General features: G+C 41.0%; 6 protein-coding genes and 3 long non-coding RNA genes across 10 annotated transcripts; 4 read left to right on the plus strand and 5 right to left on the minus strand.

Moving 5' to 3' along the window:
• The first annotated feature begins 2,083 nt into the window (after positions 1–2,083).
• On the plus strand, positions 2,084–7,099 carry LOC146713234 (myelin-oligodendrocyte glycoprotein-like). Its single transcript, XM_085452409.1, has 3 exons — positions 2,084–2,344; positions 4,647–4,982; positions 5,221–7,099. The coding sequence occupies exons 1-3, from the start codon at positions 2,272–2,274 to the stop codon at positions 5,409–5,411; spliced, it is 600 nt and encodes a 199-aa protein (XP_085308535.1). The 5' UTR covers positions 2,084–2,271; the 3' UTR covers positions 5,412–7,099.
• A 213-nt stretch (positions 7,100–7,312) lies between these two features.
• LOC146713235 (uncharacterized) lies at positions 7,313–14,591 on the minus strand. Its single transcript, XR_014919112.1, has 3 exons — positions 14,375–14,591; positions 12,249–12,596; positions 7,313–12,010 (listed from the first exon to the last, which is right to left on the minus strand). It is a non-coding gene; the product is annotated as an uncharacterized LOC146713235 (long non-coding RNA).
• Positions 14,592–14,633: 42 nt separating this feature from the next.
• LOC146713236 (uncharacterized) lies at positions 14,634–24,421 on the plus strand. Of its 2 annotated transcripts, XM_085452291.1 has the most exons (5): positions 14,634–15,156; positions 17,274–17,298; positions 20,700–20,869; positions 21,001–21,136; positions 22,652–24,421. In XM_085452291.1, exons 1-5 carry the CDS (start codon positions 14,681–14,683, stop codon positions 23,393–23,395), a joined length of 1,551 nt encoding a protein of 516 aa, XP_085308417.1. In that variant the 5' UTR covers positions 14,634–14,680; the 3' UTR covers positions 23,396–24,421. The 2 variants fall into 2 exon arrangements, with proteins under 2 accessions (XP_085308417.1, XP_085308415.1); XM_085452289.1 differs by lacking the exons at positions 14,634–15,156; positions 17,274–17,298 and adding an exon at positions 17,326–18,527.
• A 6,512-nt stretch (positions 24,422–30,933) lies between these two features.
• Positions 30,934–37,002, plus strand: LOC146713237 (uncharacterized). The gene is made up of 6 exons (XM_085452287.1): positions 30,934–31,337; positions 31,480–31,593; positions 32,765–32,897; positions 33,389–33,736; positions 33,866–34,001; positions 35,226–37,002. The coding sequence occupies exons 1-6, from the start codon at positions 31,097–31,099 to the stop codon at positions 35,973–35,975; spliced, it is 1,722 nt and encodes a 573-aa protein (XP_085308413.1). The 5' UTR covers positions 30,934–31,096; the 3' UTR covers positions 35,976–37,002.
• On the minus strand, positions 34,877–42,929 carry LOC146713238 (uncharacterized). The gene is made up of 2 exons (XR_014919142.1): positions 41,509–42,929; positions 34,877–35,757 (listed from the first exon to the last, which is right to left on the minus strand). It is a non-coding gene; the product is annotated as an uncharacterized LOC146713238 (long non-coding RNA).
• Positions 42,930–43,051: 122 nt separating this feature from the next.
• Positions 43,052–48,146, plus strand: LOC146713239 (uncharacterized). Its single transcript, XM_085452288.1, has 6 exons — positions 43,052–43,366; positions 43,521–43,634; positions 44,799–44,931; positions 45,426–45,773; positions 45,903–46,038; positions 47,111–48,146. Exons 1-6 carry the CDS (start codon positions 43,132–43,134, stop codon positions 47,861–47,863), a joined length of 1,719 nt encoding a protein of 572 aa, XP_085308414.1. The 5' UTR covers positions 43,052–43,131; the 3' UTR covers positions 47,864–48,146.
• On the minus strand, positions 46,768–54,910 carry LOC146713240 (uncharacterized). The gene is made up of 2 exons (XR_014919134.1): positions 54,382–54,910; positions 46,768–47,642 (listed from the first exon to the last, which is right to left on the minus strand). It is a non-coding gene; the product is annotated as an uncharacterized LOC146713240 (long non-coding RNA).
• LOC146713241 (butyrophilin-like protein 2) lies at positions 50,766–54,358 on the minus strand. The gene is made up of 2 exons (XM_085452420.1): positions 51,960–54,358; positions 50,766–51,721 (listed from the first exon to the last, which is right to left on the minus strand). Exons 1-2 carry the CDS (start codon positions 52,348–52,350, stop codon positions 51,555–51,557), a joined length of 558 nt encoding a protein of 185 aa, XP_085308546.1. The 5' UTR covers positions 52,351–54,358; the 3' UTR covers positions 50,766–51,554.
• Positions 54,911–56,741: 1,831 nt separating the features above from the next.
• On the minus strand, positions 56,742–59,181 carry LOC146713242 (uncharacterized). The gene is made up of 5 exons (XM_085452439.1): positions 59,078–59,181; positions 58,126–58,272; positions 57,550–57,724; positions 57,240–57,405; positions 56,742–57,087 (listed from the first exon to the last, which is right to left on the minus strand). The coding sequence occupies exons 2-4, from the start codon at positions 58,178–58,180 to the stop codon at positions 57,240–57,242; spliced, it is 396 nt and encodes a 131-aa protein (XP_085308565.1). The 5' UTR covers positions 58,181–58,272; positions 59,078–59,181; the 3' UTR covers positions 56,742–57,087.
• Positions 59,182–66,258: the final 7,077 nt, after the last annotated feature.

A 66,258-nucleotide genomic window follows, 5' to 3' on the forward strand; every position in this document is an offset into this window, starting at 1 on the left:
TCTCAATATAGCAGATGTGCCCACTACCACACATTTGGACTGATTTGTGACCACTGTTTGGGAGGGATGGTTATATTGTGTATCTGGAATGAATTTTAGGTCTCTACGTCCATCCCATGGGGAATGGGAGCAGTAACAAAGGTGTTGCGTTTATATTTTTGTTGAGTGTATCTAAACTGTGTAGTAGTAATATGAGAAATCAGTAATCTGAGAAATGTAATTTCTCACCCTGACCGGTTGAGGCAGATGGCCGCCCCTCCCTGAGCCTGGTTCTGCCGGAGGTTTCTTCCTGTTAAAAGGGAGTTTTTCCTTCCCACTGTTGCTCATAGGGGGTCATATGATTGTTGGGTTTTTCTCTGTATGTATTATTGTAAGGTTTAACTTATTATGTAAGTGCCTTAAGTTGACTATTGTTGTGATTAAGCACTGAATAAATAATGTCTAAAACTGAAGTTGATACTTGAGGTGGTGTGTGAATGACATTTTGAAAAATTTAAATTGTGTGTGGAAAGACATTTCTTGTAGCTAAGCAAATACTTCAATGAACTCATTTTGTTTGGTAATGGAATAGGATTTAATTTTATCAGAAATCCGTACAGTAATTTTGGCTGTGGATCACAGGGTGCAGAGTGGGGGTCACCCAGAGTCATAATCCAGTGAGATATCTGCGTCACCTCTTATAGTTTTCCTGTAATCTGAGGTCAAAGATAAGAATATTAAAAGTACAGTAGAGTAAATTGTGCAAAGTTTACTATCAATTTTCTCAAAAACCGTACAGTAATTTTTTCTGTGGATCACAGGGTGAAGAGTGGCGACAGCCTAGAGTCATAATCCAGTGAAATATCTGCGTCACCTCTTACAGTTTTCCTGTAATCTGAGCTCAAAGATGTCAATATATAAAGTACAGTACAGTAAATTGTGCAAAGTTTACTATCAATTTTCTCAAAATCCGTACAGTAATTTTGGCTGTGGATCACAGGGTGCAGAGTGGAGACAGCCTAGATTCATAATCCAGTGAAATATCTGCGTCACCTCTTACAGTTTTCCTGTAATCGGAGATCAAAGATGTCAATATGTAGAGTACAGTAAAGCAAAATGGGAAGATTTTGCTATGAATTTTCTCAAAATCCATACAGTAATTTTTGCTGTGGATCACAGGGTGCAGAGTGGGGGTCACCCAGAGTCATAATCCAGTGAGATATCTGCGTCACCTCTTACAGTTTTCCTGTAATCTAAGCTCAAAGATGAGAATATATAGAGTACAGTAGAGTAAATTGTGCAAAGTTTACTATCAATTTTCTCAAAATCCGTACAGTAATTTTGGCTGTGGATCACAGGGTGCAGAGTGGGGGTCACCCAGAGTCAGAATCCAGTGAAATATCTGTGTCACCTCTTACAGTTTTCCTGTAATCAGAGCTCAAAGATGTCAATATGTGGAGTACAGTAAAGCATAATGGGAAGATTTTGCTATGAATTTTCTCAAAATCCATACAGTAATTTTGGCTGTGGATCACAGGGTGAAGAGTGGGGGTCACCCAGAGTCATAATCCAGTGAAATATCTGCGTCACCTCTTACAGTTTTCCTGTAATCTGAGCTCAAAGATGAGGACATTAAAAGTATAGTTGAGTAAATTGGGTAAATTTTATTGTTAATTTTCTCTGAATCATACAGTAATTTGGGCTGTGGATCACAGGGGGGAAAGTGGAGATACACTAAAAATGGGAGTGGATTGTGAAGTAAAATTGTGTCAGGACAGAAAACACTGCGTTTCTAAGCCGGTTTTCACCCATACCGTAATATACGTAAGAGTAGTGCAACCACATTTTCGGTGCGGCTGGCGGGGCGGCTAGCTTGACTGCGACTTCGTAAGTGAGGGCTCACTTGACCGCAGTTCATCACGATAAGTGTCAAAGAAAATGGAGTCATGTTGGTTCTGCCGGGACAAGCTGAATACAAAAGTGTGCTTAAAATCAGTAGTTTACCTCTGATTTACTGTAGGAACAGAAATGAGGAGGAGGAGACACAAGGAGGAGTCTTCAAAGAGCCCCCACCCCCTTTCACTCACACTTTCTAGAAGCATCCCAAGTTTCAGATGTGTGATAAAAGAGGGACACGCACTTTCCTCCCTTCTTTCATTCAAACATTAGCTCTAGATACAGGTTTATCTAAAAATCTGAATTTATCAGTAGATTAGCCGATTAAAAACTAATTTGGAACATCATTTATAGAAAACAGAAAAACAACGGCTTGATCGGAAAATCTGCGCTGGAATGGATGTTTGGATAACTATGTCACACTTGTTGAGTTTGTCCTCTGTCTTCCTCCTGGAGTTTACTTCTGCAGGTGAGATGTGCTAATAATGCTTTCGATTATGCTGAGTGAGTTCTTACTTGGTGACATGTTTTTTCAGGTGTTTTCTGCTGCTTTTATTAGTGAGCACTTGACATATTTTACCTACATAATTCAGGCCAGGAGGTTACTGACGTCCATTCATTCATTTGCTGATCAGAGAATACAAATGATTGAATCAGTGGATTGATTAGTTATGATGCTTCCTGTGCAGAGAACAGAAACTGTGTACGTGGCGGTTCTGTTCTCCTAATCTTAAGGAGCTTCATTATTCCTTTATTGCGCAGTGTAGTACAGGGACTATCAGTTGTTTATCAGACCATCTGTTCAGTTGTACAATATAGTTTGCATTAGTTATGGCCTTTGCTTTATTGATTATCATAAATTTATGTGTGTGTCTGTGTGTGTGTGTGTTTGGGGGGGGGGGTTACAGAAAAACATGCATCACAAATATATAGCAAACGAGCGCAATGCCCCCTGCTGGACATAGAATAGAATAAACCTTTAATACCTGACCTGCAGTCAGCTGAGACTGAAGAAGTCACTTGGGTGAAACATTTCTCCCACAAAACGCTACGTCCAGATGAACAGAATCAACTTTTGGAGAACCTTTAATATCCCACGAATGAGAAATTTGGCCGTCGCACAGCTCTTATAGCAAGATGAATATGACATTTAGAAGGAAGGCACAAAGTGGTCTTATATACATAAGCAACCATGTACAGAGATTTGTACATGTAAGTGTGGGGGGTGTATGGATGCTCCTGGTGAAATAAACAGTGTACAAACAAGCTGCAAATAAGTAGCAGCAATAAAAAAAAACATATGATCCGTCAATTAAACAGGTGATGAGTAAGATAACAGTGTTAAACTGTGTTATAGAGTCTGACAGGCCCTCCAGACCAGTTTGTTGAGTTCCCCCCTGTCCCTCTCTGCCATTCCACCACTCCAGCAGACCACAGCAAAAAAGATAGCAGACGCCACCACAGTGTCCTAAAACGTCCTCAGGAGAGTCCGGTTCACCCCAAGGGATCTCAGCCGCCGTAGCAGGTGGAGATGACTTAGACCCTTTTTATAGAGTGCATTTGTGTTTGTGGACCAGTCCGGTTTGTTATTGAGGTGAACACCCAGGTATTTGTATTGCTCCACTGTTCCAGTGTCCAAACCCTGGATGTTCACTGGTGTAATAGGGGATGGCTTCTTGCTGAAGTCAATCATCAGGTCCTTTGTCTTGCTGGCATTGATGCAAAGATGGTTCTGTTCACACCAGCAGACAAAGTCCTTGATGACCCCCCTACTCCAGTTTGCTTCCCTCAAACACCCCACCCACAATGGCGGCGGCGTCTGAGAACTTCATGAGTTATACTAAAACTTGCTGATGTCAGCATTGTTATGGAAAATGAGTGCATTACATTCATTTATTTTGGTGACTTTAAGAAGTCATATAAAGTTATATTATTTTTTTAATTGAACTGTTCTATGCAAACAGAACTAATTTACCATCTGCCATTGTCACGGTTAGCGAGGCAAACCATGGGAAAGTGGGGAATGAGGACCCAAATGCTGGACTCTTTGTGCTGAACAGCACGTTTATTTACAGTGCAACAAATGACAATAAATCCCTGTGCTCTTGCTTGACTGCCGTGTCATGTCTTTCCTCAAAACGTCTGTGTCTTCGCACTCCCCGTGCTCGCTGCCTTCCTGTTTGCAAACTCCTCCGGGGGGGAAACCACCAAAAGCAACCGTAAGACACAAACTCTGGTAGGGATGCACTAACTGGCTTTACGCTTAGCTCTCACACTGCCATGGAGTCTTACACAACAATCCAGCATCAGTGAGAACTCAGCCACTCTGCTAAAAAGGTCCCATGACGAGGCTTGAGCCGCTGCAGGTGTGTGTGTGATCGTCCTCTTCAGGTGTGGCCCGCCTCCAGGCGGGACACACCCACCAGTCCTGATGATGCCTGAAACCCAGTGTTCTGACACACCCACACACACACTCATACACACCAACATAGTAATCAGGGACAGCAGCAACAAATACATGTCCATAGATTATTACAGCCATGATAGGAAAACACTGTCAAGCTAGACTAGCCTATGTTGTTCAGTTTATTAACGGACATATTAAAAATAGGAACTAGATGTAAAACTATGATATTAAATAACATTTAATACTTGTGTGATGGTTTGACCAGTGTGCATAACTCCAGTGTCTTCTGATTGGCTGCTTTAAAAGTGAACAGTTATACTTGGATCCCTTTAACCTCTCTGATCTGTGTTGTTTCCTCTTTCAGACCAGAAAAACATCACAGCTGAGTCTGGACAAGACATCACTCTGACATGTCGAGCTCCAAACAACAACATTGATCTTGTAGAGTGGAGCAGAGCTGACCTGACAGATAAATATGTTTTTGTGCACCGGAACGGTCAGTTTGATCCAGACAACCAGCATCCATCTTTTAAGGATCGGGTGGATCTGCAGGACAGACAGATGAAGGATGGAGACGTGTCTCTGATTCTAAAGAATGTGATGACTGCTGATGCTGGAAAATACGAGTGTCGTGTCTTTATGGAAGACACACGCTCATGGGAAACCACCATCATCAACCTTCATGTTGTTGATCCTCCAGGTGAGTGAGTAGAGCTGAGTGTGTGTGTGATCAGAGGTGAAGCTGCTTCCTGCTTGTTGATGTTTGTTTCTAAAGATGTTGTTGATGAGACTTTGTAGAAAGCAGCTGGTCTGAGTGATGTGATCAGAGTGCAGTAGATAATGTCTGACAGCAGTTTGAAGAGGAAATGGATTCTGTTCTGTTCTTCACTCATCACCTACCTGACAGCTGACACCTCACACCTGTTTCTCACCTGCAGGTCAGCCAGGAGGACACACAGAGGATGGAGGGAAGGAGGATGGAGGGAAGGAGGATGGAGGGAAGAAGGATGGAGGGAAGGAGGATGGATCTGTTGGACTAATAGCTGGTCTGGTAGTTCCTGTTGTGCTTCTTGTTGGTGTTGCTGTTTTTTTTATCTACATAAACCATAACAATGAGAATCAGGATTGATACTAACCTCCTGTTGAAATGCACTTGTTTGAAACATCTTACGGCTTTTCCACCTGATTCTCCTGCTGTTGCTCCAAATTCCCAGCGTGTCACTCAACACAGGAACAAACAGATGATCTGAGGACATGTAGATCATGAAATTTGGTTTCAGGGTTTCAGGGACTGAACTGACTTCAATTCTGGATTCTGTTCTGTTCTTTACTCACCACCTTCTTCTCACCTGCAGGTCCTCCAGGAGGACATGGAGGGTTTGTGGCACTGGTAGTGAGTCTGTCAGTTTTGGTGTGTTTGTTCTTGTACCTAATGATTTGATCTGTAAAAGAAGAAAAGGGAATGGTGCTGAATATGTGATTCCTGCTTCTCAGAGATCCTGTTAAAGTCTAAAGACATTGGGAGGGTTTCACACTGTTTGGAGCAGGGAAACAGGTACTAATGGTACAATACTGACTGATGTGTTTGTGGATATGAACTCGTACACATGAACATACCTCAGGTTCATGTATTCAAAGTTAGGTCCCAGGACACAAACTTTATATTTCCCATTTTTAAAGAGTGAAAAATGTTACATTTGGACATCTGTGGGGTTGGTGATGGAGGGAATCATTTAACAGCTCACAGGTTTCTACACTTATGCATTAAAAATGCATCACTTTAAGAATTAAATCTATTACATTAGATGAGGATGAAGGTTTGGGATAAAATTGTTTACACTCTTTAAGCTCTGTTTCTTAGTTGTCATGGTGATGCATCCTGGCAATGTTACAGACATGAAAAATATCTCAGAGTGAAACACTTTAGTTACAGTCATGTTGACTGTAACTAAAGTGTCATTTTTATAACTCCCTCTTTATAACTGTCTTTACTATGTAATGTTTCCTAAATTTACACAAACAGGGATTTTAGACTGTAAAAGGTAATTTTGTGCAGCTAAAAATGACAAATTTTGTTTTATGAAAACTGAAGTTAATGCAGCAGTGACTGGAAAATGACCTGTTCTACAAACTAGACCATCTCAGTACCACTGACTTTATGGTATTTTTCAAATTTATTTATTTCCTTCAGCAGGTACTTGAACTTCCTTCAGTGGAAAATTGAAACAGTGTTACAAAAACTTGTGTTTTACGTTTCCTATTTGTGAAACTTTGTTTTTTGGTGTAAATCAACAATTTAAACAAACTAAGTAATTTATGCTTTTTTTTTTCTCTGGGTTTAGTGTTTTGCAAGATTATGAATGCATAAATGCTGTGATCTGTATTAAAAAATACTGTTGCTGTCTGTGCATGTGCCAAGTCAGCCATGAAATCCTGAAGGTATCAGAGTAAAAAAGCTGGTTTAGATTTAGTTTGTTTCTCACCTCTCCTCCAGGAGCTGCTGAAACAGTCCAGGTGTCTTTTTTCTCCTCAGTGTTCTGGAGGAAATTGTGCAAGGAAGGAGGAATGTTGTGCGACATGTGTTGATTTGATCACTTACAGCAGTTTCTCTCATGTACTGTCTGTGTTCACCTGTTTACATTTTCTGTGAACGATACATCAACCACTGCCGACTTACGGGGTTCAGCCTGGTGCAGAACTTTTCCCTCATTTGTTCCCTGGTTTAATTCTGTTATTTGTTTGATTTTAATCTCCCCGTGAATCTGATGCACTGAGCCACTGAAGTGGAGAAGCAAAGAAATAAAAAACTGGACTGTTGACTGTTTAACAGAGATTTATTTTTGCACTTTCTCACTGATTCCTGCTGAATCAGCACCAAAGAACACACAGCAAACCCTCTGAGCTTTGCTTCAGGTCATCGTGTTATTCATAATCAGAGCGATCAGTGAGAAAAATCTGATGTGTGTTTACTTAAACTCAGTAAAAGGCTTCTCCTCACTTATGTACATCTTTAAAGCAGAGGTTGTATAGCACACGCTGGATGCTGACATTTATCAAACTGTGATGTCTGTTATCAGAGGATCATTCTGATAACACAAACCCCTCCAGTGTGTCTGAGGCCCACTGAGGAGCTCAGAAAGGACACAAGGAGAGAGGAGTCAAGGAAACAGTCTCAACAGAACGAGACATCAGCGTCTCAGAGCTTCATTTTAAACTGTGGTAGTTAAATAACATTAAATTACAACTACAAACACTCCAGAACTATCATATAAATGAGAAATTCTTCAGCATGAAGCACTGAGATTGATTTTCAGGTAACAGGCAGGAAGACGGAGGAGACCAGGAGGCACAAATTAGAAAGAGTCCTCAGTTTTCCCACCCCTGAGCAACAAGAGCCAATCAAACAGAAGCAGGAAACATATTAGCCTGTTTAAGCCTGACCACTACACTTTTCATAGTGAATATAAATCTGTTATAAAAATGTGGAATTTGATCTATGTTGTTGTCTGAATGAGGTTGTAAACAGCAGAGAAAAAGAAAAAGATCATTTTACAGAAATGAAACAGGATAAATCCCAAAAAGTTGATTCTGTTCATCTGGACGTTTCAGTGGGAAAAACACTCATCCAAGTGACTTCTGCAGTGAAACAGGATATAAATAAAAGGGACGAGTTCTTCAAAGAGTCCTCCTTCCAGGCCTCCTTCTGACACACTGCTCTCCTCTACATAAGCAGCCTTTAGAAGTTAAATCTATCAGTTAAAAAACTACAACCAACAGGTGGCAGCACACCACCTTTCTCCTCAGTAATACCCCACGATAACAGCCACAAAAAGGCCAATACTCCACTTTAAGACCTGTTTCTGTTTGCTCAGTTGTTTAAAAAACACAGAGGACCAAATACAGATTTAACAGCCTCCAACTGTTCTTCTGCTACTCCATCACAGAGTGCTCCACCTCCATCAGTCTGTTCTGAATTTTGTTTTAACGTCTTTCAGACCAGAAAACCATCACAGCTGATTGTGGATGCCACTTTAACACGTTGAGCTCAAAACAACAGGATGGATGTGTCCTTGTATATGAGATGAGCATTTGGATCCAGAAAACCAGCATCCAAGTTTCTTTGATTCAGAGCTAGTGGTGCCACGTGATGCTGTGAAGGCTGAATCTGAGCCTGTGGGTGCTGCAAAGCTTCTTTTAATAAGGAATACGATTTTTTTTCTCTGTATGTATTATTGTAGGGTCTACTTTCCAATATAACACACCTTGAGGTGAGTGTTGTTATGATTTGATGCTGTATAAATAAAAAACTGACACATTGAATGTATAAGAGAACACGGCAGGAAGTCTGCTGAGATCTGAAAACAGTCCAGAGGTGGCCGAGGTGATGATCTTGAATGCGAGATGAGCCGAGAAGGTTTCTGATCTTTACATATCCAGTTCAGAACTTTTCACAACTCATATAATAATGGAATATAACCATTATAATAAAGATTTGTATGTGTTTTAAATAAATATTATGGCTACACTATGATCACAAATTAGATTTAAAAGTGCAAAATAAAAGCTTAAAGGAGTTAATAAAGTGCTTAATTAGCTGTGAGACCCTGTTAACTGTGACCCCTATTTTAATGCACTGTCTGAACTGATTTACTCTACGTCTGTGTCCTCCACCTCTCTACTTGCTAAAAGCTCCACTACGCTCACCTGCTGTTCTCCACCTGCCGCCTGTTCTCATCGTAAAATCAGGCTCTGCAGAAAAGTGCACAGAATACATTTCAGATCAGCTCTTTAATGTTCATAAGAGTCACTGTGTTTTGATGATTACGGTTTTGAATAAATAAAGCAACACAGACAATAACAAGAAACATCTGCAACAATAACTATAACTAAAAAGTATGTTTCCTTGTCTCTTCTATCCTTGCCTCCTCTGTCCTTGTTATTATCTTCAGTGCATCAGAAGACAAAGCTCCGGTTAGCTCTGAGCTCACAATCCTCCACTGAGAAGAGAGTGAAATTCAAGGTCACATGACTGAAACTGTCATGTGGACCAAAGTTAATTATATGTCATGAATAACAACAATATCATGTTTACATTTAGGATGTACTTGTGAAGTTTACTATAGATAATGAAAACTACACACTCAAATTAGGTGTGAAAAACATAACTTGAAATTGAGCACAAACAATCTACTGAGAACGTTTATGAACAAGAAAAGTCCCACTTCAGTGATCACAGTCCAGCCTTTGGTTTAAAATTTATTCTAATATAAGATAATATGGTAATGCTATAGACATAATAATAAAGGTAATGTTTATGGATGGTGGTGCCCTCTTCTAGATTTGTAGACTTTTAACAGTGAAACAGCCACATGTTCAGTCTCCACTAATAAAGTAAACAGATAAGTAAACCTGGTTCAGGCTGTGGTTGCCTTTCTTGTCCTACAAGCATAGACTGAACTTTAGGAGCTCATCTATGTCACAGAAAAATAAAGTTTACTGTCAAAAATCTTTATTTATTGTTGAAAACTCACAAACAACTGATAAGATGCCTGATTTAAAAGCTTTTATCAGATATGAAGAGATACACATCAGACTGTCCTCACTGATTTCTCTGTGAATGATTGTTTCCATTTGTGTGTTTGTTCTTTAACGCTTGTTCAGCTCCATTACAGCAAGAAGACAAGAATTCAGTTTAGACTAAACATATGTATCAGCGCTAAAACTGACCTTAAAAATTAAACACATTCAAAACTTCTGACAACATCAGTTTATCAAGTCAAATGTCACAAATGCAAATGTAGACCAGTTTACTATAAGACGCCTGGTTATCCACTGAGGGAAGTTCATTTGGCTCCTGTTAGCACAAAAAATAATGAACGTTAGCTCAACATTTATTACAACAGCAACAACAAACTTTATTGATATAGCACATTTAACAACCAGGGGTATGCCAAAGTGCTGAACATACAAGAGGGTCAGATATAATAATAGAGACAGATGAAGGCCATGGAAAAGTACCAAACATGCTCGCAGGTTGATGCCGTTAAAAACACCAAAACAAAATAAATAATATTTAAAATTTAAAAAAATAAAACCTCCCCGTTATTCCACAAATCGGGTGCAGCCAAGGTAAACATGTGGTCACCTCTAGTCTTCAGTCGGGATCTCGGCTGTACAAAAGTGACTGGGAAGATGATCTTAGTACCCTAGCAGGGGTGTATGATCTACGTAGTTCATTGAGGTAACTTGGCGCTATATTGTTAATAGTTCTAAAGGTGAGCAGCAGGATTTTGAATTGAATGCGATACTTAACGGGAAGCCAATGCAGGTCAGCAAGGATGGGGGTAAAAGAGACACGCTGCCCGGTACCAGTAAGGAGACGAGCCGCCGCATTCTGAACAATTTGCAGTCTATGGAGAAGAGCAGAGTTAAGACCAAAGTAAAGGGAGTTGCAGTAATCCAACCTAGATGTCACAAAGGCCCCTCCAGGTCCCTATGAGGGACATAATGTCTGGCCTTGCAAATAAGACGCAATTGATGGAAGCAGAATTTGACAACAGAAGACACTTGTTTGTCAAATTTAAATGAGCTATCCAAAAAACACACCTAGGTCACTAACAAGGAACCAAAGGCGTCACGGAGTTGGCCGCGAGGGATATTACTGTCATTTTGGTTTTCCTGTTATTTAAGCTAAGGGAGTTACTAGAGAGCCAATCTTTGACCTCACACACACACTCACAAAAACAGTGCACAGACATGGAACGATCATCAGTTAATTCAAAATAGATCTGTATGTCACTGGCATAACAAGGATGTTGTACTTCTCAAAGAGAAGCATATACAGTGAGAAGAGCAGGGGACCAAGGACAGATCCTTGAGGCACGCCGCAGAAGACAGGTGCAGCAGAGGAAAAATAAGGGCCCAGATTGACTGAGAAAGATGAAAGAAAGGTATGACATAAAAGATGGTCACATCCATGCAAGAAGCAATTTTACTCTCAGCATTCATCTGCATGAATCTGACAGCTCGGGTTACAGGATACCTTCAAATACTTTCAAAACACGAACATGAGTTAACAAACTTTTCCTTTCACAGAGTAAAACCACAGCATGGCTTAGCTCAGCACTTCAGAGTAATCAGAGGATCACACAATCTTAAAGGTGGAAACTTCTGATTTCACCTTTAACATTAAACACTTCATAACAGCAGAGAAAAATAATCACTGCTTCTGTGTCCAATAAATAAATCATGTAACATAATTGTATGTTCTCTCAGAGTGCTCTACAACCACATCAGACACTTCTGGACATCAGTTTAACCTCTGAGATTACACAGTAACAGAATCTGACAAAATTCACGTGTTCATTTAGTCAGAGCAAATTTCAGAGACACGTGACTGAAACTGATGTCCTGTATGAGAGCCCTTATGTAGCAATAATGAATCGCTTTGTTGTGGTCATATTTAAAGCTGAATCTGCAGGGATGCCATGACATGTGTGTACTGCTACAGTAAACTGGTTTGTCTGAAGACAAAGAGAAAAAAGCGAAGAGCTTCTTCTTTTTAGGCTTGCTGTTGTTCAGGTGGAGCAAGTGAGGAATTCTTGTTTTTCAATTTTCCAGAGATCGCAAAAGCAGCTATAATAACACAAAAAACACCAAAAGCTGACAGACCAGGACGTCCTCTAGTGACTCTGTCCTCCTTCCCTCCATCCTCTGTGTGTGTCTGACCTGCAGGTGAGAAACAGGTGTGAGGTGTCAGCTGTCAGGTAGGTGATGAGTGAAGAACAGAACAGAATCCATTTCCTCTTCAAACTGCTGTCAGACATTATCTACTGCACTCTGATCACATCACTCAGACCAGCTGCTTTCTACAAAGTCTCATCAACAACATCTTTAGAAACAAACATCAACAAGCAGGAAGCAGCTTCACCTCTGATCACACACACACTCAACTCTACTCACTCACCTGGAGGATCAACATGAAGGTAGATGATGTTGATGGGGTTGTTCTTCAACACAGCTCTTTTCCCACGGTTGTTTCCTCTCTGGAGGACACGACACTCGTATGTTCCACTATCATTAATCGTCACATTCTTCAGAATCAAAGACACGTCTCCATCCTTCATCTGTCTGTCCTGCAGATCCACCCGGTTCTTAAAAGATGGATGCTGGTTGTCTGGAACAAACAGATCATCCCTGTACAAAAGGACATATTCTGATCCCAGGTCAGCTCTGCTCCAATCTGCAACTATGATGTTGTAGTTTGGAGCTTGACATGGCAGAATGACGTTCTGTCCAGCTGTGGTGTTTATGTCTGAAAGAGAGGAAACAAAATGAGAAGTTAACAACATCGACAGCATCGCTCACTTCTGGAGCAGAAACCACTGATTCCTGCAGAGCCACAGGCAGCACAGCTCACACAGCATGCTGAAATTTAACACAGTGCGGTTTGGTGAAATAAATTACAAGGTGACTCTTTCCCTAGATGCCACTTGTCAACTCAATACACACGCCATTCATCACAATAAACACGGGTGTCTGCTCAATAAAAGATGATAATGCAGAATTGTTTTATCTCACTTAAAAAACAAACAAACAAACAAACATCTTTTATCTTTATTAGTAAGTTACAGGTCACAAAAGCTTACATGCATTTGAACCAGAACACAAAAATGTACACATTATTTAAAAGGATCAGTATGAAAATAGAAACAGGCCAGAGTTGATCAATAGTTTGTCTTCAACAGGTTGTAAGAGTGCATGTGCAGGATGAGCTAACAGGTGATCTGTTTCACTCTGAGTGTGTCAAAACTTGAACACACATGGTGTAAATATATATTTATAATATTTAAAATTCCAGATTCACAGTAGTTATCACAGCACAGTGAAAAAAAATTCTCAACAGTGATCATGTTGTGAGACAGTGTTTTGGGGGTTTTTTGCTCTGTGGTCAAATTTGTCAGGCTACAGTTTTGTGTTCGTGTCCCTTCCTGTTGAACAGTCATACCCCCCTAAGTTCTGTGCGGCTGCTGTATTTGCAGCAGAGCAGCAGTTCTTTGCTGCGGTCTCCTCTCCTTTCTCTCTCTGGGGAAAAGGGGGGAAGTTTCCTTGAGTTCACATCAGCACTGTTCTTTTTGTTTCACAGCCAGAATCTCCAGAAATTGTGCCAATGTTTTTAACTACTTAATAATAATAAGCTGACAGAAGTTTTGATAAACAGCACAGTCCCATTTAAGGAAACTTGAACTTTATTTACTTTTTCTTGCCTGAAATTCTCACCGAGGGCTCATATTGTCTTTATGCCTGGTCTAGAAGTCAATTTAATTTTTAATGGATATGAAATCTGAAACTATAACATCTGGAATTTGTTCCCATATCACTCAAATGTAAGCACATATGACACATGACCATCCCTTAGAGAAATGCACCCAAACTACTCCATACATTACAACAAGCATGCAGCTACACAGCTTACCTTCATATGCACAGACCAGCAGCAGCATGCAGAGGACTGTACTACAACACAACTGCAACATAGTCGGGCTGTCTGTGTGTAGATGGCACAATGAAAATATAAATCCAAAGTCCGAAGACACCGGCTATCAGGACAGACGCTCTCTGTTAACATCCAAGTCATTTAAGCTACCAGCTCTCTAGGTACTCACATAAAAAGGGTAGGGAGGATGATCCCCCTCCTCCCACCTCAAACTGACTGGCAGAACACACCCACCTGTTCTTATCAGAACAGGAACAACAGCTTCATGTCTCAGCTCTGAAACCTCAAAGACTTTTATGAAAAGATCTCCAGCCGACAGGAAGATTTGTGGCTGGGTGTGAAGAAAAAGAAAAGACGCTCATAATAATATTCTGTGTATGTGGAGAACACGACACGTGGTCGCCTGTTTGCCTTTGGCCATTTAGTCATTTAGTGACCACAACCAAAGGGAGATTGTTTTCTTTAGAGCAGTAGATCTGCTGTAGGCTGTGTGGAAACCATCGGCCAGTCTACAATTCCGTTTTTTAACCAGATGTCACGGATTCATGTTTTCTTGGAAGCTTCCGCGCTGATCTCGACAAACAGTGTAAACTTACCTCTCCATTAATCTCCCGCCGCCGTCCGTGGAGGGACCCAGGTGTTCCACGCGCTCGCTTTGGTCGATTAAAATGCCTCCAGTAAACCTGAAATACAACGAAGAACTAAAGCTAGCTTTGTAGGACTGTGCAGGGTTTGTTTTTTCCTGTTGCTGCTCGGTGCAGGGAGATCGGTGAGGAAAGGAAATGACCCTGTGAACGAGAAAACGCTAACTTCCTGTTTTAAGACCGGATGTAGAGTTGTACATTTCCGGCAGCTTTATATTGCGATCTGTCGCTACTGCGAAGAAGATAGACACCAAAATCATGTCCAAAATACGAAAACGGAAAGATCGCGTTAAGCTACAAAGAGCAGAAGGCGGGAACACCCACCACTGCTGTGTCCCGCTGTGCACCGCTGGGGGGAGGTTCAACAAGATGTTAAGTTTCCACTGCTTTCCCAAGGATCCTGAATTGCGCGCACAATGGCTGATGAAAATCAGAAGGCACGGCTTCATTGTTACCACCAGCTCGAGAGTGTGTAGTCGGCATTTCGAGACTGGAGACATCTTCGTGTCTTCCTCTGGGAAGCGCTGTCTTCAGCCCAAAGTTGTCCCGTTGTTATTCCACTGGAATAACTTTTCGAAAAAGACAGAGCGACCTGGAGTTTTGGAGCATCGCGTTAAATACGAAACCATATCAGGGGAGCTCGACGAGCTCAGGCTGCAGCTCGGGTCTTATCAGTCGACTCAGGGACTGCAGCGATTTGCCACATCAGCTGATGACAGTCGGGACTATACAAGGTAAGAAATCCTCAAGTTTTCAACTAGTGACCCATGGCTTTTGTCATGTTCGGAGGCAATAAGACGCAGGGTTCTCAAGCACGAACCGCTTTTTAATTGAATTGTAGCAACAGTGTACGTGGCTACATCAATTTCTGGAAAACACATATACACACCGGTCTTCTAGCGACCTCTAGTGGCTGGCCTCATGGTAGCCTTACTAGGACAACATAAACAGATTTCACAACAGCTTTATAACATTACCACACAAATGTGCATTTTAATACGAGGCTGAAGTTGGTTTGCCTTTGTAACTTCCGATTAGGGAAATTGATAAAGCATGTTTGATCTGCTGCAGAGCAAAAACTACACAACCCTGACATTTCAAACCTGTACTTGATTATTCCACACTAACAGCAGAACAAAACAACGATTTTATGAAAACTTTCTGTGATTTGTGAAACTTCAATAAAGACAGATTTCAGCACTTTCTTCGAACTTGCTTTAAATGATACAGCATCTCAAATGTCAAATTCTGATCACCTTAAAGCAGACGAAAAGCATTTGATTACATGAAATACACTTTATTGAAGCAAATGAACCCTATTAGTTGACGATATTAACTATCAACAATAACACAAACCGTCAGCTGTTGATTGAAGTCTACTCAGATCTCTGGTCCAGGGAATACAGCTTAAATCCATCAAGAGCAGATAATATAAAGCAAAAGGGCTGCTAACTTTGACTATATATTAAAATACTGACCAAAACAGCAAATGCATATTCTCTTATAATCCTGGCCACTGCTTTCCCCCTCTCTGTACTGCTTTTTTAACCTGGATTAATCTTGTGTTTCTTTGCTTTCTGCACAAGTTTTATGACCAATTTCCAAGGATCTCATTCATAGATTTAATTAATTGCATTAATGCAAAAAAAACAAAAACAAAAAAACGCTAAACAATGCAGGGCCCCCTACTGTCGCACAATGTGTAATTTAATATCTCAGAGGAGTTTAACTTAATGTCCTCTCTATGAAGGTATCTACACAGGATGCAGGTCAGATGTAAAGTAGCTGGAAGTGAGAACAACTGAAAACCCCCCACAAAGTTTAAAGTTGCAAGAACGGCTAATAAAGCAAAATTGGACCGTAGTATGAGATCTGTTCTACTGTGGTCCAGATGCATGAAAATGTATTAAATGAACCTTTATTTAAACATTTCACAAATCCAATATATAGTTTTAATTGTTCTGCTCTTGGTGTAGAATAATCGAGTTCAAGTCGATGAACATCATCTACAGATATATAAATGGTAAATGCCCAAGACATCTCGAGATATGTAAATCAGAATCAGAAAGGGTTTTATTGCCAAATGTTGAGCAGGTTTACAACATTAGGAAATTGCTGCGGTGCTTCAGTGCAAACATACTGTCATAAATTGCGCTTAAATAGACATGAAAAAAATAAAAGTAAGAATAAGAATTAAAAGTGCTACGTAGAAAGATATATACATGATATATACACATGAGTGCAGGTGGTGATCAGTGCCAAACATGGAATGATGCAGTCAACACAGCGTAGGGTCATGTGTTAGTGGTGGGAACAGTCATAAGGTTATTGTTCATGTGTCCAACAGCAGAGGGGAAGAAACTGTTCTTATGGCGAGAGGTTCTGGTGCGAATGGACCGGAGCCTCCTGCCTGAGGGGAGCAGGTCAAACAGACTGTGTCTAGGGGGCCGAGATATGTAAATCGCCGCATGATTCATCCATTGGGTTAACTTGTTTTGGAAAGTTTGACCATAAACAAGGCACGAATATCACACCGGAAACGAAGTGCTCTACGGGAGTTTCCCCACTGGAAGTAGCAAATGCCAAGGCGCACACACAGTCTATTAGAGCCGTTAAAGGTTAAAGTGAGGTTAATATTAGAGATTTGTTGAAACTAACAAATTTATAAATTAACATGACTTAAAACATTCAACTTGTTAAGAAAACAAGGTGAAGTATCTGAAAGTTTTATCATTGTTATTTTTCTTGTTATGTGAGACACCTTTGAATGTCCAGTCACAAAAAGAACAAAAGATTAATGTGACATGGGATTTTGTTTTGTTTTTTCTTACTTTTTTTTCTTACTTTTCAGGGACCCTGAAGCCAAGGGTGCACAGGTACGGGTGTAATTTATAAAATGTGGCTTTTGCAATACCCCCAAAATGACAAAAATAATGTCAATATACACAATCACCGAAAAATAAGCTATTTTAAGAAATAAGTGGACCCATAAAAGAGGTCAGCTGAACAGAACTCCTTCAAAAATAATGCTTCGCAAAATCATATCATCACTCAACAAACTCCCCAAATGAGAGACAGCCGAGCCTATAGAGACACTGAGAAAACCATTTTAAAAACTAAAGGGAAAACCACAGGGACAACAACTAAACATAATACAAAAAATAAAAATAATCCCAATTACCCCATGTGGTCACAACACACTGTTAATTTCACTTGGCTGGCCTCTGTGTGTACTGTGTTACATAAATCAAAAGAAAGAGAAGCTTGAAGTGAAATCAGGTATGAATAAAATGTGGTCGTCTGAGCGTCAGGAGGAAAGCTCTGGTCAGAAACAGGATTTCTTTCACAGTTTTTCCTTCTTTGTTCTTAAAAGGAATCCCGACTATTATGTCAAGTTACTCTAAATATGTTACAAATTATCTCCACTACATAAACATTGTTGAAAATAACTAAAATGTTTTCGTTATCCATTAAATCTTTGTTGTTTAAAACTATTTTGAAGCCTCGGGAGCGGCCATGTTTTTGTTCACGCAATGCATTCTGGGACGATGATGTATATTGGTTGTGGGCAGGCGCTTTCGTTCAGCTAACCTGTTGTTGCAGGAGAGGAACTACTATGCCGCATTGTGTAGCTTTCGGTTGTAATTTCCAGTCGAAGCTCAACAAAGGAACAGATGTAAGTCTGCACAGCTTTCCTCATGAGAAAACAAGAAGAAAGCAATGGGAAGATGCTTGCGGTCGAGTACAACTCCCCAAAGACCCGCGGCTGTGCTCTAGCCACTTTAGCCCTGATGCGTTTGAGGCATTTAGTCGACCACGGTTGATAAAAGAGCTCACAGGTGCTTCTGGTTATAAGCGAAGACTAAAATCAAATGCAGTCCCGACAATTTTTCGCTATGAGGAGACCACGGGTCTGGGAAAAGCGAGTAAAAACCGCGCTAAGAAACGCCTAAGACCAGAGATGCTAAACAGTTTCCGGGATGGTTGTAAACAACAACCCGCTTCTACAGTAGCCAACATGTTCGTGGATGATGGTGACCAATCAGACACCGTGTCAGTTATGGAGAAGACAAGCAATGAAGCAGCTGAAGCTACTAAAGTATCCGTGAGTGTTCAGTGTTCTTCAAGTGAAACTGATGCATCAACCCAGACTGAGATAAGTCCGATGTAGCAGTACAATTTTTCCCTTTATTGTCAAAAAATTACAATACAGCGCTTATTTTACATGTCAACAAAAAGTTATATACAGTTATAAGTGGTTAAGAACAAAGCAGTCGTCAAACAAAGAACATTTAAAGAATATTATAGGACAGAAATACCATAAAGCAGCATAAAAGTACAGTAAGGTGACCTATCATACAAAAGTAGGCACATAGAAATCTAGCTACATCAATTGAAAAGCTGCATCAAAAATTCAAGTAAGGTGTGAGCTTTAAGTTACACTTGTCTAATGAAGCCTTCCACAGCAGGACTTCATTTTTAAAGCCAACAAAAATCGGAGTAATTTTCAAGAAGCGACATTTGTGAATGAAAAATTTTGCTACTATAAATAAGTTTTGGGGTTTTTTTTTTCTTTTTCGGTTTTTAATACAAATCTAATTACTTGTCAGGTTAGAGAAGGGCAGTCAATGTTTTTAGAGGTTAACCAGTACAGAAAATCATCCCAAAAAGATCTGGAACTTTCACATGAATAAAAAAAAGATGCAGTAGTTTCAATATCAGTATTACAGAAAGTGCATGCGTTCGTATCTATATTCAAATTCTTGTGAAGATAGTCATTGGACAGATATTTGGCATTTATAATTTTAAAGTGATTTTCTTTTGCTTTAGGTGGACTTGAAAAAGAAAGATATTTAGTCAAAAACTTCAAATAATAGTCTCTAACCATTTTTTTCTTTTTAGTTGCGAAGGGAAAATTGTCCTTAAAAATTTATTATTGCATGCCTTTCCTTTAAATTGGTGTTTAAGAATAATAATACTGTGATCTGTCAACGGGGCTGCTGAGATAGAAACATGTGAAACATATCTATAACATATCGAGCCCAACCACAGATCTAGACATAAACATTTACTAGAATCACAAATGAACCATCAATATTCAATAAAACTACCAGCCAGTGTCCTGAATCATCAGCCTGAAAAGTCACGACCTTCCCTGGACATTGGTAGAAACAGAGAGCTACTCCAGCAGAGTGGTTGGATCAGTGGCCGAAGAGGATTTTTCACCCCACTCATTTGACCAGAAGGTGGCATCAGCGTCACTTGAATGAGTTTCTTGTAGTAAGGTGCAATTAGCTTTTAGCCCTTTGATAAACATAAACATTGCTTTTCTTTTAACGTTATCCCTGAGACCTTTAACATTCAACGACACAAAGGATAAACATGTGCGTAGCATTAAAAATAAAGAATTCAAAATATTAAGAATATCAAACTTGAATAGAAAAAAGAAAAAGTTAGTTTACTTTCCTGTTTAGAAAAAGGTGAAAGAACAGCGGTGCTGGCACCTCCCATCACATTCAAAACTGTCAAACGTCCCTCTTTATGTAGAGTTCAGAGAACAAGTAAGAGTGAACACTTTTCAACCATCCGCCAGAACGCGACTGCCATTAATATAACCGACAGCTCCTCTGTAGTAAGCCTTCTCCCCCGCAAGTATTTAAAATATAATATTATAAATATAAGTATTTATAATATAATCAAAATATAATCAAGTATTTAAAATATAATCTGCTGACTGGAGCAGTCAGGATCTCCATGCATTAGCATGCTGCTTTTGCTCCCAGTGAAAATGATTCCTCTTGAGTTTTTAGTGTATTTAATTCAGAGTCAGCTGTTTAAACAAAAACAGAACATTTTACATCAGGGGATATGACGGGTGTAGTTCAAAATACAATCACCGCTCTCTAAGTAAGATTTCAGTGTTAAATAAAACTGTCCAGTTATGAAGCTGAACTTTAATCTCAGCCAAACTGACTCAGGAACAAATAAAACACTAAATTAAACCCAACATTAAAATTTAGAAGTTGCCTAAGAGACTTAAATATCATGTTTAACCTGAGTAGCAAAAGACCACGGGCGGTTTAAAAATGATATGCTGGGATTTCACTCATCTCACCTGCTGTAGTGATCCTTGACCTCCCGGTCAGCTATTGCTGGTGGGTAACAGATGTCTCAGAAAACGTCAGAGTACTTTTGCAAATATGTGACGTCTTGATAAATCAAGCAGCTATTTGAAGTTCATATAGCTACATTCTTGCCTGAAAATATCTCTCAACAGCACAGCGTTACAAGAGATCATGACTACTGCTCAGTCCCTGAGCCATCAGCAGAAGACCTGTCCAAAGACGTGGAGAGTCTGAGGAAGGAAATACAGGAGTTACGTGTCCAGCAAAAGTTTGGGTTACAGCGGTTTGCTGGCTCTGACACTGACATCCAATTCTATACCAGGTACATCGAAGTTCAAGTGTTTCCAGTCTTCATGAAAACAACATAGATATTTACTTTTTATCTGCTGACTGTATGTTTCATGAGTGATGTTAATTAATGATTGACACGATGTTTGTCTCTCTTGTGAATAGATTTCCAAGCTATGATCATTTGATGGCATTCTGGGTTTTGATTGAGCCTTGCATCTATAAGATGATCCGGGCTTCAAGAGCCAAGTCAGCTGCCAACACGGACGAAGAAGTGTTGACACCTGCACGCACACAAGCGGTAGGCTATGGCTTTGTTGGTAGTTGGAACTAGAGGTGCGCTGTCATTGTGTTTATGTAGATCCTAAACGGCTCAGCATCCTTTGCATACTTACATCTGTGTACTACAGCACCTGTTTTCCCCATCGTTCTGTTGTGTTCATGACATGGGAGAAAAAAAATAAAGATGAACTTTTGCGAGATCTGGCAAATGTTTTGGCTGCATCCTCCGGGAGGTCGAGGCACTATGTGCCTGGAGTGCGGTGTTCCCCCCGGCTGTAGTGGGCCTCGACCTGCTGTTAGTTTTCAGCTGGTGGGTAACAGACATCTTCAAAAACAAAAAAATTACCACTTTTGCAAATATGTGATGTCTTGATAAACTGAGCAGATATTTGAAGTTTACACAGCTACATTCACGTCTGAAAATATCTTAAAAGTTTATTTTGTGACCCAGAAAGAGTCATATTAAAACTAAGTAGCTGCTGCCATTGTTGGAAACGGATTGGCTGGTATGAGTTCTCGGATAGGTTGGGTCACGAAGGATACGCCAACTTGGCCTTCAAATGCTACCTACTTTTGAGAGATCCCGAGTTACTTTTGTAAGATCTTGCAAAAGTTAATCTTAATTTTTTTTCCCCCCTATGTTCCTTGCGGGGCTCCATACTCCATGGTACTGTTGTGTGTTCAGAAGGAATTTCAGGAGAACGTTCTGTCATTTAAAAAGATTTAATTTGTGTTAGCAATTCAAATTACAAGTTTACACAGCGCTGTGGACCTCTATGTGAGATCAAGCATCTGGTTCACAAAAAGGATAACCCTCCACAACTTTATATAGTGAGACAATAACAAAGATTGTCATGGCTATCGTGCTCTCACACAGAGATGGCAGTCCTGCTGTCTCCCTGCGAATCTTCCTTGTACATTTGTGACCTCCTCTGGTATCTGCTCTCTCCTCTGTAAGAGAGAAAAGAAAAACACCTCCCCGCCTAGTTTTGATTATTTCTTGATTATTTAATTCTGTCCCACTGCTACTTGCAGACATATTATTTGGCCCTCTGAACCAGAGAATATCCCTGTAATCATGTGTGTGTGAGCGTGTTGCAAGCAACCCTGTGCACTCTACATCATTCCTACAATAATCAGTCCAGACAGTCACGTTGAACTTAGCTTTTGACCTTCAAGAGATGGAGTGCCAACTCGTATGAACACATTTGCAGTATGTATATAAAGATAATAAAAACAACTATTTTGTAGAAAAATTAAAAATGTACGATATGATATGCATAACCATTACAACAACCAATTACATTGACAGCGTAGCATTTTATTCTATTGTACACAGTGTCTTATTCTTATCCTATCCCATTGTTTTTCTGAATTTTTGCCACTTTCTGCTGTAACTCAACAAATTTCCCACGTGTGGGACTAATAAGGGTCTATCCTGTCTTATCTTACAAAACATTTAGCCAAGAAAAGCATGATCTTACTAGTTCATAGCTTTAGGAGTAACATTTTCCCTTTTGTTTCAACCTTTCAGAGGCAGCTGCTCCAGCCAATCGACGAGTTCTTTCTTTTCCTGGTTTTCCTGTCTGTTGGTCTGAAGGAGAGGGACCTGGCTCATCGATTCAACATACACCAGTCCACAGTGAGCAGCATCATTGCAACATGGACAAGTTTTCTTGCCACTGCACTGGGGTCTCAGTGCATCTGGCTTACACGTGCAGAAGTGCAAGCTTACCTCCCTAAGGAATTCAAAGGTTTCTCAGACACCCAGGTGATCCTTGACTGTACAGAGCTGAGGTGTCAGACACCATCCTCACCACTTCTCCAGAGTGAAACGTACTCTTCGTACAAATCCCACTGCACGATGAAAGCCCTGGTTGGCATAGCTCCACATGGTCCAGTCACATTCATCTCTGATCTGTACGCAGGTTCGGTTAGTGACAAGGAACTATTCAAACAATCAGGCATTGCTGAGAAGTTGACTGAAGACATGGCAGTGATGGTGGATAAGGGCTTCCTGATCACAGATGGTTGTAAATGCAAAGTGTACCGCCCCCCTTTTCTATCTAAGCAGAAGAAGAACCAGGTTAAGGAGATGCAGGCCACAGTCAGACTCGGGCTACATGTGGAGCGAGTCATTAGGAGGATCAAACAGAACAAACTTTTTGATGGCATCATCACCATGTCACCTGTTTACAATATCAACCAACTGTTTGCAGTAGCATGTATGCTGTCAAATTACCAGAACACAGCATTAGTTAAAAAACGGATTAAGTGAGACGAGATGGAGTTGTCCCAAGACACCAGTGCAAGTAACTTATGCTAGGCATGGAGCTTTAAATACTTACTATGTAAATAAGTTCTGAAAACATTCAGTGTTTTAATATTTTTTATACCGTTGCTAAAATAAGAGTTCATTGGTTTCACACAACAGTAAAATGTTTTTTAAACATTCATTAAATGTAGAAACTTAAAGAAGTCCAGACGCTTTTCTTTGAAAGCTCCTTTGACTACAATGACCTGAGTGACTGAGAACGGTTCTCAGTCATTCACAGACATTTAGATGTTGTATGTTTGCAGTATTAACTTGATGTATATTTGCTTCTGATCACCCAAACACATGTTGATTAAACTATCTGACCAGTCAAATTAGGTGTGATAAAGCAGAGAGGAGTAACGCAATGTTTAAATTTGACGTTAGCCAACGTTATTTTTTGTGGGTTAATTTCTGTTTTCTTACCCTCGTAGTTGTGTATCTGTGATGCAGCATATAACGTAAATCCTTTACCTAATTTTCTGGCAGTTGTTCAATTTTGGGAGCTCTTGTAGGCAGCGGGTGTAGAACATCGCCACTGTTTAACCACTGCAGAAACAGTGGGGCAGGGATAAGTATAACGCAGAAGTGATTGTGCAAGTGGCTGCTGTTACAACCAAATTTCCCCTTGTGGGACAATTAAAGGATTATTCTAAGTAGGACTACACATTGGTGGGACCATTTTAGATGGTTCATGTTTTATAACTACAGTGATGCACATTGCTATAAGAATATGTTTATTTCTCTAACACTATTTTAACCAAGTAGTTAGAGGATACTACATCCCATTCTTCATATGTTTAAACATGTCAGAGGTTTATTTTTAGACAGAGTTGGTTATGTCAGCAAATAAAAACAAAAAGTAGTCCCCATCCCCACGTTTGAAGTATAGATTATTAAATTTACAGGGTGTAAGTTAAGGCAACACAAAACTTTTGCCACATGTGGAACCGTAAATAAAAATGAAGATGCACAAAATATTTTCAAGAATAGACTGCGTGACCATGGTACATGTTTTACTGCAGGTTTGAGACGGACAGACTCCCCGCCTCACCCTCCCTTCCCCAATTCAATTCAATTTTATTTATATAGCGCCAAATCACAACATAAGTCGCCTCAAGGCGCTTCATAGATACAGAGAAAAACCCAACAATCATATGACCCCCTGTGAGCAAGCACTTTGGCAACAGTGGGAAGGAAAAACTCCCTTTTAACAGGAAGAAACCTCCGGCAGAACCAGGCTCAGGGAGGGGCGGCCATCTGCTGCGACCAGAGCAGATGGCCGCTTCAGAATTGACCCCCAACACATCTTCCACCTCTCCCCCCTTCACCCTCACCCTCTCCAATCCAGTCTCAACGACCACCACCACCCTCTCCAATCCAGTCTCAACAACCTTCATCACACCTCTCACCCCCCTTTCCTCCTCCCTGAAACTCAGAATACACACTGAGGATGTGAGCCGACTATTTCAGAAACAGAAGCCCAGGAAAGCCCCCGGACCAGATGGTGTCTCACCCTCCTGCCTCAAAACCTGTGGTGAACAGCTGGCTCCCATCTTTTCTTGCATCTTCAACAGATCTCTGGAGCTGTGTGAAGTTCCCTCCTGCTTCAAACGCTCAACCATCATCCCTATTCCCAAGAAACCCACCATCACAGGACTGAATGACTACAGACCCGTCCCCTTGACGTCTGTGGTCATGAAATCCTTCGAACGACTGGTGTTAGCCCATCTGAAGGACATTACAGGCCACCAGCTGGACCCTCTGCAGTTTGCCTACCGGGCAAACAGGTCGGTGGATGATGCAGTGAACATGGGGCTGCATTACATTCTGCAACACCTCGACCGCCCGGTAACTTATGCCAGGGTCCTGTTTGTGGACTTTAGTTCGGCTTTTAACACCATTGTGCCTGAACTTCTCTCCTCCAAACTCTCCCAGCTCAGCGTGTCACCAGCTACCTGTCAGTGGATCACCAGCTTCCTGACAGATAGAAAGCAGCAAGTGAGGCTGGGGGAGATCACCTCTGAAACTCGGTCCCTCAGTATTGGTGCCCCTCAAGGATGTGTCCTCTCACCACTACTGTTCTCCCTCTACACTAATGACTGCACCTCCAAGAACTCGGCTGTCAAACTCCTAAAGTTTGCAGATGACACCACTGTCATTGGCCTCATTCAGGATGGTGATGAGTCTGCATACTGGCAGGAAGTTGAGCGGCTGGTACTCTGGTGCAGTCAGCACAATTTGGAGCTGAACACTCTTAAAACTGTAGAGATGACATCCCTCAACTCTGCGGGTTAAATCCATCAACCCATGTTTCCCAATTTATTAATGGTTTCTGTAAAAGACCCTCATCCCCAGTGTTATTAGGAATTGAAGCACACATGCATCACCAAACATCACACACTCCTTTGTGCCATTTGCTTTGCTCTGTCCAGATGTTTGCCATAAAGGACAGCGACTATATTTGTACCTAAGTGAATACCACAAACATAAACTAACTTCAAAGTTAGTGCTTCCCAAAGTCTGGGGTAAAACCCAGAAGTAGCCATGAATTTCCACACAGCCAACATATATCAAACACTTCTGAGCTAAATTTACAACAGAGAGATCGATCTTTCCTCTCTATCTATGCATTGTGCTGTACTCTTTACTACTGTAGACCCATTTAAACAGTGTAAACCCTCTCAAAGGCATTTGCAATTATCTTTACTGTCCTCACATCAGTGATTGGGGAAACCAAAACAACCACATTTAACTCTAGAAGAACAACCTCATTCTTTAGGTGCTTCCAGCATGTTTGAGACCTATCAAAATCACTCACTGAAATGTGATTAACCCAAAATCCTACTTTAGGGTGTCAAACAACATGTCAAAGCTGAGTATACATGTCAAAAGAACTCACAACTGTTGTTACTATGTTTACTCGGACAGTGAGGGCCTAATGCACTTACACATCAGGAACTGACATGCTAGAAAATCAGTCTACAAAATATACACAAATAATTATTAGTTAGGTTGCTGTAAAACGTGCATGCTAAAACTACTCCAGTCACTTCTGCTCAGGCTCAGGACTCTAACAGAGTTTGTGATGTTCACAGAGTCATGTAAATGCAGTTATAAGATGATTAGAAATGTCACACCAACGACCCCCTTAACACAAAACCACACGGAACTACTTCCGGCACAACTGCCTGATTGTTTAATAAGGTGTCATCTGCATTCATGATCCCTCTTAGGTGCCACAGAGTCTGCTCTGCAGTCGCTGAGTTGGAGCTTGGCATGCTCTTTTTGGAGGAGGGCGCTCTTTTCACCCCTCACCCTCTCGTTCCAGTGCAGCTTTATGGTTATTGCTGTGGTTCTGGAACCTTCTCATAATGACTAGTAGGGCCCCAAACCGCACGACCTTTGACCTTAACTACTGCCTGGGCTTTCAGCTCTGCCATGAATGTTTCTTACTTCTCGCTGGGTCTCTGAAGACTTCTGATCAGCACCCAGTCTCAATCTCTGGAGATTCCATCCTTGGGATGATTTCTTCCAGCAATACTCTGGCCACTGCACCTGTATCTCCCTACTAGAAGGAAAAACTTCTAACCATTTGGAAAATATATCAACCAACATCAATCCACATTTTTCCTTTCAGTTTTGTGAACTTCACTTATAAGTTTTCAAACACTCATCCGAACATACCTGTCCATAACGTGTTAATCCCACAAGTCACAGTAAAAAGCCGTGGAAAAAATCGTCATGGAAAACACAGAAAACATTGTTTCATGTTAAACCTGGAATTCCTCCTCTTGACGCATCGACACTCCCATGAGTCAACTCATCAGAACTAGGCTCCTTTCTTAAAGAAAAGGGTTAGTTAGATCATTGCCAATGCAACATCAGGGCGTCTCCTCCGGAGTAGCACACGGCAGGCCCAATTCATGCCCGTCTGTGTTTTGATTAAAATTTTGTTTCCTAATGAAGTCAGCAGTGGGTGGGTGAAAGCCGTTCATCAGAGCATAGCTTAACTGCTGCTGATGTGGGCTGGCCTTCTCTGCACGCTCTTCAAGGCCGCTATGCTTTCTGACAACTTCTAACATTTGACATTTTCCAACAATACAGAGTGTTACTATAACCAACAAGCAGCCAGTAAAAACAGTGTTCTTCACACAAAATCAGTAAAACAGAAAAGTAGCAGCTAAAGGGTTTAGTCTGCCCACACTCATGTAAACATACAGTCTCTCCTCCTCTGGTCTCTGTCATCCTTCTGCTTCTGCAAAAACAAGCAAACAAAAACACCCACATCCACCTTTTTTTTTTTTTCACTGTTTGGGGTGGATTAGGCATTAAAAGTGACTAATCCTAGAATAGTTACCGTCTTCTGAATTTCAAGTCAGTCACATTTAGTCCACATCATCAGTCCAGCCACAGTCCTTTGCATTTGTATTTATACCAATCACATGTATTCATCTAGTCACATGCATTCATAACGATCATTGCTGATAGTGGAAAACCACGCACAAATTTAAATGTCCACTGACAGCAATATTTCATCATTCCAAAAACAATTCTTCTTGCCATTGAAATGGATTGAATCGCTACAATCCTTTTAAACACAGGATTTCCCATCTAATATGGTCAGCATCCTATGTAGGTGAATTTTCTCAGAAGCCAATTGTAATCTTGAGAAGCTCACCTTATATTTGCTCTCAATTAAAGTATTTTATAGCACTTTTGCTCCCAATCTTGCAGGCCTGCTTTTAACATCAACACACAAAATATCACACCCAGAGGGATGATACCTGGCAGGTTTTTCCCTAAGTGCACTGTTACAAAAACAAAAAAGATTTTAGGCCCGGACATGTCTTAAGTGTAAATAAAAAAAAACAAACAAAAAAGTCTTTCTCTTAGGTTTGGGTTGTTTTTCTTTTTCTAACTGGCAGAATCAGCCTGGTACTAAAACAAAAACCCCAAAATCTACCGGAAAAATAACAGGAAAAGTTTTGCCTTCAGGTGAACTAACAGGCTGTAGGGGTTAGAACCTGCCATGCAGTGCTGCAGTCACTGCTTCTGGCTTTAATTAACAACTGATGCTTACATGGTCTGAAATCAGACTTAAGTGTCACTACCTTTGTTCATTTTCCCCACATCATATTTACTGGTTGCCCACAAGTGCTCCTGAATATTTCCAATTCTGGAAAGTCTGGGGCCAACTGACCTAGTTTCACCTGCTAAATACACAGAGAAAATGTTTTTCATTAGCAGCTGCAGAGTTCACACAACACAAATGTTCACCATTAAAAACTTCCTAAACACTTCATATCAATGTTTTATCACAGGAATGTGGATTTCTTCCCCAGGTCTGTGCTTTTTTTTTTTAAACTTATTTTTCATTTTCACAGACCCAATCATTTCATTTAATTTTTCTTTCCTTTTTTTTCTTCCCCAAACATAAAACATGTAACATGTCATCATGTATTTCACAAAACAAGTTTGTTCTCGTGTAATCAGAGTGTGTATCTGGGTGCAAGCTTCACCCATACATCAGAAACAGGAAACTACCCTCTGTTACATCTTATTCACTTATTTTATAATACTGTCATCCTTCCCTGATCTAGTAACAATCAACTAATTTGCAAATCAGCTATTAACCCACTAAGTTGACAGGACAACAGAAATGCATGTTCAAAATATTATCACAAAAGAGAATTTCCTTCATACAGTAAATTACTTGTGCTGCACCAATAATGCAGAAAGCATCTCACAATTTACTATATTAACAACTAAATTTATTGTCTGATCACTGGTTGGTCAAACCAGAATCTCTTTTTTTCCCTTCACAAAAGTTAAACTCTTGTCCTGCAACCTAGAGGGTTATTTGTCAGCAGTGGATACACTCAGCATTTGATAACAAGTGTCTGTGAAATTTGCACAATTTTAACACTGATGACAGATAACAAGCTGATCTTCATTGCATGTGTGTGTTAGTAGGCAGGTTTAATGGCTGTGTGCAGTGGAGCTGCAGATTCAGCAGGGCGTGTCCTTAAAGCTGCCTTTCCTTCACATTTCTCTGTTTATGTGTGTTTGTGTGCGTTTTATTTTTACCTTTGTTGCAATCCTACGAACTCTTTATCAACCTCCACAAGACAGCCGGCCACAGTTTTCCAACCCAATTTTCATGTGTTCTCACATTAACAACAACAGACTTCATTTTTCCTCCATGCTCTCCACTTCTCACAGCTTCTGTCTCTCTCCTGAATCTGCAGCAGTTCACAGTTGTGGCGTGTGAGGGGCCCAGTGGGCCGTTCTTCTTCAGCTTTGCCTTTTGTCTTTCACTCTTTTCAGTCTCTTCCTTTGCCTTTTCAGCTCCCAGTATGGCAAATGTGAAACTCAGACAGTCTTTTCAAGTCTATTCACACACAGTGATGTCGCTGGCAAACCTCCCAGCTTGTGATTGGGAGCGCATACTTCCATCCATCCATGGTATTGGTACATGCTGCTGAACCCTTTAGGGCAGTGTTGCTGTGTGTTCACATTGTTGAGTCTTGTAGTTGACGCTGTTGATCTCGAACTGCATTTTGTCTTCAGGGAGAGATCGGTTGCCCTCGAAGCTTGTTCTTCAGTGTAAGGTGTACATGGAGTGAAGCTGTGTAATATTCAGTCAAAACACGGGCTGGGTGTAGTTCCAATGATGTTAATCTATCATTTTGCTCCAGCCGCTGTGCTTGTGGAGGATGTTGATCCAGTTCTGTAGCCACCTGTACAAACACACTAAAACATTTATTTAAGGATGATACTCAGTTATTTAATCGTGTATTTAATTCATTCATTATGGCAGTCCTGGCGTTCCATAAGATGAAGCCTCGTGATGAACTGAAGCTTTCCATCACACTGGTCGACTCATGGTCAAAGCATTGGGATGATTCATTTGCTCTACTGCGCCATCAAGTGGACGATTCAAGTGAAACAGGCTCTTTGATGGGATGTGTAAACCTCTAAACTGAATAAATGGTTTTCATTGTTATTTATCCCGAATATTGTCTCAGCATGTCTGATACAAAAGAGAAAGTGGAAACTATCAGGACAGAGTTTTGGTATGATTGTGTAACTGTGTAATCATGCTTATGTACATCTGGATAATCACACAAACTGTGTGGCGCTTCACTTTTTAATAAACTAAAATACAGAAATCAGATTATAGGATCTATAGTTTTATTTATATTATGGTACTTATCATTTGTGACATTTATTACTGTGTGCATACTTTATTAGGAGATTAAATTAAAAAAAAATCTCTTCCTTGCTGGTTCCATCGAAGAAGAAATGCTCAACTATGTAGCACGTACGTAGTCCAATTCCACAACAGTGTGATGGGGAATCAGCTGTGTTTTGCTGCCCATTTTATTTCGAATCTGGCGCGAACCGGCGAGCCAGTCCCTGAATCAGTCACGTGGTACGGACTGCCCGCGAGGCCTCGAGCGTCACTGCATACGTAATCAAAGCGAGCCTCGATACGTGCTCCCCAAAAACTCCCCTGACACACGCTTCGACACACAGGACATCACTATCTTACAGGGCTTGGGCGCGTGATGTCACGGGGTGGGCGTGGAAAGTCTTTTGGGCTGATGCGCCATATTTCAGGGCTCAAGCGAAAGAGGAGCGAAAGCACACACATCAGCCATGGTTCGTAACTGCTGTGTGATCGGCTGTAATGTTCGATCACACGACCGGCAAGGGAAGAAGCTTGGAAATGGTTTATCTTTTCATTCTTTCCCCACCTGGAAGCAGCATGAGGGAGCTCATATAGCGGACCTTACCAAAAGAAGGCGTCTAGCCTGGATAGCAGCCGTGGGACGACTTGATCTCCAGTTCTCTTCCATCTCTAAATATCTGTTGGTGTGCTCCCGACATTTTCACTCCGGTAAGTGAAAATGTAGTATGTTTACATCACTCTTTATAGCTTAATGATTTTTATTGTTGATGCACTCGGAGGTTATACAATCCGAACAAACATCGTATTGAGTGACTTTGCAGACACGTGCAATTCTGTCGCACCACTGTAGGGAAGCCTGCCTATGAAATGGATCAAACAAATCCAGACTGGGTACCAACGCTACACATGAACTCCGAAAAAAGACGACGAACGCAAGGACAACAACAAAGAGCACTAGTCGGAGGTAAACACTACCCCAAACCCCAATCCCTAATTCAAAAAAATTGCTCTTAGTGTCTGGCAATCGCCACATAAAGTTTTGAGGATTCAAACGGCCTTAATGTGAAAACCGCTGAAAGTTTCCCCTGTGTGCATGGAGGACAACAATGGGTTTAAAGTAATATCTTGCCCGATTGTCAATGTAGTAGTTTGCATCTACTTTACAATTATGGACACATAATATGACAACGAGATATTTGCAGTTCATTGATAAATGTATAACATTAATTGTGGTGGAGGGTGGACAACAACACTAAGTGCTATACTCCTTTCTGGCATCGTTGTATTTTTACTCAGTTGTACATAGAATTTGTATTCTGTTTTATCCTATTGTATATCTTATTCTATTTATTCTACTGTATATAGTATTTTTATTTTGTTCTATTCTGTACAGTTGTGTACAGAATTTTATTCTTATTGTATTCTAATTTTTGCTATATAACTTTTGCACTGTCCACTAACTGCTGTGACAAAACTAATTTGTGTGGGACATGAAGGTTATCTTATCTTGGCTATTATACTCCACGCACTCCAGCTGACTTAACGTGGTTTGAATGACGACATACTCACAGTTTAGCGGCTTGAAAACAGCCACATTTGCACTCAGCCATTAGTAAACTGGATGCGATTTCTTATTTCGAAACTGGTAGTATTTGTAGTTCTGTGCAGGGAGCAGCGACCTCTGTTCAGGCTCCGGGAGATGACGTCACACAGGCTCGCCCCCTCCAGGCGTCGCTATTTTGGCAGCATCCGGCTGCCGTGGTGAACGCGGCTAACCATTGTTGATAACTGTTGCGCCCCAGGTTGTACAAATAGACGAGGAAAATAGAAAATTACTTCCTTTTACCGCATTAGGTGAACTAAACTGAGTAGCACCATTGAAGGAGCCAGGAGTAAGCAAAACAAGACTGAAAGATGGGACCTTCCAGCCGGCGTATTCCGCTTGTGCAGCGATCATTTTGTATCGGGCAACTTTTATATAAGCTTTCTAACATAAGTGTTTTCATTATTTACTAGACTATCGTTGTGGTTTCTGATGATGGAAAACCACATAGCTGCATGCAGAGTGGGCTTTATGTCGTGTTTTCTTAGTTAGCAAGCTCAAAAGTAGAAATAATGAAATGTTTATTTTGTAGGCAGAAAGGCAGAGGAGGCATCTGCAGAGAAGATAAGAAGAAAAATGAGACTGGATGTGTTCAACAGAAGACAGACAGCAAAGCTACAACGGATAGCACAAATCAAGCTATCTGCAGAAGGCATCCCTGCAAGGTGAATATATCAAAGTCTTTCTCTGGGTGTGACTTAATTCCGAGGAGTGCTGTCAAGTAAGCATATTGAGGCTGGGTGAGGTGAGACTAACGCTACATGATAGTGAAACTGTTACTTTAACCCTGCTTTAGGTGGTGGGAAAACTTTAAAAAAAAACTACAATAAACACATAGAAATGATTTTAACTTTAAAACTGTTTTAAGTAGGTTCTTCTAATTCTTGGAGCTGTTTAAACCCTTAGCACATAATGCACTCTTTATTAATCACATTTTCACCCACTGTGCGTTTATACACCTGTCTGAATTGAATCATTAGTTATTATTAATCTTGCCACAGCGTGCCTTTTGTTCTGTCTTCCTCGCCTCCCCACCCTCTCGATTCTGACTGTTATAAGGGAGTTTTTCCTTCCCCACTGTCACCAGAAACATGGCCCATTTTCTACAAAATTCAACAAAAAAGAATGAACATGATTTTGTTTTCTCTCTTATCAGGGACCCAGCAGCCAAGGATGCAGGACCAACAACCCTTGATGGTCGAAGGAGGCTTTTTAAAGGTGCTGTCCCGACACTTTTTCAGTGGAATAATTATAAAGTTGAACCAACGCCGAGTAGTGTTTGGGAGAGAACGGAGCAACCCCCTGAACTAGTTCATCCTGGGGATCAAGGTCAGCACAGCGTTACAGGAGATCATGACTACTGCTCAGTCCCTGAGCCATCAGCAGAAGACCTGTCCAAAGACGTGGAGAGTCTGAGGAAGGAAATACAGGCGTTACGTGTCCAGCGAGAGTTTGGGTTACAGCGGTTTGCTGGCTCTGACACTGACATCCAATTCTATACCAGGTACACCGAAGTTCAAGTGTTTCCAGTCTTCATGAAAACAACAGATATTTACTTTTTATCTGCTGACTGTATGTTTCATGAGTGATGTTAATTAATGATTGACACGATGTTTGTCTCTCTTGTGAATAGATTTCCAAGCTATGATCATTTGATGGCATTCTGGGTTTTGATTGAGCCTTGCATCTATAAAATGATCCGGGCTTCAAGAGCCAAGTCAGCTGCCAACACGGACGAAGAAGTGTTGACACCTGCACGCACACAAACGGTAGGCTATGGCTTTGTTGGTAGTTGGAACTAGAGGTGCGATGGCATTGTGTTTATGTAGCGTAATTTTTGGGCTACAAGCCGCTACTTTTTGCACAAGCTTTGAACCCTGTGACTTTCAGAGGATTTGTTTTGTTTGTTCTGCTGTTGTACGGCACCACGTTGGCTGGCAGAAGGGCATGTGATCAGACACACAGTATCGGGGGACAAGAGTGGTATGTTGGTCACATGTCCGTCCGAAAGGCAACGTAGTCCCGTACGAAGTAGCGCGAAAAACAAACTTGATTAGCAAGAGGAGTATTACAGGAGCAAAGGAAGCTTTCATTCACAAAGCCTCAGTATGGCAAACACAAGAAATGCATATGATGCAGCTTTCAAATTAAAGCTCTCAGTGAGGGGAAGTAGAGCTGCTGCACGTACCTTTGGCATAAACGAATCAATGGTGAGACGTTGGAGACTCCAGCGTGATGAACTGGCTCAGTCCAAAAAGACGACAAAAGCTTTCAGAGGAAATAAGAGCAGATGGCCTAAATGTATTGAAGACTGGATGAACACACAGAGAGCAAATGGGCGAGGTGTTTCAACTGTGCAGATCCGACTGAAAGCCAAAATAGTCGCCAACGAAAAAACGAAAAGGACTGTCCATCAGGGCGCGGACGACTGTGTGTCAGCAACTCCCCCCCGACTATGCAGAGAAAATAACAAACTTGCGCAAATTCACACAAAGAAAGTTAAACGAATATTCCATCGGACCGGACGCGATCATAAACATGGATGCAGTGCCGTTGACATTTGACCTGCCCCTTAGTAGGACTGTTAACAAGTCCCACTAAGACTTGTCCTACAACTCATATGAGGACGTTTGCAGTTTGTATATAAAGATAATAAAAACAACTTTATTTACTAGAAAAATAAAAGAATTCAACCCTGACAGTACAGTATGGTGTGCATAACCATTCCAGCAACCATTTACTTTGACAATATCACATTTTATTCTGATCTATAAAGTATTTTATTCTATTGTACACAGTGTCTTATTCTTATCCTATCCCATTGTTTTTCTGAATTTTTGCCACTTTCTGCTGTAACTCAACAAATTTCCCACATGTGGGGCTAATAAGGGTCTATCCTGTCTTATCTTACAAAACATTTAGCCAAGAAAAGCATGATCGTACTAGTTCATAGATTAAGGAGTAACATTTTCCCTTTTGTTTCAACCTTTCAGAGGCAGCTGCTCCAGCCAATCGACGAGTTCTTTCTTTTCCTGGTTTTCCTGTCTGTTGGTCTGAAGGAGAGGGACCTGGCTCATCGATTCAACATACACCAGTCCACAGTGAGCAGCATCATTGCAACATGGACAAGTTTTCTTGCCACTGCACTGGGGTCTCAGTGCATCTGGCTTACACGTGCAGAAGTGCAAGCTTACCTCCCTAAGGAATTCAAAGGTTTCTCAGACACCCAGGTGATCCTTGACTGTACAGAGCTGAGGTGTCAGACACCATCCTCACCACTTCTCCAGAGTGAAACGTACTCATCGTACAAATCCCACTGCACGATGAAAGCCCTGGTTGGCATAGCTCCACATGGTCCAGTCACATTCATCTCTGATCTGTACGCAGGTTCGGTTAGTGACAAGGAACTATTCAAACAATCAGGCATTGCTGAGAAGTTGACTGAAGACATGGCAGTGATGGTAGATAAGGGCTTCCTGATCACAGATTGTTGTAAATGCAAAGTGTACCGCCCCCCTTTTGTATCTAAGCAGAAGAAGAAGAAGAACCAGGTTAAGGAGACGCAGGCCACAGTCAGACTCGGGCTACATGTGGAGCGAGTCATTAGGAGGATCAAACAGAACAAACTTTTTGATGGCATCATCACCATGTCACCTGTTTACAATATCAACCAACTGTTTGCAGTAGCATGTATGCTGTCAAATTACCAGAACACAGCATTAGTTAAAAAACGGATTAAGTGAGACGAGATGGAGTTGTCCCAAGACACCAGTGCAAGTAACTTATGCTAGGCATGGAGCTTGAAATACTTACTATGTAAATAAGTTCTGAAAACATTCAGTGTTTTAATATTTTTTATACCGTTGCTAAAATAAGAGTTCATTGATTTCACACAACAGTAAAATGTTTTTTAAAAATTCATTAAATGTAGAAACTTAAAGAAGTCCAGACGCTTTTCTTTGAAAGCTCCTTTGACTACAATGACCTGAGTGACTGAGAACGGTTCTCAGTCATTCACAGACATTTAGATGTTGTATGTTTGCAGTATTAACTTGATGTATATTTGCTTCTGATCACCCAAACACATGTTGATTAAACTATCTGACCAGTCAAATTAGGTGTGATAAAGCAGAGAGGAGTAACGCAATGTTTAAATTTGACGTTAGCCAACGTTATTTTTTTGTCGGTTAATTTCTGTTTTCTTACCCTCGTAGTTGTGTATCTGTGATGCAGCATATAACGTAAATCCTTTATCTAATTTTCTGGCAGTTGTTCAATTTTGGGAGCTCTTGTAGGCAGCGGGTGTAGAACATCGCCACTGTTTAACCACTGCGGAAACAGTGGGGCAAGGATAAGTATAACGCAGAAGTGATTGTGCAAGTGGCTGCTGTTACAACCAAATTTCCCCTTGTGGGACAATTAAAGGATTATTCTAAGTAGGACTACACATTGGTGGGACCATTTTAGATGGTTCATGTTTTATAACTACAGTGATGCACATTGCTATAAGAATATGTTTATTTCTCTAACACTATTTTAACCAAGTAGTTAGAGGATACTACATCCCATTCTTCATATGTTTAAACATGTCAGAGGTTTATTTTTAGACAGAGTTGGTTATGTCAGCAAATAAAAACAAAAAGTAGTCCCCATCCCCACGTTTGAAGTATAGATTATTAAATTTACAGGGTGTAAGTTAAGGCAACACAAAACTTTTGCCACATGTGGAACCGTAAATAAAAATGAAGATGCACAAAATATTTTCAAGAATAGACTGCGTGACCATGGTACATGTTTTACTGCAGGTTTGAGACGGACAGACTCCCCGCCTCACCCTCCCTTCCCCAGAGACATTACTTCAGACATTTACCCCCAACACATCTTCCACCTCTCCCCCCTTCACCCTCACCCTCCCCAATCCAGTCTCAACGACCACCACCACCCTCCCCACTCCAGACCAACGACCACCACCGCCCTCTCCAATCCAGACTCAACACCCTCCATCACACCTCTCACCCCCCTTTCCTCCTCCTCCCTCAAACTCAGAATACACACTGAGGATGTGAGCCGACTATTTCAGAAACGGAAGCCCAGGAAAGCCCCCGGACCAGATGGTGTCTCACCCTCCTGCCTCAAAACCTGTGCTGAACAGCTGGTTCCCATCTTTACTCGCATCTTCAACAGACGCTCAAACATCATTCCTGTTCCCAAGAAACCCGCCATCACAGGACTGAATGACTACAGACCTGTCGCCTTGACGTCTGTGGTCATGAAATCCTGCGAACGACTGGTGTTAGCCCATCTGAAGGACATTACAGGCCACCAGCTGGACCCTCTGCAGTTTGCCTACCGGGCAAACAGGTCGGTGGATGATGCAGTGAACATGGGGCTGCATTACATTCTGCAACACCTCGACCGCCCGGGAACTTATGCCAGGGTCCTGTTTGTGGACTTTAGTTCGGCTTTTAACACCATTGTGCCTGAACTTCTCTCCTCCAAACGCTCCCAGCTCAGCGTTTCACCAGCTAACTGACAGGCAGAAAGCAGCAAGTGAAGCTGGGGGAGATCACCTCTGAAACCCGGTCCCTCAGTATTGGTGCCCCTCAAGGATGTGTCCTCTCACCACTACTGTTGTCCCTCTACACTAACGACTGCACCTCGGCTGTTAAACTCCTAAAGTTTGCAGACGACACCACCGTCATTGGCCTCATTCAGGATAGTGATGAGTCTGCATACTGGCAGGAAGTTGAGCGGCTGGTACTCTGGTGCATCCAGTACAATCTGGAGCTGAACACTCTATGCATTGTGCTGTACTCTTTACTACTGTAGACCCATTTAAACAGTGTAAACCCTCTCAAAGGCATTTGCAATTATCTTTACTGTCCTCACATCAGTGATTGGGGAAACCAAAACAACCACATTTAACTCTAGAAGAACAACCTCATTCTTTAGGTGCTTCCAGCATGTTTGAGACCTATCAAAATCACTCACTGAATTGTGATGAACCCAAAATCCTACTTTAGGGTGTCAAACAACATGTCAAAGCTGAGTACACATGTCAAAAGAACTCACAACTGTTGTTACTATGTTTACTCGGACAGTGAGGGCCTAATGCACTTACACATCAGGAACTGACATGCTAGAAAATCAGTCTACAAAATATACACAAATAATTATTAGTTAGGTTGCTGTAAAACGTGCATGCTAAAACTACTCCAGTCACTTCTGCTCAGGCTCAGGACTCTAACAGAGTTTGTGATGTTCACAGAGTCATGTAAATGCAGTTATAAGATGATTAGAAATGTCACACCGACCCCCTTAACACAAAACCACACGGAACTACTTCCGGCACAACTGCCTGATTGTTTAATAAGGTGTCATCTGCATTCATGATCCCTCTTAGGTGCCACAGAGTCTGCTCTGCAGTCGCTGAGTTGGAGCTTGGCATGCTCTTTTTGGAGGAGGGCGCTCTTTTCACCCCTCACCCTCTCGTTCCAGTGCAGCTTTATGGTTATTGCTGTGGTTCTGGAACCTTCTCATAATGACTAGTAGGGCCCCAAACCGCACGACCTTTGACCTTAACTACTGCCTGGGCTTTCAGCTCTGCCATGAATGTTTCTTACTTCTCGCTGGGTCTCTGAAGACTTCTGATCAGCACCCAGTCTCAATCTCTGGAGATTCCACCCTTGGGATGATTTCTTCCAGCAATACTCTGGCCACTGCACCTGTATCTCCCTACTAGAAGGAAAAACTTCTAACCATTTGGAAAATAGATCAACCAACATCAATCCACATTTTTCCTTTCAGTTTTGTGAACTTCACTTATAGGTTTTCAAACCCTCATCCGAACATACCTGTCCATAACGTGTTAATCCCACAAGTCACAGTAAAAAGCCGTGGAAAAAATCGTCATGGAAAACACAGAAAACATTGTTTCATGTTAAACCTGGAATTCCTCCTCTTGACGCATCGACACTCCCATGAGTCAACTCATCAGAACTAGGCTCCTTTCTTAAAGAAAAGGGTTAGTTAGATCATTGCCAATGCAACATCAGGGCGTCTCCTCCGGAGTAGCACACGGCAGGCCCAATTCATGCATTCAACGGACCCGTCTGTGTTTTGATTAAAATTTTGTTTCCTAATGAAGTCAGCAGTGGGTGGGTGAAAGCCGTTCATCAGAGCATAGCTTAACTGCTGCTGATGTGGGCTGGCCTTCTCTGCACGCTCTTCAAGGCCGCTATGCTTTCTGACAACTTCTAACATTTGACATTTTCCAACAATACAGAGTGTTACTATAACCAACAAGCAGCCAGTAAAAACAGTGTTCTTCACACAAAATCAGTAAAACAGAAAAGTAGCAGCTAAAGGGTTTAGTCTGCCCACACTCATGTAAACATACAGTCTCTCCTCCTCTGGTCTCTGTCATCCTTCTGCTTCTGCAAAAACAAGCAAACAAAAACACCCACATCCACCTTTTTTTTTTTTTCACTGTTTGGGGTGGATTAGGCATTAAAAGTGACTAATCCTAGAATAGTTACCGTCTTCTGAATTTCAAGTCAGTCACATTTAGTCCACATCATCAGTCCAGCCACAGCATTTGCATTTATACCAATCACATGTATTCATCTAGTCACATGCATTCATAACGATCATTGCTGATAGTGGAAAACCGCGCACAAATTTAAATGTCCACTGACAGCAATATTTCATCATTCCAAAAACAAAAACAATTCTTCTTGCCATTGAAATGGATTGAATCGCTACAATCCTTTTAAACACAGGATTTCCCATCTAATATGGTCAGCATCCTATGTAGGTGAATTTTCTCAGAAGCCAATTGTAATCTAGAGAAGCTCACCTTATATTTGCTCTCAATTAAAGTATTTTATAGCACTTTTGCTCCCAATCTTGCAGGCCTGCTTTTAACATCAACACACAAAATATCACACCCAGAGGGATGATACCTGGCAGGTTTTTCCCTAAGTGCACTGTTACAAAAACAAAAAAGATTTTAGGCCCGGACATGTCTTAAGTGTAAATAAAAACAAACAAACAAAAAAAAAAGTCTTTCTCTTAGGTTTGGGTTGTTTTTCTTTTTCTAACTGGCAGAATCAGCCTGGTACTAAAACAAAAACCCCAAAATCTACCGGAAAAATAACAGGAAAAGTTTTGCCTTCAGGTGAACTAACAGGCTGTAGGGGTTAGAACCTGCCATGCAGTGCTGCAGTCACTGCTTCTGGCTTTAATTAACAACTGATGCTTACATGGTCTGAAATCAGACTTAAGTGTCACTACCTTTGTTCATTTTCCCCACATCATATTTACTGGTTGCCCACAAGTGCTCCTGAATATTTCCAATTCTGGAAAGTCTGGGGCCAACTGACCTAGTTTCACCTGCTAAATACACAGAGAAAATGTTTTTCATTAGCAGCTGCAGAGTTCACACAACACAAATGTTCACCATTAAAAACTTCCTAAACACTTCATATCAATGTTTTATCACAGGAATGTGGATTTCTTCCCCAGGTCTGTGCTTTTTTTTTTTTTTAAACTTATTTTTCATTTTCACAGACCCAATCATTTCATTTAATTTTTCTTTCCTTTTTTTTCTTCCCCAAACATAAAACGTGTAACATGTCATCATGTATTTCACAAAAAAAGTTTGTTCTCGTGTAATCAGAGTGTGTATCTGGGTGCAAGCTTCACCCATACATCAGAAACAGGAAACTACCCTCTGCTACATCTTATTCACTTGTTTTATAATACTGTCATCCTTCCCTGATCTAGTAACAATCAACTAATTTGCAAATCAGCTATTAACCCACTAAGTTGACAGGACAACAGAAATGCATGTTCAAAATATTATCACAAAAGAGAATTTCCTTCATACAGTAAATTACTTGTGCTGCACCAATAATGCAGAAAGCATCTCACAATTTACTATATTAACAACTAAATTTATTGTCTGATCACTGGTTGGTCAAACCAGAATCTCTTTTTTTTCCCTTCACAAAAGTTAAACTCTTGTCCTGCAACCCTAGAGGGTTATTTGTCAGCAGTGGATACACTCAGCGTTTGATAACAAGTGTCTGTGAAATTTGCACAATTTTAACACTGATGACAGATAACAAGCTGATCTTCATTGCATGTGTGTGTTAGTAGGCAGGTTTAATGGCTGTGTGCAGTGGAGCTGCAGATTCAGCAGGGCGTGTCCTTAAAGCTGCCTTTCCTTCACATTTCTCTGTTTATGTGTGTTTGTGTGCGTTTTATTTTTACCTTTGTTGCAATCCTACGGACTCTTTATCAACCTCCACAAGACAGCCGGCCACAGTTTTCCAACCCAATTTTCATGTGTTCTCACATTAACAACAACAGACTTCATTTTTCCTCCATGCTCTCCACTTCTCACAGCTTCTGTCTCTCTCCTGAATCTGCAGCAGTTCACAGTTGTGGCGTGTGAGGGGCCCAGTGGGCCGTTCTTCTTCAGCTTTGCCTTTTGTCTTTCACTCTTTTCAGTCTCTTCCTTTGCCTTTTCAGCTCCCAGTATGGCAAATGTGAAACTCAGACAGTCTTCTCAAGTCCATTCACACACAGTGATGTCGCTGGCAAACCTCCCAGCTTGTGATTGGGAGCGCATACTTCCATCCATCCATGGTATTTGTACATGCTGCTGAACCCTTTAGGGCAGTGTTGCTGTGTGTTCACATTGTTGAGTCTTGAAGTTGACGCTGTTGCTCTCGAACTGCATTTTGTCTTCAGGGAGAGATCGGTTGCCCTCGAAGCTTGTTCTTCAGTGTAAGGTGTACATGGAGTGAAGCTGTGTAATATTCAGTCAAAACACGGGCTGGGTGTAGTTCCAATTATGTTAATCTATCATTTGGCTCCAGCCGCTGTGCTCGTGGAGGACGTTGATCCAGTTCTGTAGCCACCTGTACAAACACACTAAAACTTTTAAGGATGATACTCAGTTATTTAATCGTGTATTTAATTCATTCATTATGGCAGTCCTGGCGTTCCATAAGATGAAGCCTCGTGATGAACTGAAGCTTTCCATCACACTGGTCGACTCATGGTCAAAGCATTGGGATGATTCATTTGCTCTACTGCGCCATCAAGTGGACGATTCAAGTGAAACAGGCTCTTTGATGGGATGTGTAAACCTCTAAACTGAATAAATGGTTTTCATTGTTATTTATCCCGAATATTGTCTCAGCATGTCTGATACAAAAGAGAAAGTGGAAACTATCAGGACAGAGTTTTGGTATGATTGTGTAACTGTGTAATCATGCTTATGTACATCTGGATAATCACACAAACTGTGTGGCGCTTCACTTTTTAATAAACTAAAATACAGAAATCAGATTATAGGATCTATAGTTTTATTTATATTATGGTACTTATCATTTGTGACATTTATTACTGTGTGCATACTTTATTAGGAGATTAAATTAAAAAAAAATCTCTTCCTTGCTGGTTCCATCGAAGAAGAAATGCTCAACTATGTAGCACGTACGTAGTCCAATTCCACAACAGTGTGATGGGGAATCAGCTGTGTTTTGCTGCCCATTTTATTTCGAATCTGGCGCGAACCGGCGAGCCAGTCCCTGAATCAGTCACGTGGTACGGACTGCCCGCGAGGCCTCGAGCGTCACTGCATACGTAATCAAAGCGAGCCTCGATACGTGCTCCCCAAAAACTCCCCTGACACACGCTTCGACACACAGGACATCACTATCTTACAGGGCTTGGGCGCGTGATGTCACGGGGTGGGCGTGGAAAGTCTTTTGGGCTGATGCGCCATATAGGGCTTCGGAGCGTGATGTCACGGGGGTGGGCGTGGAAAGGATTTTGGCCCGATTCACCATTTTGGGGGTCTAAGCTAGGAGCGATAGCATAGCCATGGTTCGTACTTGCTGTGTGCTCGGCTGCAATGTTCGATCTTACGACCGGCACGGGAATAAGGTTGGATTGTCTTTTTATGCTTTCCCAACCTGGAAGCAACGTGAAGGAGCTCATGTATCGGATGTTACCAAAAGAAGGCGTCTAGCCTGGATAGCAGCCGTGGGACGACTTGATCTCCAGTTCTCTTCCATCTCCAAATATCTGTTGGTGTGCTCCCGACATTTTCACTCCGGTAAGTGAAAATGTAGTATGTTTACATCACTCTTTATAGCTTAATAATTTTATTGTTGATGCACTCGGTTATACAATCCGAACAAACATCGTATTGAGTGACTTTGCAGACACGTGCTATGTAAAGATTCGCTAATTCTGTCGCACCACTGTAGGGAAGCCTGCCTATGAAATGGATCAAACAAATCCAGACTGGGTACCAACGCTACACATGAACTCCGAAAAAAGACGACGAACGCAAGGACAACAACAAAGAGCACTAGTCGGAGGTAAACACCACCCCAAACCCCAATCCCTAATTCTAAAAATTGCTCTTAGTGTCTGGCAATCGCCACATAAAGTTTTGAGGATTCAAACGGCCTTAATGTGAAAACCGCTGAAAGTTTCCCCTGTGTGCATGGAGGACAACAATGGGTTTAAAGTAATATCTTGCCCGATTGTCAATGTAGTAGTTTGCATCTACTTTACAATTATGGACACATAATATGACAACGAGATATTTGCAGTTCATTGATAAATGTATAACATAAATTGTGGTGGAGGGTGGACAACAACACTAAGTGCTATACTCCTTTCTGGCATCGTTGTATTTTCACTCAGTTGTACATAGAATTTGTATTCTGTTTCATCCTATTGTATATCTTATTCTATTTATTCTACTGTATATAGTATTTTTTTTTTGTTCTATTCTGTACAGTTGTGTACAGAATTTTATTCTTATTGTATTCTAATTTTTGTTATATAACTTTTGCACTGTCCACTAACTGCTGTGTCAAAACTAATTTGAGTGGGACTGATAAAGGTTATCTTATCTTGGCTATTATACTCCCACGCACTCCAGCTGACTTAACTTGGGACGTACTCACAGTTTAGCGGCTTGAAAACAGCCAGATTTGCACCCAGCCATTAGTAAACTGGATGCGATTTCTTATTTCGAAACTGGTAGTATTTGTACTGCGCAGGGAGCAGCGACCTCTGTTCAGGCTCCGGGAGATGACGTCACACAGGTTCGCCCCCTCCCCCTCCAGGCGTCGCTATTTTGGCAGCATCCGGCTGCCGTGGTGAACGCGGCTAACCATTGTTGATAACTGTTGCGCCCCAGGTTGTACAAATAGACGAGGAAAATAGAAAATTACTTCCTTTTACCGCATTAGGTGAACTAAACTGAGTAGCACCATTGAAGGAGCCAGGAGTAAGCAAAACAAGACTGAAAGATGGGACCTTCCAGCCGGCGTATTCCGCTTGTTCCCATCATTTTGTATCGGGCAACTTTTATATAAGCTTTCTAACATAAGTGTTTTTATTATTTACTAGACTATCGTTGTGGTTTCTGATGATGGAAAACCACATAGCTGCATGCAGAGTGGGCTTTATGTCGTGTTTTCTTAGTTAGCAAGCTCTAAAGTAGAAATAATGAAATGTTTATTGTGTAGGCAGAAAGGCAGAGAAGGCATCTGCAGAGAAGATAAGAAGAAAAATGAGACTGGATGTGTTCAACAGAAGACAGACAGCAAAGCTACAACGGATAGCACAAATCAAGCTATCTGCAGAAGGCATCCCTGCAAGGTGAATATATCAAAGTCTTTCTCTGGGTGTGACTTAATTCCGAGGAGTGCTGTCAAGTAAGCATATTGAGGCTGGGTGAGGTGAGACTAACGCTACATGATAGTGAAACTGTGTTACTTTAACCCTGCTTTAGGTGGTGGGAAAACTTTAAAAAAAAACTACAATAAACACATAGAAATGATTTTAACTTTAAAACTGTTTTAAGTAGGTTCTTCTAATTCTTGGAGCTGTTTAAACCCTTAGCACATAATGCACTCTTTATTAATCACATTTTCACCCACTGTGCGTTTATACACCTGTCTGAATTGAATCATTAGTTATTATTAATCTTGCCACAGCGTGCCTTTTGTTCTGTCTTCCTCGCCTCCCCACCCTCTCGATTCTGACTGTTATAAGGGAGTTTTTCCTTCCCCACTGTCACCAGAAACATGGCCCATTTTCTACAAAAGTCAACAAAAAAAAAATGAACATGATTTTGTTTTCTCTCTTATCAGGGACCCAGCAGCCAAGGATGCAGGACCAACAACCCTTGATGGTCGAAGGAGGCTTTTTAAAGGTGCTGTTCCGACACTTTTTCAGTGGAATAATTATAAAGTTGAACCAACGCCGAGTAGTGTTTGGGAGAGAACGGAGCAACCCCCTGAACTAGTTCATCCTGGGGATCAAGGTCAGCACAGCGTTACAGGAGATCATGACTACTGCTCAGTCCCTGAGCCATCAGCAGAAGACCTGTCCAAAGACGTGGAGAGTCTGAGGAAGGAAATACAGGAGTTACGTGTCCAGCGAGAGTTTGGGTTACAGCGGTTTGCTGGCTCTGACACTGACATCCAATTCTATACCAGGTACATCGAAGTTCAAGTGTTTCCAGTCTTCATGAAAACAACAGATATTTACTTTTTATCTGCTGACTGTATGTTTCGTGTGTGATGTTAATTAATGATTGACACGATGTTTGTCTCTCTTGTGAATAGATTTCCAAGCTATGATCATTTGATGGCATTCTGGGTTTTGATTGAGCCTTGCATCTATAAGATGATCTGGGCCTCAAGAGCCAAGTCAGCTGCCAACACGGACGAAGAAGTGTTGACACCTGCACGCACACAAACGGTAGGCTATGGCTTTGTTGGTAGTTGGAACTAGAGGTGCGATGTCATTGTGTTTATGTGGCATAATTTTTGGGCTACAAGCCGCTACTTTTGGCACAAGCTTTGAACCCTGTGGCTTTCAGAGGATTTGTTTTGTTTGTTCCGCTGTTGTACGGCACTATGTTGGCTGGCAGAAGGGCATGTGATCAGACACACAGTATCGGGGGACAAGAGTGGTATGTTGTCCGTCCGAAAGGCAACGTAGTCCCGTACGAAGTAGCGCGAAAAACAAACTTGATTAGCAAGAGGAGTATTACAGGAGCAAAGGAAGCTTTCATTCACAAACCCTCAGTATGGCAAACACAAGAAATGCATATGATGCAGCTTTCAAATTAAAGCTCTCAGCGAGGGGAAGTAGAGCTGCTGCACGTACCCTTGGCATAAACGAATCAATGGTGAGACGTTGGAGACGCCAGCGTGATGAACTGGCTCAGTCCAAAAGACGACAAAAGCTTTCAGAGGAAATAAAAACAGATGGCCTAAATGTATTGAAGACTGGATGAACACACAGAGAGCAAATGGGCGAGGTGTTTCAACTGTGCAGATCCGACTGAATATTCCATCGGACCGGACGCAATCATAAACATGGATGCAGTGCCGTTGACATTTGACCTGCCCCTTAGTAGGACTGTTAACAAGTCCCACTAAGACTTGTCCTACAACTCGTATGAGGACGTTTGCAGTTTGTATATAAAGATAATAAAAACAACTTTATTTACTAGAAAAATAAAAGAATTCAACCCTGACAGTACAGTATGGTGTGCATAACCATTCCAGCAACCATTTACTTTGACAATATCACATTTTATTCTGATCTATAAAGTATTTTATTCTATTGTACACAGTGTCTTATTCTTATCCTATCCTATTGTTTTTCTGAATTTTTGCCACTTTCTGCTCAACAAATTTCCCACGTGTGGGGCTAATAAGGGTCTATCCTGTCTTATCTTACAAAACATTTAGCCAAGAAAAGCACGATCGTACTAGTTCATAGCTTTAGGAGTAACATTTTCCCTTTTGTTTCAACCTTTCAGAGGCAGCTGCTCCAGCCAATCGACGAGTTCTTTCTTTTCCTGGTTTTCCTGTCTGTTGGTCTGAAGGAGAGGGACCTGGCTCATCGATTCAACATACACCAGTCCACAGTGAGCAGCATCATTGCAACATGGACAAGTTTTCTTGCCACTGCACTGGGGTCTCAGTGCATCTGGCTTACACGTGCAGAAGTGCAAGCTTACCTCCCTAAGGAATTCAAAGGTTTCTCAGACACCCAGGTGATCCTTGACTGTACAGAGCTGAGGTGTCAGACACCATCCTCACCACTTCTCCAGAGTGAAACGTACTCTTCGTACAAATCCCACTGCACGATGAAAGCCCTGGTTGGCATAGCTCCACATGGTCCAGTCACATTCATCTCTGATCTGTACGCAGGTTCGGTTAGTGACAAGGAACTATTCAAACAATCAGGCATTGCTGAGAAGTTGACTGAAGACATGGCAGTGATGGTGGATAAGGGCTTCCTGATCACAGATGGTTGTAAATGCAAAGTGTACCGCCCCCCTTTTGTATCTAAGCAGAAGAAGAAGAAGAACCAGGTTAAGGAGATGCAGGCCACAGTCAGACTCGGGCTACATGTGGAGCGAGTCATTAGGAAGATCAAACAGAACAAACTTTTTGATGGCATCATCACCATGTCACCTGTTTACAATATCAACCAACTGTTTGCAGTAGCATGTATGCTGTCAAATTACCAGAACACAGAACACACACATAGTTCAAAAACGGGTTAAGTGAGACGAGATGGAGTTGTCCCAAGACACCAGTGCAAGTAACTTATGCTAGACATGGAGCTTTAAATACTTACTATGTAAATAAGTTCTGCAAACATTCAATGTGTAAAATGTTTTTGATATTTTTGCTAAAATAAGAGTTTATTGGTTTCACACAACAGTAAAATGTTTTTTAAACATTCATTAAAAGTTTTGCCAATAAAATATCACTTTGTTCAGTCCAGCCTGAAGGATCTGTTTTTCTTTTTGCTGTTGCTTTCACTGTTCATTTTTCAAACACCAGGGGCCCATTCTTCGTACGTCGCTTACTACATCCAAGATCAAATGACACATCCAAGATCAAATCATCGCGCTAACCGTGAGCTCGCTAATCCGGTTCCCCGAACACACCTGCTGTTGACGATTACTACAGCTGGACGCAGGAATGTGACATCACTGGGTGTCGTAAAAGGGGCTACGCATCGATAGTAGAAACATTGATCGGCAACCCGCTGATTGGTCGGCGAAAATGTCCAAGGGGCGTGCTCGGTATTTTCCGGCAGCAGAGCAAGAACTCTTGAGTGAGGGATTTCAGGAGTTTCAGAGTTTAATTAAAACGCAAGAGAACACTGCAAAGGCTGCAAAAGCAAGGAGAGAGGGCTGGCAGAAAGTTGCTGACAAATCAAACTCGTAGGTAATTTAATAATAATAATAATAATGGATTGGGTTTATATAGCGCTTTCCAAGGCACCCAAAGCGCTGTACGATACCACTATTCATTCACTCCCACATTCACACACTGGTGGAGGCAGCTACGGTTGTAGCCAGGCTGCCATATCGCGCCATCGGCCCCTCTGGCCAACACCGGTAGGGTAGATCTATCATATGACACTATATTGTCCAATATCATATGGCATTATATTATATTATAATATGTTATATTATATCCCCTTTCACATTAGAGCCACAACAGGACCCACAAGAACATGGGAACAAGTAAAAGTGGAATACAGGAGTATTCTACAGAATGGTAATATTTATCTCTTAGATTGCTTTGCGTCTCTTGGCAAGGTAATACTGGCCTGTAATACTCTGTTAGTTTGTTCATAACAGCAACCAAGAAAAGGGCAGAGGAAAAAAAGACAGGTGGTGGTCCTGCACCCCCTCGTCAACAAGTTGGTTAAGTAAATAATACCCTCACGGGAATATCGATATCTCTCTATGAGCACACTGTCGCGCTGAGCTAAAGGATCCTGTCTGTCCCGCAATATACGCTGAATTCTGAAAACTCTCCTTATCAATCTTGCACCTTCCGCAATGGGTTGGTCGCGTATACGGACAGGACATGGCTGCGACAGGCTTCCCAAATCCACCTTCGCTTTTATAGCCGTGGTCTCTCATCTTGATTACACTAAGTAATTTACAATTACTACTCTGAAATATGAATTACATCTGTAATAATCACATACATGTAATAGAATGTTAATAGTACATTTCCCTTTTTTAGGAAATGACCTGTATGTATCTGTGTGACATCAATAAAAGGATCAAGTGCTGCATTATCTTTAGTTACATTGATAATATTTATTTATGGTGAAACAGTGGAAAAATGTCGCTGTTGCTTTCGTATAAATGAAGCGGACATACCTGCGTGGCCGCGATCTAATCCTGTTTACATAAAGTAAACCTGCTCCCGAGCAGGTTTACGCTTACGGCTCTGTTGCTATGACAGCAAGTCCCGGATGAGCTTCGGGGAACCGAACGATCCAGGATCACGCGAAATCGTCAACAATCTAATCCGGCTAACCTACTTAGCGAGGTACGAAGAACGGGCCCCTGTATATGTAGAAAAAGAAATAGTCAGCTTATGCACATCTGTATCATGTATATTCTTTGCACTAGGTAGTCCTTCGATGCCCACACAACTTAGGCTCACAACAGTTTTTGTTTGCTACATGGATCATTTTAGTTCAGCTGGGCGTCTTTCCTTTTGTTATATTTCTTTAAGAGTTCAAAATGTGTTCATTACATAAATAAAATTTATTTTTCTTTGTAGCACTTCATGGATTTCATAAGCAACACACCTTAGTATTCACACAAAGCATAAAGGTAAAAAGAAATATACAGTGTTATTTTCATTTCTTTTGTGTGGAAACCGGGTCCAAATGGCTCTTTGGATGTGAAAGGTTGCAGACCCCTGATCTACACCAAAACACAAAATTTTCTTAATATCCATGTACGAGGACATTAAACTGCTACTTTATCAAAATGTCAAACAAACGTATGTGGATAGAATTAAATAGAACAGAATAGAATTCAACTTTGTCATTGCACATGTCACAGGTACAAGGCAACGAAAAGCAGTTTGCATCCATCCAGAAGTGCTTCAGCCATGATATAGATATTACAAATATATATTAGCAATAATATAGATTATACAGTAGTGCAGTTAAGATAAGTGAAACATGGACAATTAAGCGATCTCACTTTTCACAAAAATAAAGAAAAAAAGGAAATCAGGTAATTCTTTGTTTTTACATTCATCAGGTCCCAATCAGCCCAAATAGCAACGAGAAATTAAAAATGCCATGAAAAAGTTCAGGTCTTGGCAGGTTAACTATGTGAGACAGCCTCACCTCAGACCTCAGAAAAATGCTTTTTCTCCCCAGACTGTAGTGTCAGTGAAGTCAGGGACCTTTGTGGGGTGTTGGTGGCCTCTGTGCGTTTTTAGACGATTTCTGTCTCTGTGATCAGCAGCAGGAGATTCAGAATTCAGCTGTAGAAAGATCTCAGACATTTGATTCTGCGGTTCACTGCGAGGACAATGTGAATCTCGACTGTGTTGTTCAAAAAAAAAAAAAAAACAACAACAACAACAACAACAACAACAACAACAACAACAGCAACAACAACAAAACCAGAATCAGAATCAGAAAGGGGTTTATTGCCAAATGTTGAGCAGGTTTACAACATTAGGAAATTGCTGCGGTGCTTCAGTGCAAACATAGTGTCATAAATAGCACTTAAATAGACATGAAAAAATAAAAGTAGGAATAAGAATTAAAAGTGCTACGTAGAAAGATTGCACCATTAGTACTTGTTTCCCTGCTCCAAACAGTGTGAAACCCTCCCAATGTCTTTAGACTTTAACAGGATCTCTGAGAAGCAGGAATCACATATTCAGCACCATTCCCTTTTCTTCTTTTACAGATCAAATCATTAGGTACAAGAACAAACACACCAAAACTGACAGACTCACTACCAGTGCCACAAACCCTCCATGTCCTCCTGGAGGACCTGCAGGTGAGAAGAAGGTGTGAGCTGGTGGTGAGTGAAGAACAGAATCCAGGATTTCAGTCAGTTTTTCATTCACAGAAATAAATCCCCTTCATAAAAACCCTGAAAACCAAATGTTGGGCTCTTTTCATGACAAACACGTCCTCAGATCTGTTTTTTTACTGTGCTGAGTGACAACGATGGGAAATTGACGCAAAACCAGGAGACTGAGAGCTCATTTGGAAAAGCTCTGAGACATTTCAAACATGGTGCATTTCAACAGGAGGCTGTTCATCATCTGTTTGTTCCTGTGTTGAGTGACATGCTGGGAATTTGGAGCAACAGCAGGAGAATCAGGTGGAAAAGCCGTAAGATGTTTCAAACAAGTACATTTCAACAGGAGGTTAGTATCATTCCTGATTCTCATTGTCATGGTTTATGTAGATAAAAAAAAAACAGCAACACCAACAAGAAGCACAACAGGAACTACCAGACCAGCTATTAGTCCAACAGATCCACTCTTCTCTCCTCCATCCTTCTTCCCTCCATCCTCCTTCCCTCCATCCTCCTTCCCTCCATCCTGTGTGTGTCCTCCTGTCTGACCTGCAGGTGAGAAACAGGTGTGAGGTGTCAGCTGTCAGGTAGGTGATGAGTGAAGAACAGAACAGAATCCATTTCCTCTTCAAACTGCTGTCAGACATTATCTACTGCACTCTGATCACATCACTCAGACCAGCTGCTTTCTACAAAGTCTCATCAACAACATCTTTAGAAACAAACATCAACAACCAGGAAGCAGCTTCACCTCTGATCACACACACACTCAACTCTACTCACTCACCTGGAGGATCAACATGAAGGTAGATGATGCTGATGGGGTCAGTCTCCAGATTTGCTCTCTTCCTGCGGTTTGTTTCTTTCTGGACGACACGACACTCGTATGTTCCAGTGTCATTAATCGTCACATCCTTCAGAATCAAAGACACGTCTCGTTCCTTCATCTGTCTGTCCTGCAGATCCACCCGGTCCTTAAAAGATTGATGCTGGTTGTCTGGAGCAAACTGCTTATTGCGATAAAAAAGGACATATTCTGATCCCAGGTCAGGTCTGCTCCACTCTACCATTGTGATGGTTTTGTTGTTGTTTGGAGCTCGACATGGCAGAGTGACGTTCTGTCCAGCTGTGATGTTTATCTGGACTGAATGAGAGGACACAGTTTGGGTTGTAGACATTAAAAAGCTAATTTACTCCTTTGTGCAATCTAATCATCAAGAGCTGCAAACAGACTGACATCTGGGGAAATAGATGAATTACAGCACACACTGGATACCGAAATTTAGCACACAGTGATGTGTGTTATCAAAGGAGACTTTAAATATGTGGAGAATCCAGCAACATTAAAGTCTGTGGTCACTTCCTTGTGTAGTATGAACGGCCATGAGGTTTTTATCAGTAGGAAAAGCTCTAAAGCCTCTGTAAATACAGTTAAAATCTAAAATTTCTTCTTTGAGTATTTTGATAAAAGCCTTATTTTTATGCATTTGCTACTACTATGAAGAACACATGAGAATTAAGGCATGGACAAGTTTGAAAGATGCTGCTCATTGTACGTTTTTGCATGTTTCTTCACATTTGTTGTGCCAAAGTAGTTACCTCCAGCAAAAATTGTTCCCCCATCCACAAGAGCGTACAGAGGAGGAGGAGACACTTGCCTGGCTACGTTTCTTTACTCTACTTGTTACTGATCTGAAGTCACTGAAACAAATCACAAAAGCTGAAAAAACGCATTTTAATGCTAATTTCATGACATTATAATGTACCGTGCGGAAGACTATTTACCTTAAACTGTGCACTACAATAATCTGACGGGAACAGTTTGTTCAGACAAAGACTTTGATACTATAACAGTGTAAAACCAGACGTGAGCATGTCATCACATCGCACCCCAGTGAATTAACCTGGGTTTACCCCTCTATAGATTTTATCAGGCTGTGTGGCTGCATCTGCCAAAATGTGTGCGTCCCCCTCCTATAATGCACGATTTCCTTTTGAAACTAAAAACTAAAGATAAATACACAGATCTTTTTCAGTAACAGGGGGATTCAGAAATTTGCAAATCAGTTCTGTTACTGTGGTTTTTGGTTATAATCTGATTTATTTAGCAAATAAACCTGTGTGGCACTGATTCAGTCTTTGAGCACTACGGTCACCCCGGTGTGTCGGCCAGAACACTACTTAAGGCCAAATAGAGTACGAAAGAAGGAGGGAGCTTGAGGTTCCGTTTGAGGCACTTTATTGTCACCGCTTAATTTCTGGGGCTGTAACACAGCGGGTGTACATAAGTGTGTGTCTGGGTGTGTGTGTGTGGTTTCCTACAAAGGAAATAAACAAGGGAAATAACAATAAATAAAGAGAATAGACAAGTCAAATACTCAAATATAAACATAATACAACATAGTTAACATAATCAAATATAAAGATCAGAAAAATATAATACACTTCAAACTGCTCACACTATGCAACTAAATAGCATTAGCGCGAAGTTAAGTAACCGTCAGTACACAGGAACTACTTCCGGTAGTTATACAAAATAAAAGCGTCCCCCATTATAATCCGCTATAATGCACTTATTGTGAAGGGCAAGCGGGACGCCATACTTCCGGTCAGACTACATTTTATTAATCCACGTACCTAATTGTTCGCTACACACTCCGCTACTTCAAAGTAAACAATCACAAGCATCACATACAACATACAGAGAAGGTCTGATAACACAGGAATGACATTATGGACATACGAGCGACCGTACATGCGTCAACAAAGCTAAACCGGGGGCAGCTAACAACATAAGTTAGCATATGAAATGAGGGTGAACTCACGCGTTGCATGCGTGGCCTACCGCTCCAACTATGGACTACATTAGCTCCTAAATGGTAACATACTACAGTACTGACACAACAAAGGCAAAATACGACACAGGTCACTACTTACTTGTCATTTACGCACACCTAACATGCCCAACCAATCAGTGCACCCCCTCCGGACCAACACTGCCCAACCGCCATAAGAGAACTTGTACTAAGTGATAACCCCACTCTTTCTTCATGCGTTAAATGTGCAGTTCTTCCCACCCGTAACTGAATCAGAATAGGTGAAGCGATATTTAAGTGTACTTTTACAAATTTTGTATAACCGATCTACAGTGATATAGTAATGTCAGACTGCACCGAGGAGGAACGTCTTAACAAATAACCCCAACTTACCGTTAAACGCAGGGACCAAAACCACAGTCGAGAGGAGTGCAGCGTGAACCAAGGGCATTGTAGCCATACTTCCTTTGCATTAGATCCGTCGAGGAAGTCGAGGATCCGTCGAGGAAGCATAAAATTCCACTTGGGCACCGGTAAGGCAGAATAGCACGTCACAGGGCACAGTGACGTGCTATTCTGGGGTGGAGCCTCCAATGCGGGGCTCCACCCCTTACGTCCAACGCCTCGAAATGACATTTGACGTCGCCATCTTTGTTCCAAAAAGGACTTGTGAGTGGTCAGGGTGAGCCTGAACCTCTCTCCATAGCCCGTGGTGGGACGCAGATGCTTCACCTGCTCGTCTTGTTCCATTGGAAAGCCTTTCGTATATTCCAAATATATCTAAGAATAATCTCCGAATCTGAAAATATAAAGAAAAGCCGAAGCAGCGCGGACTCGCAGCACTGACGGGGAAGTCCCGATTGAGGCAACAGCTGACTGTGGTGGGTGTTTTCTGCACTGGGAGGAGGAGCTAACGTGGATACTGGGCGATTGGACAGCTACTTTTGGCCCAGCTGGTTTCTGAAGTCACGCGGAACCAATCAGACTGGAATTCAGTTATGGCTCATCTGATAGACATTTATGCTCCAGACTGTCTCCACCCACGGAAAACAAATGTAGAAATACAAACAGCAAATGAGAATATAAATAAAGACATTTATGTTATTTTCTAGTTCATCCTAAAGACACACACACACACACACACACACACACACACACACACACACACAGGTGGTTAAAATGTTCTGATTGTTATATGTTATTCTCTTTAGCTGTAAAATGATCTGTGCCCTAGTCTCCAATGAGACAGTGCTGGTGTGAGTAGTTATTCCTCCGTTACACCACAAGAGGGAGTATCTCCTGAAATGAGGAGCTTTAGTGCGAGTAAACAAGCCAGTCGCCATACTGCAGTGCGCCTAACAAAAGCTGTGTGAGACTGTGTGACGGTACTATGTCTATATATTTGTTGAATACAAAGTAAAGGCGGACTCACAAAGCCACGCTGGTTTCTATTTCTTTTAATCTAAATGTGCAACATAACCATGATCCCGAATTTGATACTATTCAAAAAAATGAACGTTTCAAAAAAGGATCTGTCTGCTGCTGTAACCCAGATTGTGCTCTCTCTGCTGTGACCATATGCACATATGCAAATCTAACATAGGAGAATTAAACGCGCAAAAATGGTAAATGGCCTGCATTTGTAGAGCGCTTTACTCAGTCCCAAAGCGCTTTACACTACACCCAGTCATCCACATCCTGGTGATGGTAGCCACAGCTGCCCTGGTGCGCACTGACAGAGGCGAGGCTGCCGGACACTGACCACCACCAGTAGGCAAACGTGGGGTTAGTATCTTGCCCGAGGATATTTGGCATGCAGCCAGAAAGCAGCCTGGGATCAAACCACATCATTTTATTGTTATAGACTAAACAATGTAGAAGATGTATTGAAGCGATTTAAATAATTTCACAGCTTCAGTGATAAACCAAGACAACAGGTGGCAGCACATGTCCTTTCTTTAGACGTTATGATCACAGCCACTCTTATTCTAAACGTAAGCTGTCTGCCCTGCTCACACTTCAAAGCTCAGCGGGATCCATGCTACTCTAAACCAAAAACTTTTTTGCTGGAGTAGAGGGGACCTTATCTGGATATGTGTAGTGGTTATATTAGACAAAGGATGTCAAATATAGAGCTGTCAGGTATGGTAGGAGGAAAAGATGGAGCCCACAGAGAAGATTCATGGATGTAGTGAAGGTGGACATGCAGAGGGTTGGTGTGACAGACATGGATGCTAGAGACGGGTTTTAGTTTGTTATATGTTCAGCAGTGGTACTCATTTCAGTGACCGTAGTATAATCTGCTACAGGATAGTCGTCAGTTCAGCTTATACAGGAAAATAATTAATAATCACTAATGTCTACTATTTACTAATTATATACACTGTTAGACATTTTATTGTATTTTTACAGCAACTTACTGGCAACACTATTGCCAGTAAGTTACTGTAATTACTAATCTACAGTATCTTTACTGTTGTGATGTTTTACAGTTCAACCACTTTACTGTAAACATATATTACAGTATAACAGCTTTACTGTAAACGTGGTTTACAGTTAGAAAGACTTACCGTGATTAAGTTTTATAGTATCACTGTACTGCAAATGTGGTTTATGGTATAACACTGTAATTGTGTACAGTATAATTTGTTTAGACTGTAATTGTGTTTTACAGCATATAAAATAATATTAACATTCATATTCAATATAAGAACATTTACAAAAAACAATATAATTCAATAAAGTAGTCTCAGAATAGTGAATTAAACCAACATTTATTGTTGATATTTTTTTAACAAGAAAAACATTTTTCAACTGAATAAAAACAATGTCAATAACCAAAATAAATAGAAGCGTACATGAAAACTACACAGTCCTTCACCTTTCCGTGTCTGATTTTTTTAAGGAAAACAGTTTTTCATTCCACTAAAAACAGGACAAACCCACCAGCATGAACATTAAATAAACTATTACAATTGTAAAACAAAAATCATTTACAAAATGTAATAATTATCAGTGGGTCCCAGGAAATAGAATGTGACATGGGATTTAGATTTCCGTTACCAGGATGGTCGGGTTCAGCGTAGTCTTTATCACCACCTGTCAAAGACACATCATCAATATTCATGTTTGCTCAGGTTATTCACTTGTTCACATCTGTCTGAGATCATTCATACTGTTGTATGGATGTGTGTACAGTATGTATATAATTATCAGCTATGTAAAAGATATTATCATCTCTGTATTCTTACCTAGTTGGAAGTCCTCCATTCAAACTCAGAGAGCCGCTGGAGGAAGGTGGTGATCCGAGGGCTGATGCTTGTAACCTTCCTCTTTACGACACGACCTGTCTTGCAGCTTGTACCAAGTTTTGCAGGGCATTTTGTTCCCATGTCTGGATTGATCCTCACAAAGAACCTTTTAACGGAAAAAAGGCTGCTTTAATTTCAAAATTAAAACATACATTACAGCAATCACCTATATGTTTCTGCAACTGTAGTCAAGCTATCACATATATTTCATTCTTAAATGGTGTAAGCTTTAATGGTGTAAAGTATTTACCTCTGTATCATCTCCTGTGTGATGGACGCTGACTCCTGATACTCAAGGTTGAAAACGTAGTATGACGCAAAGAAGACAGCAAGGGTGCTGGCAAAGTCATGCATCTGCTCAGGCTCATAAAATACCTTGCCCTCCAAACTGATCATCCAGCGGCTTGCAGACATGAAATTATTCCCTAAAAACAGACAAGAGTCCAATAAGACAATGTGCTCACCCTTACAAATAAGGTTTCCACAAGAATGCTGGATAGCAGGCCTCACACTGTAAAAAAATAGAATCCACACAGTTTGCTGCTATTTCTCTTATTATTTATTATGTAATGAAAATTATGATCAATTACAGGAAAAAACTGCCTAATGTTTTGGCATTTTGGCCTGTGCTGAAATGTTAGGCTGTTTTTTCCTGTTGGTCATTGTGTATAATAAGAGAAACAGCAGCAAACTGTGTGTATTCTATTTTTATACAATATAAAACAGACAAACCCCTGTTAAGTAAGTTGTTGTGGGTACAAATACCACAATAATTACATAGATTTTTTACAAAAATATTACAAGAGGATTGAAACTATTTACTTACCAAGCGCTATTACCCTTGGTGTGATGGGTAAGGTCATCTCTCTCTCAACAGACATCTTGGTGGAAAAAGCCTTTAAAACACAAACACTGAGGCTACATCACACTGTCAGCGCAGCCAGCAAGGGCAGGAGGACAGCAATGCACCACACTGGGCGGGAAAAGACAGAGAGACAATTGTTAATTTAATGTTGCATTTATTTAACCCTTGAAAAATATATTTACATAAGTAAATAAAAGAAAAAAAAACACACAACCCATCTTTTCAAGAATAATTCAACTAATTGCTCTTTTGACCAACCTAACACAGACGTTACACGGTTTTCCTATGAAAAAGACCCTGGAAGACGTTGTATTAAAGGAAAAAAAACATGCTCCCCTTCCCACTTAAAAAAATAATAAATATTAAACTTAGGTTGGAGTTCCTCATGCCACCAACCTAATATTATATTAACTTTTTAGTGTTGTGTACTGCAGCTCACACAAAATTAAATAAAGCAGGCTAACCTACATGAGCAAGCTCAAAACTGGATAAGATTGTTTTAGCAGTCTCTAAATTTCCAAAAAAAAGTTGTCTTTCTTTATTCTCATTAAATGTGTATTTTTACCTGCTGCTTTAGCTGAAGCTAAATGTCCCACTGTTAGCATGGCCAGCTTCTCAATAGTCATAGAACAGAAGCGCAGGAGGACAATGCACCACACTCGGCGGGAAAAAGACAAAGACCGTCGTTGCGCCTGTGTTCCTCGCCCCTCCCCGTGGAAAATATATATCTAAATATATATTTAAATAAGAAAAGAAAAAAACACACACAACCTATTTTTTCCAGAATAATTCAGCTAATGTGCTATTTCGACCAAGCTAACACCGATTTTAAGCCCCCCCCACACACAAAAAATATATATGCTCTTAAGAATTAATAAACGAGTATGTTAGGTAGGAGAGTCCTTTGCATTACCTTATGACGTCCTGTTTGCAGTTTCCACACAGAGGTCCAACAATAACGAGGTGCAAAATCTTTTGTCCTCTCGAGCATATCGTAATGAAGAGTTAACAAAGTTGGACTGTCTTTCCTCTCCTGTCAATCACTGGATCACAGGTCATGTCAGTCAGGATATGGAGTAGTGGTGGTTGGTAGAGGTAGGTGTGTGGGCGGGGCCAGCATGCATTCAGTGTGTGTTTCACTAAGTTGGGTTGACTAGTTCCCAGAAGAGTTCTGTACATGTTGCACGTTCAGTAAATGAGCAATTCAGTTACTGCTCGACTGAGAAGCCTCCGCCAAATTATTACAATATTCTCCACTGACTGAAGTTCGCCTTTGGCAACGCAGTGGCAAGCACACATTTGCAGCAGCTGTGCATGTGCATACAACTGCATGCAGCAGATTAGATGATCAGAATTCTTGAACCTTACACACTGGCAAGTCCCCTAAAAAGTCAAAACCATAATACTTTCACTGGTATCATACTGACAAATGGCATAGGTTGGAGGAAAATCTGGAAATGGTTGGCAGTGAAAGAGTTAAAATGTAATGCACTATTGCAACCAACCACTGAAAGAGTAAAAATACACAAACAGTATGATGAACCATTCAAATCACATAATACAGTAGCACTACTGCTAATGTGTTAACGGTAGGTATAACTACTACCGCAATTTTAAAAAATACAGTAAGTAAATGTAAATAACCTTAATATACCCATAATGCAAAGCAAATTACAGTAATTAACTGTAGAAATGTTTTCAGGTAAGTTACTGGGCATTTTGTGGTATTTTACTGTGAAAAATACAGCAAAGGTCAACAGTGTATAGTAGTGTCTGGATTAAAAAAGTGTATGTGTAAGAGACAGTTAGAAATACTTCATGTTAACATCAACCCATGGGCTATGTTGTATAAGACACTGGCTGACATTGCTAAGGATAGGTGTGAAACCTTCATCCAACTGTGGGAACCTTGCATGAATTTTGTTAGAAAGATGGAAATCTGAGTGCAGGAGGTTTGTGTTAACTGTGTGTGTGGTTGAATATGTTTAGTAAAATAAGTCTAATAGAATTTAAAAAATCAAGCACTAGTTTACTTTCAGTGATAAAGTCGCATTTTTATTGCCTCAATCTTATAAGAATGTGTTTGTTTGTTCTCTGAAACAATTTAAAAACATTCAGCCTAACGTCATAGTTGTATAGTTGACCAGAGCTGACCTGGAAGATCTATGTCCTTGTTTCTGGAATGAGCGATTTGATCCAGACAACCAGTATTCAGTTAAAGGATTATTCTATTCTATTCTATTCATTTCATCTTTTAGGAATCGGAAGGATCTGCAGGACAGACAAATGAAGGATGGAGGTGTGTCTTTGATTCTGAGCTAGTGGTGCTCAATACAGTTCCAGTGTGGCTCCAACTGCTCAGTATGTCTCATTCTCTCTGAAACACCTCCCATAAACTTAAGACTCTGCACCCACCATCATTTCAGTATTATGCAAACCTCAGGTGAGTTTCCAAAAGTTGATTCTGTTCATCTGGAAACTGGAACTGAAAGGGAAGAAAAAGACAGGAAACAGTAAACATTGCATTTACAAAGCAAATAAATAACACGCCCTAACCCAGAGCAGCAGAGTTAAGTATCTGGTTTACACCCATTCAAAAACTTGCCAAATCTTCTCTCGCAGCGCCAAACAGACTATTCTTCTTTTGAATCTAGTTTTAAGATTCTGGTACTCCACGTGCTGACAATCGGGTGTCTGATTGGCTCCTTATCAGCAGCACCTGTGAGCATGGACCCTCTTGCAGCGCACAGTTAGCGTCTGCTCCTAGCGGGGGTGACAAGAGGAAGACAGTTCATATGTATCTGTGAATAATAAGGAGCTCTCACAGCTTTTTCCATAATGGTCTGGAAATGACTCCGTGTTGAAAGGACTCATCATGGGTGGTTGTTGCTGGTGTTCCACAATATTCCCACAGAGCTCCTGGAGAAATGGCTGATGGAACAAGATTATTTTATTTTATAAGCTTATTTATAGCTTTTAACTCTAAGACCTCAGAGGCAATCTTTAAAAAGACACCCAAACCAAAAATGACAAGCTGAATGAGGAATAACAGAGGTGGAATATAACTGGAATACAGCTAAAATGATAATGTGCAGTTGCACTTTTAAGAAAGCTCATTTTGAAATATATTGCTAGACACACACAAATGGATAGGATTCAGCCTGACACAAGGATAGGCCGAGGATCAAAGGATCTGCTGTTAATGACTACCATAGCCCATTACTTCAGAAAACTGGAGTTACGTTTGTCATAGAAAACATTGCCTAATTAGTAACAAGGTGTCTTTACAGCACGGTTTACAACAACAATACAATAATACCATAGTTTTACAATAATATCTAAGATGGTCGAGGTCATCGTGGAATGCGATTCAAATATAAAGCCCTAAACTCACAGCACACCTTTAAAGGCTGGTTTCATTTTTCATTTTAACTAGCGTGACTGTAGCTAGATTATGATAAGTTACTGTAATCAGTCAGTCACGTCTTGCTGCTTTTGTTCTGGTTTTTTAGTTTTTGTTTTTTTTTCTCCCTCTGATGGATAAATCCTTTTGATGCATTGTTAGAGTGAATTGTTAAATGTTGTCATTTCTACGCTTGCCAACTCTGATGAAAGAAATTCCACTGTCCTTCCCCCCAGATTCTCCAGGTTCTAGGTGGGGGGCTGTAATGTTTTATTGCAGATACAAACTATCTGGAAGATCTGCTTCTTTTCATGTAAGCTTCCTGCGTTTACGACCCTTTGGTCAGCAGGAGGTCTCACACACACACACACACACACACACACAGTCTTACAGAAGTTCACACATATACATACAATGCCTTGCCTTAGAACCATGTGGGCGTGGCTTTGTTCTGATGTTTTGTCTCTCAATAAAAAGGCAGCAAGGGAGGTCATCGCCGAGGTCATTTTCGTGGTGGACACAGGCCTCCCTTGCGCAAGTGATCGATCGATCGACTGTCTTGTTTTCTTCATGATGAATACGTTTCTAGAATTAGCGAGGCTTGTGGAAACACAGACCCAACATTCATATTTGTTGCAAGTAGAACAACACAGAAATCTTTATACCAGTAGTTTTAAGTTGTCATATCGTTAGCATATTTATCTTTCTGCATGAAACCAGAAAATGACCTAATGTGTTACAAAACAATCGCATGTTATTGTATTTAGCAATGTAGCTTCCAGACATATAGGTTTATAGATGTTGTTCATATCAGTGCAATTTGATGTTGCCTTTGAAATCTCCAAAAGTTGATTCTGTTCATCTGGACGTAGCGTTTTGTGGGAGAAACGTTTCGTCACTCATCCAAGTGACTTCTTCAGTCTCAGCTGAAGGTTTCCCCGATCTTATAAACAGGTGAGTTTTGTTTGCACCTTGCATTAAACATTTGTATGAGTTTTGTTTTGAGTCTTGAGGTACTGTTGTCCTTTCAGTTTCATTTATAAGTGCTTCGGTATAGATGGTCCTCACTTTAGGTCCTCACTAGGTCACACTAAATACTTTGATCCACTGTGTAACACCATCTGAAAGAGTCTGACTGACAACATCTTTGTTTTGTGTGCTGTTAGGAGGCGGTTAAACTTCAGCTACATTTTTATTTGAGACGTTTGATATTTGTCCTGTGAACAGGAGCCATGGTTTGATAAAGTGCTGCTTTTGTTTTGAATAATTTGATGTGAGGACCAGTTTGATCTTGTTGCTTCAGGTCTATTTACATTAACAATTTTCTGAAGGGTCGAAGAACCCAGAGCTCGCCCTCTGACCTTTGCTTCTAGAAACTGTGAGGAGGGAAACAGAGACATTATTGTCTATTGGAGGATTCAGGAAGGAAAAATCTGACACACATCTATAGGTCTTATACTATCCCACATGATGTTCAGAGATGTAAAGACATTTCAATCGGTCTGTTTTATTTGGTATTTTAACCAGTGTTAGCATCATGATGCAGGTACATCCCAGCCAGCAGATCTGGACACACCAGGCTCTTCAGCTTCTTCCTTTAATAGGTAATTAACATGGAATTATACAGGAACGCGCGGCTTTGCATTTTTCAGCCCTGATTACACAGAAATTATCACACAAGTTTTCAGATAATAAGCCACAACATTGCAAAATTGTTATATTCATTTTAGATATCAACATAAACAAAAGCATTAACGTGACGCTGGTGGAAGTTATTGTTCGAGTGTTTCTCTTGTTGCCGCTAAAACTGGTGGACTCAAATCTTCACCTCCAAGTCCGTTCACATACAAGAGGAAGGGGAGCGAGTGGGTCAGTGCTCTGGGCACAGACACTAAGCTGACTTTGAACACACACCATTTATTTCCATGGAAAAAACACAGCCAGAATCACAAATACAGGTTACACTAAAAACCCTGCCGGCAAAAATAACTATACACTACTAAAACAAAGCTAAACAAATGTCTCCCGTATGCAAAATTTCCCCCTCACAGTCCCATAATCCCACAGTCCAGCCACAAGCGGGGAAATGTTCCTTATCTAAAACAGGAGAGGATTTTCTCTTCCGGGATGGAAACCACGCAGGCCAGAAGAACAAGGAGAGGGCTCCTGTCGCAGACCTGTCTCCTACTGACAGCGCGTCACCGCACAGTCCCGCCCCACTCCACACCTGAACACGGCCTCCCTCGTAGCACCGTCAGATGCAGGCAGAGGGACACCCCTGCCCTGCTGTGAATTGCGGCCATCGCCACCCACTGTTGCTGTTCCTGCCGTTGGGACTGGATCGCCGAACGACTCGTGGCCCCCCACAGTCAGGCAGCAGGTCCTCCAACACATGTGCGGGCTTACACGCGTTTCTTTTTCTCCTCCTCACCTTTCGTGCGTCGCTCCCCTTGTCTCTGCCCTCACCATCCCCTTTAACAGGTCAGTCTGGCGGCTGATAGGCCACCTCGGGGAACGCCCCCACCTCACAGGGGCCTACAATTGTCTGCTTAGTCCACAGTGGATTAGAAGAATATTGTGCAACAACACTAAAATACATAATATAAATATGAGGATAAAACCATGCAATATAAATATCACAATAAAACCATGCAAATAAAATCAACACGATGTACCAATACACAGATTGATAAAACGTAGCAGTATTTAGCATAATTACTGTGCCTATTTTAAAGAAGCATATCAACAGTATAGGTCTGAAACAACACATGAACCAGAGCTTGGAGCATGTTGGGAGCCTGTTAAATTGCTTCCAACTAATGAGCTTAAAGAAGAAGCATTAAAAAAAACAAAAACATTCCTATGTGTACCAGTCCTGTCTGAAACAGTAAACTCCTGTGTGCTGTTCAGGTCTGGTGGACCTGTTTTCAGTGTTTACCAGACATATTAATCATTATTAAAGCATTCAGTAATGACAATCTGATCGGTTTACTTGAACTTGGCCAAGAAAGACTTATAAATGAGACTTCCTCTCAGTTATGTGCTGAATTTTGATAAACTCTAACTATAAACCTTCTTCAACCAGAACTTAGACTCAAAGATAAAAGCTGTTTGGCTCTCAAAGCTCAGTCTGCTCCTCTAATACAACATGTTAATACAACATTTAATCACCTTCAAGGTGCAGAATGGATTTACTGAGAAAGTTTTAAAACGAGAAATGTCATTTTAGATCAATATACGGTGGCCCTGTGGTGCCAAACGCACACACCACAATGAAATATGACGTCTGGCACAGCTGCAAAATCTGTCTGCTGAATTTTATGAGGTCAAGTGTAACAGTGTGCATAATAAAGCCCCCGAGAGTAGGTGTTAGTATTATTTATTTCTGTCATGCACAAACCATTATTTTGTAGAATGTTTTAAAGCGAATTCATTCATGACAACAGAATATAATCTCATGTACACATTTCACCACAGCTTCAGTGACAAACTACAGCCAACAGGTGGCAGCATCTCCTTTCATGTCATGAACACCTGATAATAATCGCAGCCACTCAACCTCCATTACTCCTCACTTGAAGGCCTGTTTCTGTTTTGCTCATATTTTAAAGCTCAGCGGGAAGAAACAGATGTTCAGCAGCTTCCAGATGTTCTTCTAGTCAGGAATTAACAACTGTAGGGATGAAGATGCAGAAAATCAGCCAGCTTACAGAAGCACTGCTGAGACACACACACACGCACACACACGCACACACACAGCTTTAGTCTTATTAAGTCTGACCACATCCTGTTCACAGAATTACACACAGACAAAGTGGTGACCAGCAGAAAAGAAAGAAAGTACAGCAACGATCTGATGATCTGATTGTGAGGGATGTGCAGTTGTTCGTTTTTACGTGGCTGTTTCGGACAAACAGGAACATCCACAGCAAAGAACATTAGTGAAATGAACATTTTGACCAGTTGTGTTTGTGTTGTGCTGAGTCATTTATTTACAGGCTGTGACCAGAGAAGTCATCCTCTGACCCGTTTCATTTTCCTAGAAGTGAAAGTCACAGTGCATCAGTCCCCACAGTATCACAAATGTCTATCTACAGGTCACTGTGACACAAGTCACCACTACTGAGCAAGTCAACAGTTTGTAGCATCAGACAAACATCATTCCCATCCTCTCTGTGGGTTCAGAAAACATAACCTTGGTAAAAATATGAGGAAACATGCAGAACTCTGACTTTCAGTATGAGATAAGCTTCAACTGAAAACATGACTTATCTTTATTGGCATTCGTGATAAAGTCTTCGTGAGCTGTACTCGTGGCTTCTGACTGATTTAACCAAAGTGACTGACGGTCAGCTGTTTTTTTATTTTGGAAGCAAAGTGCACTCATGAGTAACAGACGCTGCAGATTCCCTAATCCCAGTCTGATTTTATGATGACAGAGAAAGAAAAGCAGCTCCTGTTAAAAAGAAAACATTAAAACAGACCTAATGGGTCCTGTTTTGGTAGTTATTTTTGAAGTGTTCCCAAGACATAAAAAGTACATGTACAGACTCAGCAGTCAAATCTGATCTCAAGTTTTTTTTTTTAAACCTGCTGACTTTGCCCAAAATAAGGTTTTAAATAGCTTTGCGTGCCCTGGAAGTTAAACTGTCTTTAAGGTCAATGTCAGCTAACCAGACATGTGACCAAAC

The sequence above is a fragment of the Copadichromis virginalis genome, linkage group LG3 (genome assembly GCF_057382275.1).
Source record: "Copadichromis virginalis isolate Kocher_CV1m ecotype Utaka linkage group LG3, C_Virginalis_male_GT1.1, whole genome shotgun sequence".
Lineage (NCBI taxonomy): Eukaryota > Metazoa > Chordata > Actinopteri > Cichliformes > Cichlidae > Copadichromis > Copadichromis virginalis.

Bases quoted from the DNA above. Each gene is read 5' to 3' on its own strand.
- LOC146713234 (XM_085452409.1), top strand. From the start codon at position 2,272: ATGGATGTTTGGATAACTATGTCACACTTGTTGAGTTTGTCCTCTGTC. The intron at 2,345-4,646 runs GTGAGATGTGCT...TTCCTCTTTCAG, and splicing joins CCTGGAGTTTACTTCTGCAG to ACCAGAAAAACATCACAGCT. The intron at 4,983-5,220 runs GTGAGTGAGTAG...TCTCACCTGCAG, and splicing joins TCATGTTGTTGATCCTCCAG to GTCAGCCAGGAGGACACACA.
- LOC146713236 (XM_085452289.1), top strand. From the start codon at position 17,877: ATGTTTTCGTTATCCATTAAATCTTTGTTGTTTAAAACTATTTTGAAG. The intron at 18,528-20,699 runs GTGAGTGTTCAG...ATCTCTCAACAG, and splicing joins CTGAAGCTACTAAAGTATCC to CACAGCGTTACAAGAGATCA. The intron at 20,870-21,000 runs GTACATCGAAGT...TCTTGTGAATAG, and splicing joins GACATCCAATTCTATACCAG to ATTTCCAAGCTATGATCATT.
- LOC146713237 (XM_085452287.1), top strand. From the start codon at position 31,097: ATGGTTCGTAACTGCTGTGTGATCGGCTGTAATGTTCGATCACACGAC. The intron at 31,338-31,479 runs GTAAGTGAAAAT...GCACCACTGTAG, and splicing joins CTCCCGACATTTTCACTCCG to GGAAGCCTGCCTATGAAATG. The intron at 31,594-32,764 runs GTAAACACTACC...TTTATTTTGTAG, and splicing joins ACAAAGAGCACTAGTCGGAG to GCAGAAAGGCAGAGGAGGCA.
- LOC146713239 (XM_085452288.1), top strand. From the start codon at position 43,132: ATGGTTCGTACTTGCTGTGTGCTCGGCTGCAATGTTCGATCTTACGAC. The intron at 43,635-44,798 runs GTAAACACCACC...TTTATTGTGTAG, and splicing joins ACAAAGAGCACTAGTCGGAG to GCAGAAAGGCAGAGAAGGCA. The intron at 46,039-47,110 runs GTAGGCTATGGC...TCAACCTTTCAG, and splicing joins CACCTGCACGCACACAAACG to AGGCAGCTGCTCCAGCCAAT.
- LOC146713241 (XM_085452420.1), bottom strand. From the start codon at position 52,350: ATGTCTACAACCCAAACTGTGTCCTCTCATTCAGTCCAGATAAACATC. The intron at 51,722-51,959 runs GTGAGTGAGTAG...TCTCACCTGCAG, and splicing joins CCTTCATGTTGATCCTCCAG to GTCAGACAGGAGGACACACA.
- LOC146713242 (XM_085452439.1), bottom strand. From the start codon at position 58,180: ATGTCTGTTGAGAGAGAGATGACCTTACCCATCACACCAAGGGTAATA. The intron at 57,725-58,125 runs GTAAGTAAATAG...GTCTGTTTTTAG, and splicing joins ACCAAGGGTAATAGCGCTTG to GGAATAATTTCATGTCTGCA. The intron at 57,406-57,549 runs GTAAATACTTTA...TTCCGTTAAAAG, and splicing joins ACACAGGAGATGATACAGAG to GTTCTTTGTGAGGATCAATC.